Source organism: Trichosurus vulpecula, chromosome 3 (genome assembly GCF_011100635.1).
Source record: "Trichosurus vulpecula isolate mTriVul1 chromosome 3, mTriVul1.pri, whole genome shotgun sequence".
Taxonomy (NCBI): domain Eukaryota; kingdom Metazoa; phylum Chordata; class Mammalia; order Diprotodontia; family Phalangeridae; genus Trichosurus; species Trichosurus vulpecula.
In genome coordinates, this window is record NC_050575.1 from 107,649,766 (window position 1) to 107,721,854 (window position 72,089).

Genomic DNA, 72,089 nt, shown 5'->3' on the forward strand with positions numbered 1-72,089 from the left:
AAGATCCATTCTTTGAAAGTTGTTTGGTCATGTTTAGAGGTAGTTTTAGACATTCCTAATCAGTAAAGTCCAGTATTGAAGAGATATTTTTATTTATTTCTTTTATCTCTAGTAGAATGTAAACCTCCTCGAGGGTAGGGACTGCTGTATATTTGCCTTTGCAACCCCAGTACCTTACAAAGTGTTTGGCAAAGTCTTGGTATATAGACTCTAAATGAATCTTCAAAATAACCATCCAGCAGAACAGTAAAATGAAACTAAATGTTGTGTAATCACAAAGAACACACCTCTCCTCAGAGAAGAAATGAGAAACTGTACATCCTTAATTTCATAAGAGAAGTAGGGAATAGGGACTACTTCATTTATAGTCTACTATGGTCAGCATATTTGTTGGTTTTGCTCGGGTTCCCCCGGATACTCCTAAATCTTTTTTTTTTTGTCCTTCTGGGAAAGGGCAGGATTCAGGTATATATTTAGAAATAAATGAAATGCAAAAACCAAAATGTATCAATAAAACCAAGTAGCACAAATAAATGCTTATCCAGAATCTACCACATCTGGCCCTGGATATCCTATCACCTTCCTTCCTTCATTTCTCTGTCAGTCAGAGTTGAGCAGTCTCACAAATATCTGCTGCCTTTGGGAAGAGTTATCCTTGACTCTGGGGCATTTCTCCATTCTCTGCCTCTCTGGCGCTCTCAAAATGGAGTGATTCAGTCCAGTTCCATATAACAAATCTTGATCAATTGCCAATTAGACACATATTATTCTCTGTCCAGGAGGACACAAGGACAAAATGTAATGATCCACTCCCTTCAAGAGTTTCACAAACCTAAAATCAACATTTATTTCAATTCAACCAATACTTGTTCAGTGCCTACTATGTGTGGGGTAATCACATCTTTCTTCCTCTAGTCATTCTCTCTTACAAATTCAGCTCAAGTCCCATTAGTCAGAATAAACAATGACGGTTTGCAACCAGGAATACCTTATTAGGAGGCCCCTGACCATCACTATTACTAAGAGGTTAACTCCCTATATACCTGGCTTGTTCTACACAAGCAAAGAAAAAGTATGTATAGGTAGGACCATAAGGTCTAGAATTTTAAGGGTCCTTAGAGGTCACCTAGAGCAGCCTCCTTATTGAATAGGTGTGGACACTGAGGCCCAGGGAGACAGAACAACTTTCCAAGATTCCACAAGTAGTTAATGGTAGAATGTAGATTCAATCCCAGGTTTTCTGATTGTAAATCCGGTAGTCTCTGCCTTATACCATGTTACCTGGTTCTGTTATTCCCTAAGGTGGAATTGCTTCTCTCCTCCTTCCTCTTTTTTAAGATGAAGACTAAAATATAACTTAAATATTCCATGGAGGAATGCTAAAGTCATATACTGTTTCCCTTTGATGTTACTTTACCTTCAAAGTTAACCTCCAATTCCACATTCCTAATCACAGACTGACAATGCTTCTATAGAGCTCCTCATTTAACTGATTATGCTGCATATGGGAGGCTATTATTTGACCTTCTCTGTATATAGTAATTATGCTCTATAGTCTAGATTGCTCTAGGCATCCTCATTTAACGTCTGTGCAACATCAGGCACATGCAGAGCTAGATTCCTCCTTTCTTTCTTGGAGGTTGCTGTGTGTATGTTCGGGAGGGGAGGGAAGCAGGCTGGCTATAAGCCAAGCAAAAGGCCACAACCTTGCTGAGGAGAGGGGCTAGACAGAGAGGAAGGGCTAGGAGCCTGAGTCATGCTCTAGTGCACATGGGAACCAAAACCACACCATATGCAGTAAGTATCCCCATGGCTGTGTTGGAGTCTAGACCACCCAAAGTAGGCACAGCTTACAATGTATTCAATGAAGTCCCAGTTTAAATAAAGATAGAGCTCATGCTGACAAGGCCTTTGGACGCCCCCATTGGGAGAAGCCATAACCAGTCCACGATGAGCTTAACTGAGCTCAGGACAGCAAAATATGAAGGTGAAGAAAAGGGAAGCATGCCCGGTGTATGTGAAAGGATCCAGGATTTGAAATCTGATTCTAATTCTGACTCTGACACTTACAACCCATATGACTTTTGGCAAATGAGGTTGCCTCTCTGGGACTTAATTTCCTCATTTATAAAATGAGGGGAAGGGAGAAACTAGATAGATGATCCATCCTAAACTTAAATTTTATGTTCCTAAGGTCCCTCTTCCCTCTTTCTAGATTTGTGGAGCTCTGCTTCTGTATGTTACCAACTTCATAATTAGGCTAGCTTGGGATCAAAGCCTGTCTTTGGTCCTTTCTCCATCCCTGGTTCCATGGCAGTCTTACTCCCCCTTCCCTAGACACCTCTCTTACACTCACTTGGCTGTTAAATAATCCTACAGTACAAAGTAATAATGGATTAAAAGGTTTCTCTTTCTTGGGGCATTTGAATGCAGAGGGTGATGCAGAAGGAGGCCAGGAGAGAAAATGGAAAGAAATCAGGATGTGATTTGTTGCTAGTGGAAGCAAGGCAAAGGTCCTTTACCTTTTCAGCCTTTTTTTGGTTAGCCCAGCCTTATAATTTGCAAAAATAGAGGTCAGAGCATTAGGTGACTCAAAAGATAGATGGATAGCTGAAGACAGGTGGGTAGCAAAAGTTAGTCGGTCAGCAAGCAATCATTAAGTGTCTAACATCTGTCAGGAATTATGCTAAAGTCCTTACTTTCAAAGAGCTTACCTCCTAATAGGGGAGACAGTGAACATGTGACTCCCAGTAAAAAAAAAAAGGGCGGTACAACTTCATCACTAGAAGTCGTCAACAATTCTGTGTCACAAGACACTTGAGTTGGCCATTACCCATGTTCCCTGGATATGTGAGTTTCCTATTTGTTCACCCCCTACACCAGTTCCCTGGCCTTTCGTATTCCTTATATGTGACTCATAAATGATCCTTATGCATGTCTGTTCTTCCCATTGGGATAATTGTGGGAAAGTAAGCTCAAATTTTATAGGAAGTAAGGTACTGTTGTTATCATATGGGATCTCAGGATCAGACATCTAGAGCTTGAAAGAACCTTGGAGGTCATGGAGTCCAACAGCCTTATTTTACAGGTGAGGGAGATGCTTCTCAGAGAAATTAAATTAATTTTCTAGGGTCAGATAGCTGGTAAATATCTGAGACAGGATTTGAACTCAAGTCTATGTTAAACTACAAATCCAAAGCTCTATCCATTGCACCACCTACATTACTATGCTATTTCAATAACTTCTTTATAGCTATTTGTCCTCTGACTAGTAAGTATAAAACCTCTTGAAGGAGTTCAAAAATTAAAGGAGGAGGGATTCTGACCTACAAAATACATATAACCTGGGATAACCTGCAGGAGGACTTGACTGTTGCATGAAAATGACTCCAGAAAACTGAAAAGTCATTAAGATGGAAAAGAATGAATCTCTAATCATGAAGTTGCAAGCACTAAAATTAGACTGGTTGGAGGAGCTAGCTGGTTGGTTGGGAAGCCTTTCAGTCCCTTTAGTTACTACCATGTATGTAGCCACAGTGCCTTACCAATTCCTAATACTCGTTTGGAATGGTGGAAAAAATGGATTTAATGTTAGTGAACATGGAATTGAATTCCACCTGTATGACTATGAGAGAGATATTTGGCCTCTCTGGGTCTCAGTTTCTTTATTTGTAAAATATAGGGGTTAGAATCAAATGGCCTCATGGTCCCCTTCAGCTTTAGATCTATGATCTATGATGACAAGATCTTTAAAGTCCTTGGAGTTCTAAATCCCAGGAGCTTGGGATGAAAGAGTCCTTCCATGACAGGAGCTCACTTTGACAGAATAGTGCTTGAGTCCGTTAGGGAGGTGACACCCTTAGAGCTGAATGGTGTTATATAAAACAGGAGCCTATTCTCCAAATGTGGGTGGAGGGGAGCAGGGCTCCCCCAGAGGCTTCTTGGTCTTCATTTTTGCCTTCTCGATGACTTTCTGCAGAAGCCATAAAAACTTGAGATGAGACAACAGCATTTCATCTCTGCCTAAAGAGATGGCTTTTTTCTTCTTTTCTGTCAAGCCCCAGTGTGACCGTTTGAAGGATTCACGGAGCCCTGCTTCTGTATGCTTAGCACTGAGCTGCAGTTCATAATATTCAAATTATTAGCAAATAAAGATCATTATAAATTATTAACTGTTTGTAAGTGCAATGATTTGCATATTTTAAGACATTCTACTTAGATTAAAGCTTTTCTGGGAGAATAGTGAAGGACTGATCAAGATGATAACTTTTGCATAGTTTTTATTGCATTCTTTCTTTTTTAAATAAAAGCAGAAACTCAACAGCTCCATTCAACAAATATTTCTCCCTACTGAATGTGGACTCCTGGAGGGCAGGAACTGTTTTCACTATCTTTGTACTCTCAGCACCTAGCCACCTAGCACAGAATCTAGGAGAGAGTGGAACTTAATATGTGCTTGCTAAATTTAATTTAATATTATATACCAACTGCGTACAGGAGTTGGTACTGTACTGTAGTTGGGGGAAATGCATAGTTTAAATAAGACATGGCCCCTGCCTTCCCAGAGTTTAAAGTCATGTTAAGTGTGTGTGTGTGTGTGTGTGTGTGTGTGTGTGTGTGAGACAAGGGTTGGAGAGACGAATTGACTTACTTGGGGTCACAACCTTAAGACATTTTAGAGACAAGCTTGGCACCTAGATCTTCTGACCATTGCTCTGGTCAATGCCTAAAGTCACAACTTTTATTCTAGACATTTTTTTAAGTTTCAAGTTTTGATTTTATCGATGTAAGGAACTCTCCTAATGCAGATGTACAATGGCTTTGAAACTACAGTCTTAGAGAGGTTCCTAGACTCTGCACTGGTCAGGTGATTAATTTACCCAGTCACATAACCACTATATTTTGGAGAAAGGACTTAAACCCATGACTTCCTGACTCAGAGGCCAGGTCTTTATCCATGATACTATGCTGCTTCTCCATTTTATATTCTATCCTTTTTACAATCATTTCTTTAGAGACTTCCTGAATGACATATAAGGCCCCTAAGTGAGAAAGCAAGCTGGATACAAGAGTCATACTTTGTCTGGAGTCTAGACCTGAATGTCATGTAGCTTTGGGGCCAGCCTCCACTCCTACTTAACTTGGGCCCACACATTTCCTTTCCTCTGGGATCGATTGTGAGTGGAATCACTCTAGACCAGTATTAGATAAGGAGTAGTCTGCCTGGCTGCTGGAATCCTTCCCCCCACCCCCTACATACAGAAGCCCTTGAGTTCTGGGTGACCTCAAGCCAGAGACAATTGGCACAAAAGCAATGTGGCCTGGAATAGGAGGACTTCTACGTGAAGGGAAGAAGGAGCCAGGCAGACTGAGAAGAAATTGAAGCCCTGGCACCAAGGATAAAAGGCAGGAATTTGACCTTTATGTCATAGAATTACCAAATTCAAAGTCCTGGAGTCGGAACTGGGTCTCTCTTTCACTTTATCCTATGGTAAGATGCGTAGACTGGCATCCAGAGACAGTGGTCACCAGCATCAGCGAAGCCTAAATGTTTTTATTAAGCAAATATGGACAATCACTGGATCACCTTGTGTGTCCTTGACACAGCTGGCCTTGGCCTATATGGAGTCCGAAGGGTTGAATAGGCTGGCTACTTGCTTGCTTAGTAGCTTCTCTCTAAAAAGAAAACTTTGGGTTTGTCCCTGTCTGAACGTTTAAGGAACAAGGTCATAGCCAGCATTTTTGCCCCTAAAAAGGAATTGCTCCTTCAAAACCCCAGAGGAAAGCAGCGTCTGGGTTTTTGATTATACGTTTCATTGCAAGGCAATGATGTAATGTCATACATGATCAAACCAGGGAGCTGGGCTTGAACTGAAGTCAATTGAAGCTTACAGGCTTAATCCAGGTTTGGGGGATTTCAAATTTGTCCAGCCATGATGTTTGGGGTCAGCATTTGAGGTTAGAATATCTTATGGGTGACATAGGCTGTCGGCTGGTTTAGTCTTGAAGCACAGAAGCTGCTAAAAAGGAAACTGCTGTCATTCGGTTTTCTGTAAGTTCCATCTCTAAGGGAAAACTGAGCTAACCTCCTTCCACCATGGTGAGACAACATGTTTAGTAGAAATAATAATGTTTTAGATTTGGAAGGGACCTTTGACACCATCCAGGTCAGCCTTCCTCACTTGGTAGAGAGATATTGAAGATCTGGGTTCCAATCCTGACTCCACTAATTGTTAATAGGGGGCACTTTGGGCAAATTGTTTAACCTTTCTCAGCCTCAGACCCTCAATCCCAGGCTTTTCTCACTCTAACCCCCTGTACCTCTTTGGACTCATTTGGTCTCATCAGTAAGTGACAAACAGCTCAGAGACCATCCAGCCAATTTTAATGGGGTTGACAAGCTTGTTTGTAACTCTAGGCTATCGGTAATCCCTGGGTTTATTTAACGGTGTGATTCTGGGTCAGGGAGCAGAGGACAGAAGCGCACCCAGACGTGTACACAAAGGACAATTAGCTGGGCCCCAGGATTACTGTGAACAGATGGCCTTCTGTTTGATGGCCCCCTCCAACCCTCAATCTATGATCCGATGAAATGTTGTCAGTGGCAGAGTAGTGTTTTCCTTATGACAAATCTTTCCCCTACATTTTTCACTTAAAAAAAAAGGCAGGCTTACAATCAATCAACAGGCCGAGTCATTCAGTTCTTTGTGGATTGATCAAGTACTTACTATGTTCTAAACACTGTATGAGATGTCAATGATTAAAAAAAAAAGACAAAATGAAATAGTTCCGGTCCTTAAGGAGCTTATGTTCCGTTGTGTGGTGAGGGGCATATGGAAGGCATACAGTTTCTTTAAAAGGTTGATCTTTTGAGGAGTGGGTGTGGCAGAGTAAAAAGAGTCCTGATTTTAGATTCAAGGGACCTGGATTCTAATTTGGCTCTGCTGCTTACTTCCCATGTGAGCAGGGACAGATAATTCAGCTTCCTCATATGTAAAAGGAGGGCACGATCTCCTGAAGGTTCTTTCCAGCAGTGACTTCCGAGTCGTCTCCATGTGCTTGATTTCACTAGGGGGAAGGTGGGAAATGGAAACTGTATCTAAGCAAACCTCTGACTTAAACCAGAGCCCAGGTATTGTGCAAGAGGAGAAGGAACAGGAACCCTGAAGATGTGAGTTGAAATCATCATGCTACTACTCACTGTCTGTGTGACTCAGGGGAAGTCACTTAATCCTTCTGGGCCTCAGTTTTCTTCTCTATAAAATGGGGTGAAGGGTGAAATTGGACGAGATGATCTCTGAGGTCCCTTTGAGATTTGAATCTCTGAGTTTATGAATGGGGATATTTGAGCTAGGAAGTGGGGGACTGGATTAAATAACCAATAGGCTATGACTGCATTAAATCATGGTGTGCTCCAAAGGAGTAACCTTGAAGCAGAGAAAACAAGATTTTGTTTCAGTAGTTGTCAGGATGAAAAGACCTTGAGATCTGGCATGACTACTACTATTACTACTACTACTACTGCTACTACTACTACTACTACCACTACTACCACCACCACTACAACTACCACTACTATTACTACTACTACTACTACCACTACTACCACCACCACTACTACTACTACTACTGCTGCTGCTTCTACCACTACTACTGCTGCTACTACTACCACTACTACTACTACTACTACTTCTACTACTACTACCACTACTACTACTGCTTCTACCACTACTATCACTACTACCACCACTACTACCACCACTACTACCACTACTACCACCACTGCCATCACTACTACTACTACCACCACTACTACCAATACTACCACCACTATCACCACTACCACCACTACCACCACTACCACCACTACTACCACTACTACTACCACCACTACTACCACCACTACTACAACTACTATTACTACCACCACTACCACCACTACTACCACCACTACTAACACTACTACCACCACTACTACCACTACTACCACCACTGCCATCACTACTACTACTACCACCACTACTACCAATACTACCACCACTATCACCACTACCACCACTACCACCACTACTACCACCACTACTACCACTACTACCACTACTACCACCAACGCCACCACTACCACCACTGCTACCACTACTACTACTACTACTACTACTACTACTACTACTACTACTACTACTACTACTACTACTACTATTAGCCTCCTCCAACTTGAAGTATGACTAGAATTCTCCTGGGGCCTGAATACCGTTAGCATAAAATTCAGGTAGAATATTCTACCTTGGATAGCACCCAAGGGGACTTAGAACACAATTGCTATTTCTGAAATAAAACATTGTTCTTGTCCACCTGGAGCTTTCAATCTCTGTATTATAATGAGCAAAGAGTAGTAGTGGAGGTTGTGTCTGGAGCTACCCAGCTCTTGGGTCTACATCTCTTTCCTCTGATCAGGAGTCCTTCACTGTCCTAGAGCATGGGCTCTGACTACTTAAACAAGAACCTCAGATCTAGACCAGGGCAGGGAGCCTATACAGAAGCCCTCTTTCCCAAGGACTTGGCTCAATATTCAGCTTCACCTTGCCCCCCTCCAGATTTACTGTTCTCTACCTAGTTGATCCTCAGTCTTTCTGTATCTGGGTACCCATGTCATAAACCTGCCTCTCTTTTAGTTCCAGCTAGAAAATAGCTAGCATTTATGTAGTCCTTTAAGATTTTTACAATGCTTTACATGTATTATTTCATGTATTCTCAAAACTGTCCTATGAGATAGATGCTACAATTATTCCCCTTTTACAGATGAGGAAACTAAGGTCAGAAGAGCTTACGTGACTTTCCCAGGGTCACACAGCTAGTAGGTATCTGAAGTGAGATTTAAACTCAGATGTTTCTGACTCAAGTGCAGAGCTCTGTTCACTACACCTGAGGCTTGTATCTGCTTCTCAGTCCGTCTATCCAGGTTGCTCTGGAGGAGCAGTGATGACTTGAGAATGAGGCTAGAACAGGGCTTCTGAGCAGTCATCATATTGCACTGAGATACTATTCCCCACTTTTTTGTCTCCAGGTCTGACCTCTCAGGGTCCTTTCTTGGCACAGGGTCCTACACAAGGGGAAATCCCACACATATTGCATTCCTGTGTGCTCAGGTGGAAACAGGCAGGAGATGACCTCCATGAATTGTCTAGGGACTGTGAAGAGCCAGGGCACCTCTCAGGATATTTTCCATTCCAGCTCAGCTATTTGACTGCTTTACTCCACCCAGTCTCCCTTTGGCTCTCTGTTCCCTTCAATTATAACCTGGATTGAGTCATAAGTTACAGCTACTGGTGGTTAGAACTTAAAGTCGACTTTAATAGCTACTTAGTTTTCAGTGTAAGGAACAAAATAGTTGGTTATAGTGTTAGGAGCCAACTCTCCCCTGGGCTTAGGTCACTCCCAGGGCGGATATTAGGGAAACTCAAGCTCTTAGTTTTAAACTATTAGGGGACTACTCAAAGCCACCAATCAGTTATCCCAAGGGACAAATAATGTTTTCATATTCTTATTGAGGAATTAACCAGAGTAGGGTAGGAAGCTATTTGTTGATCCCTTTCACTCTTTTATTTATTATTCTCTCCCAAGTAGCCTCAGACCAGTAGTCTAGAACATTCTGTAGCACCACCTTCAACCCCCTCCCCTCTGCATACCCACACATAGGGAAGATGTGTCAAACTGAGTACAATCTAAATACAAGAACCTAGGCAAAAATTGGGACTTGACATCACCTGAGACGTGATGATGCCTGCTTACAGCATGGAGTGAGTTAGAGGAGGAATTTTGAAGAGAAGGAGGTTGAGGAAGTTGGATAACTTTTGTAGGAACATGGGAATTGCCACACTACTGCATTGCCATGGTCCAACCAGTTTAGGATTCAGTTGTCAATTGAAGCCCCAAAGGGGCCTTGTTGTCTTTCTTGATGTTCACCTTCAATGGCTAATCAGAGAATCTGGCATATAATTTACCTTTAACTGTATATAATTCATTCATTCATTCAAAGAATATTCATGAAATGTTTACCATGTGTAAGGTGATGGACTGAATGCTGTGGGACACAGTGGTTTGAACTGGGTTCTCATTATTAAAGATGTTTAAAATTCATTGTGAAAAATAAGACATGTATGAATCACTGTCATACCAAGTAGAATGTGTAAAGTGCAGTGAGAAAGATACCAGCCAAGTGTTCAAGGGCTTCCTAAAAAACATGGCACATCTAGGTGAGCTGACTGGAGAAGACTTAGAGAGGATGTAGCACTTGAATTAGGCCTTTAATCATTGGAGGATGGAAGGGAGAGTCATTTCAGGAGAAGGGAATGTTACAGACAAGACAGGCAAGAGAAAGCAGCACATAGTCAGTGACAGGGAGGGATCTAGTTTGGGTGGCTCATAAGGCACACCATGGGAGAAAGTGCGAGATCAGGCTGGAAAAATGGGTTGGAACCAGATTGTGGAAGAATTTGAATGCCAAGCTAAAGATCTTGGACTTTATTCTATAGGTAAGGCGGAAACACTAAAGCAATATGGCTTAGTGGAATTAGCTCTGGTCTCAAAGCAAGGAGAGACCAGGGTTTGAAAACAACCTCTCACTGGCTAGCTGCATGAGTCCCTTTACTTGTCTGAGCCTCCTTTCCTCCTCTGGAAAGCAATGATAATAATCCTAATAGTATCTACCTCATGGGGCTGTTTGGAGGATCAAATGGGATTAGGTAAATCACTTTACCAACCTTAAAGTATGCTGTAGATGCCAACTGTTATTATAACCAGAGCCGGACTTTAAGATCAGCCTGACAGTAGTGAGTAGGTTGGATTAGAAAGGTGGGGACTAGAGATGGGAAGAACAATTAGGAAGTTATTGCAATAGGCCAGGTGTGGTTACAGGATGACATTTTTTTCCCAAATCCATTTTTTAAAATCCAATTATATTCTTGTCCAGTAAGGAGTTCTATACGTTTATTGGCCTCTGCATTTATTTTGTGTGTATATAGGAATCCTTATCTCATATCCCTCATTTTGGTGAGTTACTCTTGTAACTCCTACCTATGGGAGTATACCTTTGCTCTTCCATCAAAGCTCAACTCAAGCAATATCATCCCCAGGAAGAGATTTTACCTGATTCCCCCCAACTGATAGTGCCCTTCCCCCTTCTACTAATTACCTTGTGTTTATTTGTATTTACTGTCTTTATATTTATATTGCATGCATATATTTTATCTGAGATATAGATATGGATATATCTCCATATCTGTCTGTCTATCTGTCTGTCTGTCTGCCTGCCTGCCTGCCTGTCTGTCTGCCTGATTTCTGTCTGTCTATCTATCTATCTATCTACTCCATCTGACTGTAAGACCCTTGTGAATAAAGATTGTTTCATTCTTTGCCTCTGTATCTCCAATACTTGGCACACAGTAGGTGCTTATTACTTTCAAAGGGGCACTTTATTCAAATACGCTAGGATCTGCTGACCAAGTTCCACATTCACCTTTTCCATACATTTTATCATTTTAGAGACTTCAATTATGCCCCCTCTTAGTCATCACCTTTCTAGGCACAAAGGTTTTGCTTTGTCCTCATAAGGTTACGTCTTCATACTTTTATTTTCTAATCCTTTTAGTTGCCTTTCTCTTGCAATGTTGGAATGGGGTGGGATGGGGGGAGGGTGTGGTGAGGGAAGTCAGAAGCACTTCACTTAGAGCTAAAAGACCTTGTTCCAAGCCTTGAACTCAACATTTTCTAGTGTGGGATCTCGGGCCAGTCCCTTTCCCTCTCTGGGCCAAAGTCTCCCAATATATAATGGTGCTGTTAGACAACCTTTTTGGTTCCTTCCTGCTTTGACAGTCTGTGGTTCTCTAGTTCCTTGAGAGTTTTCTTATCTGAAGCTGCTGGGGGAGCAGTGGATATAGTGCTGGATGAGATGGCTCAGAAAAACCAGTTCAAATCTCTCCTCAGCCTCTGCATGATCCTGGGCATATCACATAACATCTGTTGGTCTCAATTTATTTCATCTGTAAAATGGGGATACTAATAGCACCTACCTCCCAGGGTTGTTGCCAACATAAAATTAGATAATATTTGTAGAGAATTTTGCAACCATTAAAATGTTCTTGTTATTATGCTGATATTGGAAGGAAAACCTCACAAAGTGGCCCATCGGGGCCCATCATTCTGATGAGGGGAGGATACTGCTTTTTATTTGGCCATCATTAAGATGGGGATTGGAGACTAATTACACCCTTTCCAGTATTATGTTTTTTGCCACATTCTGAACCTCTCCCTATCTGTCCTGCTTCCAGGTCTCAGGTCTCCAACATATTCTATATCAGTTTTTATTAACTTGAAACATTTGGATTGCATTTGTGAGCTCCAATGGAAGTCCAAAGAGGAGACACTAATGTAATTGATCCAAATAATCCAAATCATTCATCAAGAATGTAGCTCCACAGGGACTGGAACTCAGGCAGCACCTTCACTGTGTGGGTTTAAGGTCATTCGAGATGTGCTAGCCTCCTTGGACAGGACTCCATGTATTACCCAGAAATGAGGATATCGTAGGACCATAGATCTGGAATTGGAAGCAACCTTAGGGGTCATCTAGTCCAGTCATTTTAGAGGCAGAGCCTTGAAGCCCAGAGAAGTCTACAGTCACATGGGAAGTAAATGGTCCACTGTGCCTCCCCACCTTCCTTTCTACTATATGTGACCTATGTACCCTAAGGACACTTGGTTTAGCCTATGCCTGTACCTTTAGAACCACTGAGCCTTTCCCATGCTCTACAGCTGATCCTTATATGTATTGTCTTCCCCATTTAAAATGTGAGCCTAATGAGAACAGGAAATGTCTTTCTTTTCTCTTTATATTCCTAGTACGTAGCTAAGTGCTTGGAACATAGTGTTTAATACGTGACCTCTCTCTCTCTCTCTCTCTCTCTCTCTCTCTCTCTCTCCTTTGTCTCTCTGTCCCTTGACCTCCCCCATCTTTCCTTCGTTCCTTCATTTCCTTCCTCCCACCCTCCCTCCCTCCCTCCCTTCCTTCCTTCCTTCCTCCTTCCCTTCCTCCCTCCTTCCCTCCCTTCCTTCCTTTCTTGTCAGGATTTGAATCTAGACCTACTGACTCCTAGCCCAGGATTGTTTCAACTGTACCACATTACCTCTCATATTAAGCAAATTAGAAAGGAAGTACCTTAAAGGGAGGTCATTGACAAAGTAGAGCCCATTCATAGGTGGGTAAGCAGGAAGGGGAAGGGACCAGACACCATGTCCTACTGTGACTGCTTGAAGGAACTGAGACTATTCATGTAGAGAAGACAACCCTCAACCTTAGAGGGTTTAAAGAATTTTATAAAGGTCGCATGGACAGAGTCACTTTGAATCCAATTTCTCCGGCCCAGGCTTCTTCAATTGGTAACTGTCCTCCTTAGTAGAATATAAGCTCCTTAAGGACAGGGGCTGTTTGTATGCCCAAGGCTGCACAGTATTGTCCAATAGTTCAATAAATGTTGAATTGAATCGAGGCTGTCATGTGGGTGAGGGCTTTGCTTATTCTGCCTTTCTCTGGAGGGTAAAACTAGGATCATGGGAGTAGAACTTGCAGTCAGTTTCGACTGCTGAGGGACAAATAGGCCTGGAGAGGTAGGGAATTCCCTGCCTCAGGCAGAGGCCCATTAATTGACTACTTTGTTCAGAACATTGACAAGTGAATTCCTGCTGATACACAGGTTGGACTAGGCAGATAGAAGGCTCTGGCTTTCTGTGATTCTCTATTTTTTTTTCTAGAGATTTCTTCATATATGGGGCTTAGTAGATAGAGCAGTAGGCTTGGAGTCAGGAAGACCTGAGTTGAAATCTGGCCTCACACTTACTGTGTGACCCTGAGCAAGGTAGTTAACTCCTGCCTCGTTTTCCCTGTCTGTAAAATGAGGACAATAATAGCACCTACCTCTCAGAGCTCTTGTGAGGATCAAATGGATAATTTGATTAAACTTTTTTATTAATAGCAAATAGACGTTTTTATTAAAACAAAACAAAACAGAGATCAGAGAAGTTATAAAAAATTGGAATGAACCAGGCAATACACATAGTAAATGAACTCTCCCGCTGTGAGAAAGATATCTCAATCCAATGATATGTGTCTCATCTAAGGGAGGAGATTGATTCTCCTGTGGAGGCAAACTATGCTATCTTTTGCCACAATTGCCTGTAAACTGTACAGAGGCATGGTAAAAGGAGATATGATGTCCTTTATAGGTTGTTTTCTTCTCAGAGGCTTCCTCCTCTTTTGGGGGTTTCTCCCTAAAGAAGAGATGGAATCTGTGTCCACTCTCTCCAAGCTGAAAGTCAGAAGACCAAGCTCTGATTGGTAATATTTATAAAATGCTTCTGAAACCTTAAATCTCTCTACAAATGCCAACTATCATTAGATGACTTCTGGTGTTCTTTCTAAATCTCTAAGAATCTATCCTATGAAATGTAGACCTCAATACCAGGAGTCCTGAAAGATAATAAGGGGATAGGAAATGTGGGTAAGATACAAGGCCATTTGGATTTTGACTAATATATTTATATCTTAGGTTGGCAATAAACCTTTGAGACCATTTTTTTTTTCCAGTTTAGAGTTTGAAAAGACTATAACAGGTGTGTCCATTAATCATTGAGTCTCCCACTACAGCTGCAGAAACCTGCTTGTGCATGCAGATTGGGTAATTGCAAACCTAAGTACCTGTTTGTACCTGCAAATTACCTGATCTGGATATGTAAATAACCGTTTTGCATGAGTAAATGGAAGCCTTCTGGGAAGTCAGATTGACACCTCACCCTCTTGAAAATGTGGTTCTCTTTCTGATGCTTTGGGGCTATGGAGTAGATGAAGTAATAGATGCAGCTGAAGGGACTGATGACCTCCTTAAAATCAGAGGGGTTGCAATAAGGGGTGAATAACAGAGTGGGTGGTGATATTCCAGACACTATTTGAGCTCCTTCTTGGGATGCCTTGCTGTCTGTTGTACAAGTATACTTGACAATATTTGCTGCAGGGCTAGATGGTGAGCACCCAATGCAAACCAAGTGTGTGGGCCCAAGGATTCAGCAAACAGACGGAGCTCACTCCAGAACAGCCATGATGCATGGCCTTCGAGTCTCATTTAGATACTCTAAATCACTGAAAACAAATTTGCTCAAATTTTCTGAGAGAAAACAGACACACATAGAACAACACAAAACCTCTGGCGTTTACATTTTTTTCTTTTTCAGCTCATGAAAACTCTATTAAAAAAAATATCATCTGGAAACATCAGACTCCTACACGAAGGCATATTGTGTGAGTGTGTGAAAGCCAGAGAGTGAAATTCTCCAGTTTCATTTTACTATCCAAGCTGTGAACTGCAAAAATAACAAGTCATTATAAAAGTGAAACAGACATTCCTCTCCACTTCCCCCATTTTAATCAGCTTAAAGGCTTCCATGCTTTTCAACAACTCAGGGCCCATCGATGACTGTTCTTTAACCCTGATGTTTGATGAATTTTAAATATTTTCTGGACACTGGAAGTGTGGGCATCACTACACTGGGCAGCCCTCTGGGGCTAGTGTTCTGTCCCTGATAAAAATGTCCTGGGCACTGATTGAGCAAGGCTTAGGGAGGCCACCTAGACTATGGAGGGTAGGAAGGGGGAGAGAGCCAGAAAAAAAAACCTAAACAAACACAAAGCTAGTTGTGAAGTTGAGAGGACAGGTTTTTAAGTCCTTTCTCTGACAGTCACTAACTGTGTGACTGGGGTAAAGTTGTTTATCATCTTGATCCTCATTTCCTCATCTGTAACATGGGGATAATAAACTTTAACTATGGATCTCCTGGGACAGAGGTGTCAAACACACTTCCTAGCAGAGGCAACACTCTTGAGTGTGGTCTGAACCAGATTACAATGTGATTGGGAAATATTTACCAATATAAAAAAAAATACAATATGCCACTGGCAGAGATCCTTATGTGTGAATTAGTGGTCTTAATTCTATTTGAGTTTGACATCACTGTCCTATTGTGACTAGCAGCACATGTTTACATAGTGCAGGGGTGGGGAACCTATGGCCTCCAGGGAAGGTTCCCCACCCCTGAAATAGTGCCTTATATTTTTAAAAAGCTTGCTGTTGTTACTATTACTGCTAGAATGAGCCTGTGATTCTATCACTGTAGGGAGGTCAGGTAAGAAACTTCCCTTTACCAATGCAGATCACATCTCTCCAACTCCTACTTTAAAATGTAAGTGGCTTAAGAAGTCAGTGTGTGTCTTTTGCCTTTCTTTGTACATCCTCCTTGGCACAGTGCTTCGCACACACTGACTAAATGATTCTGGGGCTCGTTCTCTCTCTACTTCTCCACACTATCTCTCACTATCATCACTGTCTTCATCATTATTAAAATTGTCAGCCAGAATGGTTAGGGATAACCCAAAACTTCCCTTTTATCTTAAGAGTACATTCTAATTCTGGCATCCATGAATTTCTCCTCATAACTCATGTCTCTAAAGTGCCTCAAGCTTTTACCAAGTCTTACAACAACCACCCTGTGCCATAGCTAGCATGAGTATTGTCTCCGTGTTACAGATGAGGAAGCTGGAGTTCAGAGAGTTTGGGAGGCTTCCCTAGAGACATGGGACTAATTAGAAGCTGAGTGAGGTGTCTAACCTAGATCTTTTCTGACTCCAAGCCAAATTTTCTCTCTACTATACCACCACTTAGCACTCTCTTAAATCTAGCTACATTTTTAGCCTGAGCAGCCTTTTGGGCCTATGATAGACACAGTTCTGTAACCCCAGAGCTATATTTCATATCAGTTAAGCAGAGTCATAAGTAGGAATTTTGTGCCTGGATGGAGGCAAATGGCATGTGGCCCAAGGAGGGAGGGCCAACATCTCCCTGAGGGCAGAAAGAGACCTTGGCTATCTTCTGTGGGTAGAGACCCTAGGACAAAATAAAACTGCTACTCTCGCCTAGGGTGAACTATCATACTTTTGACAAGGTCTCCCTAGTTACATTGGCTCTGGTTGGCAGGAAAGATTGAGAAATTCAGGAAAGCAAATCCTCACGGGGAAGAAAAGCCTCTCAGATTTGGGAGGCAGGGATGTGTTGGAGGACATCTCCAGGAAGTTATAGTGGGGGCTGAGTTGCTGTCTCCCTTCCAAAGTCTTGCTTCAACCCAGAATGTCATTTCTTACCTCCACCCACTGCTTCTACCGGGCAACCTGTACCCAGTAGATACCATGAGATCTAGCCCTAACAGGTACCAGTCGCTATGGGCAGATTGTAGGCAGGAGGATTCTCTCTCTTAGTCCTGGGCTTGCCAGATACTTGTTATCCCTTCATTTGTTCTTTCCCCACCAGGATGAACTCCTCTGGATTTCTCTGCCATGCTCCTGGCCAATGAAATCACCGATACAAAAGCAAAAATTGCCTCCCACTCTAAGTCTATGCTTAGTTACGGTTATGATGGGGTTTTTTTTTTAATACCCTCTTTCAGATTGATTCTCCTGTGGAGGCAAACTACGCTATCTTTTGCCACAATTGCCTAGCTTTTAATTACTGAATGGGTGTTGCCTCAGACAAACTGAGACCTGGGAAAAACTTTAGCTTAAAAAGGCCAAGGTCTCCTACTGCATGGGGGGCCATGGCCCATCCTCTTGATTTATGTCTTGCCACTAGACTCAGATAACCCTGGAGGACAGAGTGAGGCTGATAACTCTGCATGGCTCTGTCTCACTTAAATCCAATTCACTTGCAAGTCAAGACATCACTTTCCTAATGCCATCAGTCTTCTTTGAACAAACAACAAGGTTTCTTTGCTCTATTAGAATTTAAGCTCCTTGAGGGCAGGGACTATCTTCTTTTTGGCTTCTATTTTTATTTCCAGTGCTTACTAAGGTGCCTGTCGCATAAAAGTATGGAATAAATGCTCGTTAACTGACTGTTTGCCCCTGAAGAGTCCCCACAAAGACAAGTGCTTGTCTGCACTGAGGGACAAATTATTCATCTTTGAGTGATTCAAGTATTATCATGCTCTGAGAAGCATATGAATTGCCTGCCTCACCTCCTTTCTACATCAAAATATGCTTCTTAGTTTGATACTATAGAAAAATGGATCCCTATTAAAAACTAAATAACAAAAAATTTTTTAAAATCATTCAAAATTGCTATTCATTGCCTCCTTCCCAAGATAATACTGGAGGCCAGGCTACCAAACAAGAATGAGGAAGTGGGGGAGGGGAGATCTCTCTATTGAGAATCTGAAATGAGTTATTTAAGTGAGTGGCTAATAATCCTGAAAATGAAAAAGTTTTCTTGCTCACAATGAAAACCTCTTAGCTTAATTTGGGGTGGATGGGGATCAATCACTTGAGACTGGTCAGTCTCTCAAGTGACCAGGAATGCCAAGTCATGATTTGTTCTGGAGGCAGTTTTATGTGATTCTGCCTCTTCCAAATTTTGTGGAATATTCAAACCTCTTTCTCTGAGTAGCTCAATAAAATGTGGCTCAGCTTTGCAAGTTGGGGGAGTAGGGTCATTTGGATTTGGTTCTCTACTGGTTTACTCACCCCTAACTAACTCCATCCACATAAAAGTTCTGGAAAACTTGCTATACGGGGGTGGGGATGAAATTCCTGTTGATTTAGTGAGATATTCCTATAAAAAAATAGAAAGACAAGAAAAGAAAAAAAAAAACCTATGAAATCTCTGAAAGGTAATATAGTATTCACAGGTGAAAATATAGTTACACTGTGAAAATAACATTTCTTTGGTATCTGCCAAAAATATGTGAATGTTTTCATTTATTCCCCACCAAGGAGAAAACCTGCTTCATGAAGTGAGTTTCACCTTTGACTAAAAGCATCACAAATTTCAGGTTTTGGCTTTGAGAATTCACCAAGTGAAAGTTGATACTTTTCTCATAGCTCTTTCTGCAAACTAGGAGAGGTGACTAATCAACCACCAACTGGGCACCTGACCCCTTTCTCTAGCTGGGGATGAAGCTGGAGGTGGGGGGAGGGGTAGGGATGATGGGACCGATTTCGTGGGTAGAATTCTCTTCCTCCATCTCTACCTAGCATTTGCTACATTCTGGCACACTGAGGCAGCAAACTCACTTTGGAAGCTGTAGTGGGTAGACCTAAAATAATAGAAAGAATCCCTGATAATGGAATCAGAAGATTTGAGCTGGACTCCTGGCTTCACCACTTGCCACTTGTCTGACCCAATGACAATAATGCAGCATGGCACAATGAACCACCCTTGGAAGCAGAAAGACCTGAGTTTAAGTTTCTCCTCTGAAATATCTTGGCTATGTGACCCTGGACAAGTCACTTAAATAGCTAGAATCATGCATTTCAGAGATTTAAGGTTTACAAAGAATCATCCCCACAACAATGCTGGATTGTGCATAAGCCGTATTATCTGAATTTTTTAGAGGTAAATAAAACCAAAGAACCAAAGGGAGACAACAGTGAAATCCTAAATAATGAGCAGGTCAAAGAACAAATCATAGAGACAATGATTATGTAAAAGAAATAATAATGATGAAACAACCTACCAAAATTCTGGGGAGGCAGCTAAAACAGTCCTGAGAAGAAAAATCATATCTCTGTAAACATATACAAACATAAATAGAAAATTAAAAGATAAATGAATTGAATATGCATTTAAAAATTAAAAAGTCAACAAATAAATCTAAAATAAGCATGAAAGAGGGGATATTAAAAATTAGAGGAGAAATAGATAAACTAGAAACCAAAAATGAGTTGTCCAGAGCCTGAAATCAAGTTCAGCATGGTTTTGGCTGCCATGAGTCATGTGACCTTTGGGGAGGGGAGTTAGTTGCCTCATCTATAAATTGGTGTGTATTAGGGGGCAGGGGGATGAAGGTTAGACAAGGTGATCTTTAAGTTGTTTCCTAACTCTTAAACTTTTAAATTCCTAACTCTTAAATATTTCTATGATCTTACATAAAATAAAGATCTAGGTACCTGTTATCTTCTTAGGAGCCTTAATAGAAGCTGAGAAACCATATATGTCCTTTCTTGTCATAATCAATAAAAGCAGTATTGGCATGTAGTATTAAATTAAATATAGGGGCACAGGGATTGGGCCTGTGATTTCACTGATACAGGGAATTCTTAGGTGATGAAACTCACCACAAATGCAGGCTAGCTATTTCCTACAATTTAATAGCCTCAGAGAATTGCCTAGAACATAATTATTAATTGCTTCTATGATTTGTTCTTTGAGAAAGCTAAATGATTTTCCAAAAGTCACACTGCTAACATATATCAGGTGTAGTATTTGAACTCAGATCTTGGCCAGCTCTCTATTCACTATAACACACTGCTTTTCTAAATATAATACCTTCAAACGTGTATACCTACAAAGAGCAATCATGAGATGTATGCAGTAGAGATCCACAGGTCTATTTGTCTTTGCATATGGAAATGTTTATGTTTCCTGAAATTTCTCAAGTTCATAATAAAATTCAGAAAAAATATAAAAAAATAAAATATCAGCCACAAAAAATGTGGCCTTTCTTGTTCTGTTGGATATAGTGAAATAGATCTGACCCAACTTTGATATTTCTACAAGGAAGAGACTGGTTGGAGAGGCAGTTGAAATGCTTACATAATACTTTTCAGAAATTCTAGTGAGAAACTCCACTTAAAATAACTGCAGAAAATATAAAATACTTGGGAATATACCTGCCAAGACAAACCCAGGAACTATATGAACACAATTACAAAACACTTTTCACACAAATAAGACAGATCTAAACAACTGGAAAAATATTAAATGCTCATGGGTAGGCCAAACAAATAAATAAAAATGACAATTCCACCTAAATTAATTTGCTTAGTTAATGCCATACCAATCAAATTCCCAAAACTGTTTTATAGAGATAGAAAAACTAATAACAAAATTCATCTGGAAGAACAAAAGCTCAAGAACATCAAGGTAATCAATCAAAAAAATGTAGAGAAAGGCAGTGTATTAGCAAGGCAACAAATGCAACATTGATGATAATTGTAAATATGCCTACGTAGTTCTGTGTTGCAAAATATGAGAGATTCTCCATATAGAAGGTAGAAGAAGTAAAATGTTTATTCAGACACCAGAGGACCAAATCCCATAACCAGTAAGTCCAACCCATCCAAGCAGCAAGTAACTCCCAAAACCAGTAAGCTCAAATTTATCATAACAGCAAAGAATTTAAAACACAATATTACAGCAAGGAGCCTTGCCATCCCCAAACCATCTGCCCCACTGCTGGGGGCTTCCCACAAATACACTCACAGCACAGCCACTACCTCTGCTTTCTCCCACAGTTCTAACTGCTCTCTCTCTCAGCATTTCTTGTGATACACTTTCCTTTTCATCTCAGCAAGCTCCTCCCACCACATTTGTTGTAGGCTTTCTGTGATGTAAGCAGGTCACATGGCCAACTAATGGGTGGGAAAGATCTTCAAATCTAAATTGTTATTACAAGTGGCCTAACCACCAGATCTCAAACTGTGTAACAAAGTGGTAATCATGAAAACAATCTGGTACTGGTGAAGAAACTGAATAGTGGATCAGTGAAATATATTAGGTGCACAGTAGTAAAGCACCATAGTAATCTAGTGCTTGATAAATGCAAAGATCCAAATTTTTGGGACAAGACCTCACTATTTGACAAAAATTGTTGGGAAAACTAGAAAGCAATTTGGCAGAAAGTAGGTGTAAACCAATATCTCACACTGTTTACCAAGATAAGGTCAAAATGGTTATATGATTTAGACCTAAAGGGTGACATCATAAACAAATTAGGGAAATATGGAAAAATTTACATGTCAGATCTAGGTATAAGGGAAGAATTGATGATCAAACCAGAGGTAGAGAGCATTACAGGAAGGAAATTAGATTAAATTACATTAAATTAAAAAGGTTTAACACAAACAAAACCAAATGCAGCCAACATTAGAAAGAAAGCAGAAAACTAAGAAAAATATTTTACAGCAAGTTTCTCTGATAAAGGCCTCATTTCTCAACTGTATATAGAAATTTGTAAGAATACAAATCATTCCCCAAATGATAAATGGTCAAAGGACATGAACAGGCATTTTTCAGAAGAAATCAGAGCTATCAATAGTCATACAAAATGCTCTAAATCACTACTGATTAGAGAAATGTAAATTAAAAGTCATACAAATGCTCTAAATCACTACTGATTAGAGAAATGTAAATTAAAACATACCTGTCAGACTGGTGAGCATAACAGAAAAGGAAAATGACAAATGCTGGAGAGGCAGTGGAAAAATAGGAACACTAATCCACTGTTGATGGAGTTGTGAACTGGTCCAACTATTTTGGAGAGCAATTTGAAACTCTGCTCAAAGAGTTATAAAACTGTGCATGCCCTTTGACCCAGTAATACCACTACTAGGTCTGTATTCCAAAGAGATTCCAAAAAAAGGGCCTATATGTATAAAACTATTCATAGCAGCTCTGTTTGTGATGGCAAAGAATTGGAAATTGAGGGGATGCCCATCAATCTGAGAATGGCTGAAAAAATTGTGTAAATGCCTGTAATGGAATACTATTGTGTTATAAGAAATGGTGAGCAGCACAGTTTCAGAAAAAAAATAAAAACCTGGGAAGACTTATATGAACTATTGCAAAGTGAAATGAGCAGAACTGGGAGAACATTAACAACAAAATTGTAAGATGATCAACTGTGAATGACAGCTATTCTGATCAATACAATGATCCAAGACAATTATGAAGGACATATGGCGAAAAAATGCTATCCACCTCCAGAGAAAGAACTGATGGAGTCTGAGAGCAGATAGAAGCATAACGTTTTTTTTTCTTTTTAACAACATGACTAATACAGAAATATGTTTTGCACAATTTTATGTATATAATTGATATCACATTTATTGCCTTCTTAATGGGCAAGAGAGGGGGATGGGGGAAGGAAGAGAGTTTGGAACTCAAAAAAATTAAAATTTGTTAAAAAAATAAAAAGAAATTATAGTGTAAAAAAACTGGGAGTTGTTATGAGGCCTTATACCAGGTTCACATAGTTTCTTTCTGGGTATAAGACCTTGCAGATAGTGAAAATGTCAACCACCTAGGGCCGAGGGGTGGGGAACCTGTGACCTCAAGGCCACACATGGCCCTCTAGGTCCTCAAGTCTGGCCCTTTGACTGAATCCAAACTTCTCAGAACAAACCCCCTTAATAAAAGGATTTGTTTTGTAAACATGGGACTCAGTCAAAAGACCACACCCAAGGACCTAGAAGGCCACATGTGCCCTTGAAGCCACAGGTTCCCCACCCCTGATAAGCTAACATACTCTGTCAAAGATCTTTGAAGTTCTGTTCAGGACTTTACATAGCCCCACTTCAAATCATGATTGAGTTCAACATAAAGTTGTGAAACACCAGTCTTGGAAATTTACACCTCTCTGGAGAGGCTTCCAGTCCAAAACAAATCCACATGATATCCCATGGGTGTGAAGCTCAAGAAGAACAGGTCCTCTAGGCAGGGCAATTTCATGATTCTTCATGTTCATTTGGCACAGTGTGACCTCTTAGTTTTCCCATCATGGCTGATGGAAATTGTGCACCCAGGGCTGTTGAATGGGATTCCTGAAACAGATCAAGGATCCCCAAAAGTTCTGTTTAGACCAGAAGTCCCCAAACTTATTTGGCCTACTGCTCTCTTTTCAAAAAAAAAAATTACTCAGTACCCCCCTTGAAATTTACTTTCTTTAACCCTTTAATGGTTTTTTTTTGAAATTTGCATCATTTCAAAAAATATATAAAATATACACATTTTTAAAATGACACATCTTAAGTTTAAAAATTTATTGTAAATTTGTGGGGTTTTGTGCATTGAAATTTTGATGATGCAATATTGATTGTGATTATGCAATATCGCATCATGTAACCATATATCATATTGTAAACAAGTCATTACACGCATATATTCCTGTCAATGTATGCTGGACTTCCCTGCAATGAGCAACATGCTTGTCTGCCAACACTTGCTTGTTAAGACCTGTTGGCAGACTTGATCACTGATTGGTTATAACTTCCATTTTGTGTGTTTATTTGGAAAATAATGTAATCACTATGACTTTAACTGTTATGCAATAGATGAAACATGTACAAATGGTTTTTAAAAATTTTCTTCTCTTCTCTTCTTTCCTTATGCTTCCACTGCCCCCTTATTTTTATTCAATGGCCCCTAATTGCACCTGAGGCTACTACTAACCCCTGGATCAGTCCAGTGCCCCCAAGGGGACAGTATCATCCACTTGGGAACCTCTGACAGAGGCACCCCTTTGTCCTTTTGTAGCATTTCCATGCAATGATGTAGAAATCTTTAGAAAATCTAATTTGTGAAGAAAGAGTAGGTGTAGGCAATTGCCATTTGGGCCCCAAATCTTATCTAGATACTCACCCAAGTGAATTTTATCTTAATAATAGTAGGAGAGCTAATAGTTCAAGCATTATGGGGAGAGAGCCTCTTCTCCTAAAGATGTGGTCAAGAGTTCTCACTGTATTTTTACGGAATCTCTTCAATGAGATCCATGGCACTTCCCAAGAGATAAGCTTAGCAATCCAAGCAGGAAAAAACAAGTGAATAAAGAATGTTTATTTTCCAGATTCTACCATGCAGATAAAGTCCATTCAAATTTGAGAGGAAGCATAGTATAAGACACAGGGCATTAGACTGGAATCAGGAAGACTCAGGTTTAAATTGTGCGTAAGTATTTATTTAATCTCTCTGCATCAGTTTCTTCATCTGCAAAACTGGGGAGAGTAGAGTCAATAGCTTCTGGGTTCTCTTCTAGATTTAAATCTGTGACTGTATAAGATGATTTATCAGAATATGCAGCTTAGATGGCCACTCCAGGTGGATAACGATCTGGTCCTAGAAATAAATAGCATGAAGTTGAATTGCATTTGGGAAATTATGCTGTGCTTTCAACTATCTCAAGTTGCTTCCTACTGTCAGCTCCCCCTGCCCTCCAGCCACCCCCTCCCACCCCAAACCAAACTTTGGTTTTTTTGTTGTTGTCAAACACCAATATCTTGCCAATGATACTAAATGGCTAAAAATCATGAAACATCAGGAGCTCAGAAGAATCAAAATTATAGGTCATGTAAAGGTCAATAAAAATAATGCATGGTTGCCAGAACTGGAGGGGCTGTGGGAAAACTGGCTAACTAAATAAGCTCTTGGTGGAGCTATGAATTAGTTCAATCATTCTGAAAAATAATTGAGAATGCAAGAAAAGTCACTCTATGCTTTAAACTCTTTGCCACAGTGATTCCCACTACTAGATATATTTACACAAGTAGGTCAATGACAGAAAGAAAGTTCTTCTACCTGCTGAAATATTCATAGAAATATTCTTCAGAGCAGCAAAAGACTAGAAACTTAGTACTGTCCATTGATTGGGAAATGATTGAGCAAACTATGATATAAGAATGCAGTGAAATAATATTATGTCATAAGATAGGTTGGAAAGAAGGAATTCTGGGAAATGTGAGAAGACCTGTAGGAAATGATGAGGAGCAGAACCAGGAGATATATGTGTATATGCACATATGATTACAATAATGTAAATGCAAATGATGCTAAACACATTAAAATTCAGATTGCTCACAATATCTAATCTTAGTCCCAAAGAATTATTGATGAAACGTATTTCCCTCCTATCTGTTGAGAGGTGTTTTACAGGTGTGGGTCATTGGACATGTAGCTGTTATCTGTTTTTCTTAATTGTTCTTCATTTTTATAAGAGAGGAGTCTATGGTATGTGCGTGGAGACAGTGAACGAGAAGTAACAGTGCTATAAAAACCAAAAGTAATCAACAAAATGTTAAAAAAAAATCAAGATTCTGATTGTCTGTTTTCAGTCTGGAATTGAGATGTCTTACCCACAATTATTTGTAGTCAAAGTGGACATAAAACCATTAATAACACGTGTGACTAGAAAAAAAATATATGTAAGAAGTAGGCCTGTCATATGAAAGAGAAGAGGAAGGCCTGCAACACATTGGGTTGATCTTCTATGGAGGATTTTCAAGAGGACATAGAAAACAACAGTATTGTATGAGGGAGTATGGAGGAGTTGTACTAGGTACCAGTGGAGGGGCCACCCACATCAAGGAAATCACAAACCCATCAAGTTATCATTGTATGTTGGTTTCAAACAAATTTGGGTCTGAAAGAGGAGTGAAGGTGTCCTTGAAAGAGAGCTCCCTTAAGGTGCTGAGGTCACATAGAGGATGTACTCATAAGCAATCTCAGAATGTATAGAGAGGAAAAATGCTGCTTACACAACTACAAAAAGGAAAATGAAAGCAAATGAGTGGCAAACTGACTTTTGGCTAGAGGGTCCTAAAAGGCTGGGAAAGATAATAAAACAATTATTTTACACAAGATATTTATTTGACATCAAGGAAATTTCATTCCAATAGATAATAGCAACACAATTCTCATTTTGCAAATGGGATTTGCAGTCTGTCTGTTGGAACAATTGGACTGATTAGCAGAAGCTTGGCTTCCTACACATAGTTCAGATTAGTTTAAGTGTCCTTGATCCTTCTTGTGAAATTTAACCTCAAGATTCAGGAAATTATAAAAAAAAAAACAAAAAAAAACATATGTTAAGGTTGCTTCTAAAGGTTCAGCGATATAGGATTTCGAGGAAGAGATAGAAAATACTAGAAATCTTAGCTCCAATACAAGCACCGCTCAGATTTCATTCCTTTCTGAAAACAGAAAGGGCTTGAACTCTGGAACCTTACTAATTTGCCAACCTGAGACCACATGGTACACTCAATAAGGAGTCAGAGGGCCTGGGTTCACATCCTGGCTCTGGGTCTCAGTTCTTCAGCTGTGAAACAAAGAAGTAGATTGGATGGCCCCTGAGGCACCTTCCAGAACAAAACTGATGATTTTCCATTCCTGGATTGGTGCAGCCAGTGACTTTTACAGCCTCAGAAAAACAAACACCCCTATCACTGGGCAGTGAGTGGGTTGAAACCTTCCTTTACAATTAAGTTAAGGGTTAAGTAGTCTTTTATGGGTTAGCCTGAGAACTCATCTCTATTCAGAATTCTCCATTTCTATGGAGAAGTGTTCAAAGTTCAAAGTCCACGTTCAAAGCCACCATCACTACTGCCCCGCTGCCGCTGTTGCCACTCCAAGCCATCTAGGGAGGAGCTATTTGGGAAAGTGGGTTGATCATAGGACTTTAAGTCTGGAAGAAATAAGTTTGAATCTAGTCTCAGCAATTTACTAGCTGCGTGACTCTGAGCAAGTCATTCAACCTATTTCAGTCTCAGTTTCCTCACTTGTAAAATGAGGGGGATTTGGACTCAATGCAGGCTAAGTCTCTTTCCACCTCTAAATAGCTGATGCTATGATCTCAATGTCAGGGAAGGTGTACTCTGACCATTATCCTTACCAAGCTCAAAATGGAACCTTGGATTCTGCCCCTGGAAGGAGGGGCTCAGACGGGTGTATTTTGACCTTAGTTTGCCCAGAACCAGATCTTCAGGCCGCCACCTGGCTCTCTCCACCCCATGTGCTTCCCACTCCCCCATTATATGTTAGCTTCTTCCATTAGACTGGAAGTTCCTTGAGGGCAGGGTCTCTTGCTTACTTGTATCCCTACCACTTAGAAGGATACTTGGTATATAGCATCCTTAATATATGCTCTTTCTACCATCTATCTAGTATTATCAGAAAACATTTGCATCATGTGTTTAAGTTTGCAAGGGGCTATATGTGTGTATGTCTGTGTAATATGTATATGTGCATATGCCTACAGATATGGATATAGATGTAGATATATCAGAGGAATTCTGGAGCCGGTTCATATAGGCTTATAAGAGCCAATTATTAAAATTTCAGTGTGGGCATTTATACCTTGGTAATCAGCAAATGCTACAAATCAGGGCTTGATTTATTGTTTTGTTGATTATCTAGACTTAAAAAAGTGATGGAGAAAATGTTAATAATGCAGATTATTAACCAAAAGAACGTTGCACACAGTAATAGCTATAGTGTTTCAAGAACAACTTGGAGCAAATAAGTCATTTTGATTATCATAAATACCTAAATTAACTACAAAGGACATATGAAGGAAGATACTATCTGCATCAAGAGAAAGAACTGATAAATACAAGTATGTGTAGGATGATTTTACACATATATATTTATATCTAATGGCAGCAATCTTTAGGGTGGGGAAGGGAGAAAAAAAGGAGAAAAAAGAAATGTACATGATAACCTTATTATATAGTTAAAAAGAATAGCAAGTTGTACATAATAGATTTGTCCCATATGCCCTGTAACTAGCTGTGAAGCTATGGTCAGATCACTTCTTGCAAAGACTTAATTTCCTCATGTGTAAAATGGGCAGAGTAACCTTTGTCCCTCCTGCCTCAGAGAGTCATTATGAAGAAAGGGCTTTGCAAAAATTAAATAAAGCCCTATATAAATGGGAGTTGTAAGTTATTATTATTGTGACGATCTTGTTATCGTTTTTTCCAATGAGGTGCTGGTAGAAATGGTCTTGGAACGAGTCACAAACCTGCTGCTAATCTCTTATTTTAGTCTCCTGATTTCACACGTTCATCAAATGACTGCTTTTTGAAATCAAAATATTCAGATGTGAGTAAACTCATCTTCTGCAATGTCTCTGAGTGGACAATTGTGTTTACTGATAGGACAAAGAGAATAAGATGTACCTTATGCTCCTCCCACAGGATTTTTGGTTTCTTTTGCTAGGTCTCTATGTTATGAAAGCTTTTCATTCCGCATAGGCTGGAGGTTATGAGCATTTAGTATGGTGGAGGTGTAAGACCAATAACACCAGCACACACAAGGGCTGCCAGCAAAGGTTCTTTGATCTGCTTTTCTAAAGGAAAGACAGCTTCAAAGGGGTCAAAAATCTTACTTTAATACAGATAGGTAGAAAGAAGTGAATATCCAAGAAAGAATCCAATAGACAGGGCTCCAACTGTCTAAACAAAGTAGTAAATACATAATCACCAGACCAGGGAGTTCACAGAACGGGGGCAGGGTGGGTGGGCCTCCTTAACAACAGCTACCTAGAGTCTCATTTGGTCAAATCACAAAGACCTCAGGTGAACGTTCTTCCCATGACTGGACCCCAAAGCAAAATCTCACCTCAGAATATGTGTGTATATAGGTATGTATGTATACATATATAATATACATACACACATATATGTTTATGTATGTATATATACATATACATATATATCTATACACATGCTTTTGGCTAATAGGCTCAGAGCTAAAAGTCTTCACAACCCTGTGACTCAGTGCCTAATTAGCTCAGTACCAAAAGGCGAGACAGCCTTCCTGCAAGCAAACCTCACCATAAGCAAGCTCCCCCTTAAGTAAGTTCCTCCCCCAATGGGTTATACGTGACTCAGGATGTAACACAGCTATGAACTGGGCCAGAGTTCAAAGCAATAAAACCTGTGTACCTTTAGACTTGGGAACACAGCCCCTGTTCAAAGGAAAAAAGGGAACACAAGTGATCACATAGGCCTATTAATGGATGGAGAAGATCTTATATTCTATTAACCCTACAGGTAACAACTACTAAAACTCAAGATTTTATGGGTCAATGCTATGTTGAGATAGATTGAAGATAGTGGTGTGCTGGGGAATGTTTAACAGCCATCCCTCTAGGGAAAAAATACACATGGTACAATTTTAAGTTAAAATCTGCATTATTAATATTCTCTTCATCACTTTCTTACTCTAGTCTAGACTATCAATAAAACAATAAATAAACCCCTGATTTGTAGCATGCGTCAATTTCTGGGGAACAAATGCTCACACTGAAATTTAACAACTGGCTTTTGTAAGCCAGTTTGAGCTGGTTCCAGCACATCACAGATTGTTGGCAACTATACAGTCTGTAATGATGCTCCAGTAATGGTACAGTTTGTTTTAATTATCCAGGAATGTTTGCTATTTCTATTTGTAGTTTAGAGATATGTTTTCTCTTGAACAATTTGGAACTATGCCCAAAGGGCTATAAATCTGTGCATACCCTTTGACCCGGCAATAACCACTACCAGGTTTGTATGCCAAAGAGATTTTTAAAAAGGAAAAGGACCTATATGTACAAAAATATTTATAGAAACTCTTTTTGTATTGTCAAAGAATTGGAAATTGGGGGTATGCCCATCAATTGGGGAATGGCTGAACCAGTTGTGGCATATGATTGTGATGGAATACTACTATACTGTTATACTATAAGAAATGATGAGCAGGATGCTTTCAGAAAAACCTGGAAAGTCTTACATGAACTGATTCAGAATGAAGTGAGCAGAACCAGAACATGGTACATAGTAACAGCAGTATTGTATGATGATTAATTGTAAATGAGTTAGCTATTCTCACCAATACAATGATCCAAGACAATTCCAAAAGACTCATGATAAAAAAATTGTATCTACTTCCACGGAAAGAACTGATGGAGTCTGAATGCAGATTGAAGCATGCTGTTTTTTCCTTTTTGTGTGTCCATGTTTGTATAATTCATATCAAATTGTTTGCTGTCCCAGGGAGAGGGGAATGGAGGGAGGAAGGAAGGAAGGGAAAGAATTTAGAACATAAAATTAAAAAAAAAAGAAGTTAAAACTTGTTTTTCCACATAATTGGAAAATATTATTTTAAAAAAACTAGAATAGTGAGCTTCTGGTGAATAATTCAGGCCATCTGATTATGTTTGCAGTGATGTGTTGTACAGTTTCTATTGCATCCTTGCAAATCCTTCATCAATCAATAAATCCAGGTCTCTTAGTGATGTTCTCTGTAACTTCTGGTGGCAATAACCTGGCTTTCTATCACTATCATGAACTGCTCCACTTCTGCAAATAGATCCATCCATGTGCCATTTGTTCAATTCTTCTTTGCCAACCTGAGTCTAGCCTTCTTTGACTGAGTTTATGGAAATGTCACCTAAGGACGTCCTTTTGTTTCTAATCTTAGTGTCAATTTACAGAACTGATAACAAAGATTGTCCTTAAATATAAGACATGTAACTTGAAATAATTTTCAGGCAGAAAAACACGTTCTTGATGATTTCTATACTTGCAGTTATAACATTCTATGCTCTTAAAATACATTATTTGCAAATATGTGTTGAATGGTGACACCTATAGATCAAATGTGATATGGCACCTCAGCTCTATCAAACACTTCTAGGTCCCTATACAATAGGAGGAGGAGGGCAAAATGTACATTAAGGACTACTAAGTTTGAAGAAAGAGAATCATTGGGAAGTAAGAGGAGAACAGAGATAAGATCTTGAAATCAGGAAAGTACTGACAAATGTGGAAATAGTAGAGAGATAATAGGATAAAATACTTTTAGTCTAATATCTAATATTATCAAAATTTATTAATACCTTCCTCAGTCAGAAATTTCAACTTTGCTTGTTTGCAGATTTTTTTTCCCTTCAGAGAAGCATATATCCAAGTTTAGGATAAAAGTTGAGAGAATTCTAGGATTTTCTTTATAGCTATTTGCCTTACGATCAACTTTTCTGGAATATAAGATGAGGGCTATATTTTCTGTTCTTATAATACTGTTGATCTTTTAAAATGAGAGTGATTGAGAACTGAGATAAAAGGTGTGGAAGTGCTTTGAAAATTGTACAATTTGCAGTCACAAGATCGTTCTCTTTGATAAAGATGATAGAAGCAAAACATAATTCTTGTATTTCTGCTTTCTCTTTGTAGTTGGTTAATATTACACCATCTACCTCCAATTTGCAGGCCTGTCTCTTTCTTGTTCTTCTTACTTTGAAAAAGCTCAAAATAGGTTATTTTTTATTTTCTTTAGACTAAGGAAAGTAGAGAATGAGCTGAGAGTTTGGTGGAGAAAAAATGCTGACAAAGAACTGCAGAATCTCAGAACAAGAAAAGACCTGCGAAACCATCTAATCCAAGGCATACTTGATTAGGAATTTTCTCTACCATGTTAGCAAATGGTCATTAAACTTTTGCTTGATAACCTCTAATGATGGGAAAATCACTACCTTACAAGGCAGCCATTTCTTTTTTGTAGCTCTAATTATTAGAAAAGTTTTCCTTAAATTAAATTGAAATCTGCCTGTCTATGACTCCTCTAATTCCTGCTCCCTATGGCCAAGAAGAACAAGTATAATTCCCTTTTCCACAGGGCAATCCTTTAAATATTTGAATACTATAATCACTCCCCACCTTCAAAAAAGACCATTGTGTTTTTATAGGTTCATTCCATTCTTTTTTTCTTTTTACTTTTTTTTTAAATTTGCACTGTTTATGTTTCCTTTCTTCTTTTTATGAGAGGTCCTTGTGCAGCCTCATGCATTTCTTTGGATGCCTCCCATTTTTCTACATCATTATACTTATTAATGATAGTGTCATTAGAATTACATTTTTAGAGTTCTGCATTCCCCTTTAGTATGATCCCTTTTAGTCACTGTGCAGGATTTAATACTATTCTTTTCTCTGAATATTTTGAAATTTGTTTACCTTGAATCTTGGGAACAGCTCATACCAAGCCCTTTGTTCCCTTACTTTGCTTTTGGGAATCTTGTGAGAAAATGGCACACTTTCTTAGAGTTTAAAGGAATGGAATCCCCTCATTGGGAAAGACAAAATCACCCATAAATCGAGACTTAGCAGAGTGAGAACTCCAGCAGATGTCAGGGCAGTTGAAGTCTCTCGTTTCTACTGTATCTTGCTTCTAGGCAGATTTTATAATCTGCATTTAGAGCAGAACAGGTCAATAGAGATCATCTAGTCCTACCCCCTCATTTTATGGACTAGAAACATGAGGCTCAGAGAGATTAAGTGATTTACTCAAAGTTACCTTGGTAACTAGTATGTCAGACAGTAGCAGTCTTTGATGAAAAGCCATGTCTTCTTCTGGGACCAGAGTTTTGTCCAGTACAAGAAGCTGTGTTTCAATTCAGATCATCTTTTCTTTGCAATAGAGGAGTGAAATGACTTTTTTTCAACAGAGTTTTATTTGCTTATTGTAATTGTTTACCATTATTAAGATAAAAGTAAAATTGATATTGTAATGATAATAACTTTTGGCAAGCAGATGGCACTCAAAAAGAGTCCAGTGATTCTCACACCAAAATATTAACAGTGATACTGAGGTTCAGCTTCCAAACAAGGAAAACAAAACAAACACACAAAGGTACTCCCAGTCTGAACACTATGTATTAGGAAAAGGCCAACCAGGGCTAATATAGCTTTTGAGTCAGAGGAACTGGTTTCAAATTCCACTTTGGATATCTTTTTTTTTTTTTCTAATGTGACTTTGGACAAGTCACTTAACCTGTCTATACTTCAATTTCCTTAACTGTAAAATAGTTGGGGTTGACATCTTAGTTCCCTCTCCCCTCTGGATCTTAGTTCCTATTTTCCTATGAAGGCAAGTGCAGTTTGCTGCTTGCTATTCTTAGCCTGTCTCTGTTTCTCCAGCTCTAAAGTTGATGAAAGAAAAAAAGACAAGCTTCAAAAGGGAGGAGTCATTATTCCCTAGAGCAGAGTCCTCCAGTAAAGCATCGGGTCCATATTCCCTGCTACACCTACCTAGAAACTGCAGTATCATTGCCCTTGAGTGTCAATCTAGTCTTCTTGAGAACTACCTACACTTCTCTTATGCACAAAGGACCTGTCTTGGGGCTAATTCTTGAGATTCCCCAGAGCAAACTAACTAATGAGAGAAAATCAACTGAATCATCCTTTGGGAGGTGGGTGGTATGTTTACATGGCAAGGAAAAGGAAATCATTTCTGGCAAAAAAAAAAAAAAAAAAAAAAAAGAGAAAGCAAACTGATTTTTACCAGTGGCCCCAAAGCCCTGAGTGCTATTACTAGCATCATGGCTATTTAGAAAGATGTTATATCTTGGCAGAGGGTGGAGAAATGAGAAACTTCCACTTAAGCAATGGCCCTGTCCTAGGCAGCCAGCCTCCATCAGCTAATTAATCAACAGCTTGAGTAGTATGGAAAAAAAAACGACTCAGAATAAATCAAAAGTGAAATACCACAGTGAGTATACAGCAAAGCCAATACACTATAGTACAAACAAATGGACTTGGCATTTTGCTAGGAGATGGCCCCAGTGACAACAACCATCTCTAAAGACCCAGACTTATCAACAAAGGTACATAAAGCCCCATCCCTATCCCTGCACCCCAGATTTCTTACTACACTCCCTACATGGAGTAGACAAGATTGAATGGGCAGCTATTTATATGCTATGATATGAGAGATTCTATGAAATACATCTCTCTCCTTCACTCTGACTGGCCTGCCACCATGTGTGAAATCTACCATTAAAGAATTATGACAGTAAGGTAAAGCACCCAAGTCTCCTAGAGGCACAGTGATCAGTTATTAACTATTAATACCTTAGATTAGATGACCAGATTAGCCCTAGAATCATAGGTTTTAGAGCTAGAAAGGACTTCAGATATCATCTAATCTAGTCCAACTAATTTATTTTACAGCTGAAGAGATTAAGTAATTTGGAGACTTTTACTAATAAGGAGACTAAGTGATTTGCCCAACACTACATAAGGTCCTCAGGAACAAGAGCTTTTTCTTTGTACTGTCTTTATATCCTAAGCATCAAGCACACTGCTAGGGAAGGGAAGGGAAGGGAAGGGAAGAGAAGGGGAGGGGAGGGGAGGGAAGGGGAGGGGAGGGGAAGGGAGGGAAGGGAAAGAAACTAGTGTCAGAAATCATATAGTAAATAAGTGTCTTAACTGAACTCGGCTCATTTTGACTCCAGGCACAGAGCTCTATCCATTGTACCAACTTAAGTATACCAGTGCTAGAGTTTAATCCCAGATCTGAATCTAGTATTTTTCCAATATAGTAGATCTCCTTCTGCTCCTTACAGTGTACAAAACCCTGGGAGGAGGAAACAGAAAGCTGGAAAAGTTTGATGAGGGTCCTTCCTGCTAAGAAGGTGGAGTCCACATATCTGAACTGAGAACATGGGATATTTCTATCTAGCAAGAGCTAGGTAAATCCAGGCCCACTAGAATCATCCTATTCTATGTATTTCTTTCTCCATAAGAAGCAGGCCAACAGACTCTATAGACATTCCAGAAAACATAGGCAGGGAACTTTAATAGAAGGTGAGGAAGCAAAAAGCTGAATCATTCTTTAAACTTTGACAAGTTTGAATTTACTTTTGTGTGCTTCAGGTTCTTCATTTGAAAATGGGAACAAAGTGACAGTGTTGAAAACATTGGGCAAATTCATTAATGCTTATAAAGCAGGTATGGAACCATAACAAGAACCTTAGATTTGACAATAGAATTCATGGATTTGAACCCTGGGTGAACCACTTATTTGCTTTGTGAACTTGTTCTGTGCCTCAGTTTCCATCTCAGTAAAATGAAGTGGTTGGGCTAGCCTGTGACCTTGAGGCCATAGGTTCCCCATCCCTGGCTAGATGAATTTTAAGTTCCCTGTTAGCTCTAAAACCCTATTGTCTTCAAGTTTTGAAAAATGTGTATACGTTAAAAAAATTGAATATCAAAATTAATTACTATGTGCCAAAGTGAAATAGCCCCTGCCCTCAAGGAGATGACATTCATATGGAGCAGATGTCATGTACTTTTGTCAGCATATGTAGTGTATTCATGAAATATAAGCTCATCTGGGAAAGAAGGCAACTTGGGGATCAGGAAACGCTTCCTGTAGATGGGTATTACTAAGAAGTCCCACAAATGGATCTTTATCCAGAGACATAGCATTGCCTTACAAAAAACAAACCAACAACAATACAAAAATTTAAAAAGTCAAATCAATAATGTGTGGAATTTGATTCCATTTGTATTTCTCATTCCTTAATAGAGTACTTCCATTTCTCCTGTCTGTTTGGAATGAGGCGCCAAGTGGAGGGCTTTTTGTGCCTAGGTAAGAGAAGCTCAGGGTTCACTTCTCCTGGGCTCAACAGAAGGAGGGAAGTGGCCTTGGTTGTTTTTATTTCTGCATGAAGAGCAAGTCATCCTTCATCTTTTATCAAGAAAGGAAGGCACAAGGACAAGCAAACAGAATGGCTGCCTGCATTTACCTCTGATTAAAAAATTATGACTATTTATATGTAAATTAGGTGCAGGCCCTGAGAGTTGCAAAGTTTGGGTGTGTCTTTCTTGCCAGTGGCTATTGCTGAATTGGCACTGGTGGTTACCACTGCATTGGCATGGTGGGGGGAGAGGTGGGTAGAAATGGTGGTTTCACTGCACTCCATTTGGGAAAACTGCAATTAAGAGTCTCAAAACTCTGGCTTATGTTTATGCAAATGCCATTTGATAAGTTGGTAAACATGCTGTTTAAAAGTTAGATTTTGTTTGTTTGTTTTAAATCTAATAGATACCTTCTGTCCAGTCGAAGTCTCTCTCTTCCTTTGAGAGCAAATTTAGATGTTTGCTTTTGCATGAAGCTTTCCTTGGACCCCTCATTCCCACCCAGGGCAAAGCGATTTCTGCCATTCCTTTTATGTTGTTGGTCAGTCCTGTCCAAAGCTTCATGACCCTATTTGAGGTTTTCTCTACAGAGATACTGGAGTACTTTGCTAATTTCCTTCTCCAGCTCATTTTACAGATAAGGAAACTGAGGCAAACAGGGTTAAGTGACTTGCCCAGGGTCACACAGCTAGGAAATGTCTGAGGCCAGATTTGAACTCAAGAAGATGAATCCTCCTGATCTAGGCTCAGCACTCTGTCCACTGAACCACCTAGCTGCCTCATATAGTAATACTTCAAGCCTCGTTGATCCAGAACTGGAAAGGACCTGAAAGGCCATCTAATTGTAGTGATAGGGGAGCTGAAACCTAGGGAGATTAAGTGATCTTGCTCAAGGTCACTTGGTAGTAAGAATCAGCAGTAGGATTCAAACTCAAGGCTTCTGACTCTAGAACTACCACTCTTTCCACTGCACCACTCTCCAGCTGTCCCCTACACATGTGAGTTTGTATATGCAGCTTTCTGCATAAGCACAGGCACTTGCACACACAGAGATACCTACGCAGCACAAATTTCCTCTGCCATTGGATTCAAACATGGCTTGATCACAAGTCTCAACCTGTGGGCTTGTAGCAGACAATGCTGGGACACCCTTCCTCCCTCCCTGCCCCCGTTTTGCAGAAACTCTATTTGCAACACCAGCAGTGAGTGGGTTTGCCTCTTCCCAGTACTTGCCTCTTCCCCCAAACTCCAGCAGATTGCAAAAGCTCTATTAATTCAGTGGTTCTTTGTTGAGAAGTCACAGAGAGCTTGGATGGTTATTGGAATGCTTTTGCTGGGAAATATTGGATAGTGATTATTATATTTCCTATAGGGTTTCAATATATAGTATAGGTACCTTTTTTAAAAATTCAAGACAAAACTACACCAGGCAAGTCACTACTGCCAGTCAAGAGTCAGAAGACTTAGCTTTTAATCCTAGCTCAGTCACTTATCTTGGGCAACTCAGTTCAATTCAAAGTTTATTAACTGCCTACTATGTGCAAGGCACTGGGCATATAAAAACAAGAACTAAACAATCTCTGCCTTCAAAGAATTTACTTTCTATTGGAGGTGGGATGTATCATATAAACAATTGAGACTATACAAAGTAATTCTAAGAGGGAGATCCTTGGGAAGATTAGGGAAGGCTTCCTGTAGGAGGTGGCACCTGGACTGAATACACGGTCATTCAACCTCCCTGGGCTTCAACTTCTCTTTTTGTAAAATGAGGGGGTTGGCCTAGGTGACTGCTAAGATCCTGTCTATGCCTGAATCCTTTGGTTCTGAGTTGCTCTCATTAGATGGTAAGCTCCTTGAGGGCATGGACTATATTTTGCCTCTTTTTGTATCCCCGGTGCTGTTATCTAGTAGGTGCTTAATAAATGTTAACGATTGAATGATTGATTGTCCCTTTGTATGCCTGCTTTTCTGCTCCACATTGAGACCTTGGTTCTGTGTGAACTGTCTATACACCTGAATTGTTCTCTGGGGAGACCATGGAGGAGGATCAGAGCCACCAAGGTGAGAACACCAGAAAAAAAAAAGCCAAATTCCTGGATATGCCCCCATCTCCAAACTCTCCATCCACCTATCACTCAGGAGCAGTTCTGTCTCTGGGCCAATCTCAGAGCTCTCCCTTCTCTCAGCATCCACAGCTGGAGCTAGGCCTTCTCTTGGCAGGCTCCTCTCTCTGGGTGTGACATTGCTGGAGGCCAGAGCTGAGTTTCTGTTGTACTCTGGCCAGTGTACACAACTCCAGCAGGCTGCGTCCCGAGGAAGGAGGCTGTCATTCGCCCAGGCCCTGTTTAGAAATGATAACTGTTTGACAGAGGATCAGAGAAGGGGCAAAAGGAATTCAAAGCAGCCCAGAGAAACAAGCAATGCCGAGGACTGTGGGACAGAGAGCTGGAGGGGGCCCTAGAGGCCGTTTGGGCCAATGCCCTAACTTCACAGATGAGAAAACTGAGGCCTAGAGATTTGCCCAAGATCATATTTCTAGTCAATAGCAAAATGAGGATTTGACCCATGTCTTCTGACTCCATATATAGGATTCTTTCTGTTCCATATCACTGACATAGGGACAAATAGGTAACAAATCATGTCTCTTTTCAGTTTTGTTCTGCTTTAGAGAAGGGCTGAGCCTGGTCCTGCTGTTCTCCTTTGGTTGGTTTGAGAGAATGTTCCATTTCAGGAAAGGAAAGCAAACATACAAACAAAAGAACTCAACTTCTTCTGAGATGTATGAAGATAGGGGAAGGTGGCAAGAGGGTCCCAGAAGCCCAAAGCATTTGACTCACTTCATGCTCTAGAAGAACAACAGTCAAGAAAGATGCGACTCTTTGGACCTGGTTGGGAGCTCACTCTTGAGTAGCAGGTGGCAGAGGCCCAAGCCCCAGAAAGGGAGCAAGGAACACGGAGAAGAAAAGACCCTGAAGGGAAGCTGGTTCTGGGATTGAACTAGAAGATGATGATGCTCTCTCCTTCCCCTGCTCCCTGGGCTACCCTGCCTTCCCCTCACCAGCTTCCTTTGTTGGCATTCCTACGATGAGGCCAAGCTTTCTTCCAGAGCAGGCGATTGGCAATTAGTCAGCCAGGCAAAAGCAGCCACAGACTTAGGCACCAGGCATTTGGGAATGTGTGTGTATGCATGCATGCATGCATGTATGTATGTATGTATGTATATATGTATGTGTATATGCATATATATGTATATATATGCATGCATACGTATGTATGTGTGTACACACAGGGAGAAAAAGAGAGAGAGAGAAGTATAGGGAGAGGAAAGAAGGAAGAAAGGTGTACAGAGCAACCTTCTGAACATCATAATACAGGGTTAGGGCTGTTGCAACGGAACTAGAGCACAGATTTCAAATCAGGTGACCTGGGTTCAAATCCTGATTCTGCTTGTGATCCTGAGTTTCTTAAGCTGTAAAATCTGTGTATATTCAGATGTATGTGTGAATTTGTATGCTGGAATGACTAGTTGACTTTTACTACCATTCCCCTGGTTTTCCTTCTAACTCTATGACCACTCCTTCTCTCTTTCTTTTTCCAATTATTTATTTTTAATTTTGAGTTCTAAATTCTTTCTCTCCCTCCAGCTCTTCCTCTATTCATTAAGATGGCAAGCCATCTGAATAATATATAATAAATATAATAATACTTTCACATTAGCCATGTTGTTTAAAAAAGGCATGAAAAATACAGAGAATTTAAAAAATCAGGCTTCAATTTGCACCCAGAGTTCATCAATTCTCTCTCTGGAAGTAGATAGCATTTTTCATCAAGGGTCCTTTGGAATTGTCTTTGATCATTGTCATTTGATCAGAGTAGCTAAGTCTTTCACAGTTGATCATTGTTATAACAATGTACTGTGAATGTACTGTGTACAATGATCTCCTGGTTCTGCTTACTTCACTCTATATCAGTTCATATAGGTCTTCTCAGGTTTTTCTGAAACCATTCCCCTCATCATTTCTTATAGCACATATACCATAACTTATTTAGCCATTCCCCAATTGATAGACATAGCTTCAATTTCTAATTCACGACCACCACAAAAAGAACTGCTACATATATTTTGTCCCTTTCCCTTTTCTTTGAACTCTTTGGAGTTTAGAATCAGTAGTGGTATTATGGGATCAAAGGGCATATACAGTTTTACAGCACTTTGAGGATAGTTCTGCCTTTTTCTTCAGAATGGTGGGACCAGTTCACAACTCCACCATGAGTGCATTAGTGTCCTCTCTTTCTTTTGATGGCTCCTTTTCATCTTCCTGATTACTTAAGGTAGGGGTTCCAAGCCAGGATTTGAACCCAGGTTCTCAGACTCAGAGTCTAGTGTGCTTTCTTCTCCCTGGGTTGCCTCCATCATCTTAGGCCCAAAGTATTGCCATTATTTGCTCTAAATTTCCAAGATGTGGTTCTATAAACATAGCATTGTAATACTACATTGAAATAGATCATAATATCTAAGAAGAATATCTAGAGGGAAGGAACCTCAAAGGTCTTTGGTTTCTACCTTCTTCCTCCTCATCAGGACTCCACCCTTGATTTCCTTGTCCATCCCCTCTCTACATGTGATGTCTGTCAGTGTTAGGAAAAGCAGGAAACCAGATGTTTTCATTATTTTGTTCCAGAGAAGGACCTAGATGTTTACCTTGCAGCCAGTCTCTCTTTGTGGGGTGTGGGCAACGGAAGGTCTGGTCTGCAGCTGTGGCCTTAAGGCAGCCAGAGTGAAGACACCTCTCAGAGCACATCTACCCTGACTCAGATCACTATTTCTCCAGGGAGATGTAAGCACAAAAACCAGCTCTGCAAGTTGTCAAGTGACAATTTCCATAGATCCATCAGGCAGTGTACAAACTCATTTCCATAGACCTTTTCATCTAAGGGGAAGGGACAAGCAAGCTGTAGTTTCAAAAATGCAATGGTATGGTGGGTCCAGGCACCCTTAGGGCCAGGGGATGAAGGGTGGGATATGAGGAGCTTGTCAAGAAGGTATGGATAATATTTGGCAAATACCACTATACTAGTAATAATAATTGATATCTTTCATTGTATTTGTTATGTATGTGGTAGACTCTAGAAGCTATTTCTTATTCTATTGAGTTAGTGCTATGGGAAGGTTTATTGAAAGCCAAGGGGTCTGAAGACCTGAAAATACTGGGAACTCTGCCCAAAGGTTCAAGCCAATGTGAGAGAAGAGCAGAGGATATTCAGAAAGAGTCAGATTTTCTCCTTTGGGCTCCGGTTGGAGTCAGCAATCAACACTCCTGGGCAAGGACTGAGGTGAGATTTCTATTCTCTTCTACTCCCCATCAGCAATCCTGCCCTCAGAATTCTCTACCTTCTCACCTGTCGACCCCTACTTATGCTTTGACCTAATTATTCAATAATGGCTGATAATAATTAGTGCTTTAAGCTTTATACTGATTTAGGGTTTGCAAGAGTTTTGTTTACAACCACTCCGTAGAAGTATTTTCAGACTTATTTAACAGATGAGGGAAACTGAGGCAAGTCAGCATGATTTGAATTCAAGTCTCCTAACTCTTAAGTCCAAGGTTCTTTAGCTACTTCAACCACAGAGTACGGTGGGTGGGAGAATTCCCAGGAGAGAAAGCTGGAGACTGGGGGAAGGGCAGAGCATTCACGAAAGCAGAGACAGAACCTCCCTGGGGGCAGCTGGTGTTCCCACAGATATATGTCAACTACATCATTTCTGAGGTACAAAGGGGAGTTCCCATCACTCTCTAATACCTTCCCAGAGCATGTGCCTCCAGGCATTTCCCATTTCTCCTTCTCAAACTGTCTTGACTTTAACACTGCCTGGGTGGTGGGACCAAGACGCATAGTTCATGAGGGACGATTGGAACCTCCACCTGGCACTGGTGGTCAGAGCAGCACTGACATATGGAGCAATACTTGGGTGGGTCCCTGGGGGTGGGGGTGGGAGGGAAGCTCACTTTGTTCTGAGACAGAGGCAGAGATAAGGGTGGGGGAAGCTTTGAAGTCGATGAGAAGGGACTTGGAACAATGGAGAGGAGCAGTAAGCACAGGAAACTTAGAGTGAAAACATGTCAAATGGATACAATTCATCTTCATTAGGTTCCTCCTCACCAACTTGCTTTCCTTACCGTTATGGTAACCAGTGTAGTCTATTTAACTGATAACTATCCCAGCCACAGAATCTCTAGTGCAAATTCCCCTGTGACAGATGACCCCCTCTGCTCCCATTGACCCTCCCAAAGATGCTATATTCTTTCTGCATCAATTAATTAGCAAGGAAGTTTTTATTGAGGACCCATTGTGTACACAGAATTGTTTTAGGGATATGAAAAAAAGAGATGCCATTTTTGCCCTCTATGAACTTACTATCTAGGCCATACAAATGAAACCATAAGAGAACAAGACAAGACAAGACAAGAGAAAGTTGTTTCCCACATCATGGGCACTTGATTCCAATGTTGCAGCATTTTAAAGGAAAAAGTGATCAGGAAAGGCTTCTTGAAGGACATGGGACTTGAGCTGGACTATGAATGATGAGAAGGGATTAGATTTTTTGAATGGAAAGGGTAGGAGAGGCTGGGTGGGGAGAGGAACAGTTTGAGCAAATGTGAGGAGGCAGGAATGAAATGGTGTGCTTGAGAAACTGTGGGTAGATTATTGGGTAAAGCTCTGATAGTGCTTTTGAGTTGGAAAGAAGTCACCATCAAAGGTCATTATTCTGGGATCTTGTCAGAAGTGAAGGCCATGATCTTTTCTTCATCAGTGCAGTGGAAAAAACACTCAAGAGAGACTCAGAAGGCCTGTGTGCCATCTTTGCTCTGCCACTTTCCAGATATATCTTTGGGAAAATCCCTTTCTTACTCAGGACCTCAGTCATCTCATCAATAAAGGGAAGGGATTCATCTGCACTCTCAGATTCTTTCCAGCCCCCAAATTTTGTGCTTCTGTCCTATTCTTTTAAAAAATATCCCCTGCTTCACTATACTCTGCATTATGAAAGTTCATTCCCGAACATCAACTTTCATCAGTATGTATGGACCTGCCCATCCATTTCCCCTCCCCCAGGCCATGGAATATTTGAAGCTCAGAGTGAACCGATCTGGGCAGATCTGCAGGGAGAGAGGCTATGTAGTACATACAGTATATACAGTAGATGGGGCACTCACTTTACATGAAGTCTAAGGACCAGGGTTTGAATCTCAAACCTGCAACTTATGAATTATAGAGGGGTTTGATCAATGAGTTCCCTGATAAACCCAATGATCAGTGTAAACACAATTTCAAAGTCCATTAGCATGGGACTCTCTCCTCATTTGTGGAGATCAATGTCCTGGGCTTTCCTGAGGGGGTGGGCAGAGGCTACGAGAGTGAGGGAGCTCCAGGCTCTTCAGTCTCTTCAATTTTCTTCAAGTTTTGAGTGTCTTTGGAGGTTTCTTCAAGTCTCTTCAGATTCTGCTGTTGCTTTGAGCCCGTCTGACTTCCATCTTTGAGAGAGAAGATGGTTGATACCAACCCCACTTTAGCTTGCTGGAGGCAAAGATTTGGAGAAGAAGCTGACATAAGAGAAACTGGCAGTCTCCATCATGCTCCTGTCTCAAGTTCACTACACTAGAGATTTTGGGAAAATTCCTTCCTAAATTGAGTTGAGTTACCTCACTCCCAGTGGATGAGCTCCTTCACTCTGTACTGTCTCATAATATTCTCCTATATATACTTCCTCTGATTTCTGTTTTGCTACCAATTTGGAAAAATGTGGTTTTTTTGGCTAATTGCTGTGTGTATTCATTGTGGAACTGATATCAAAGGGAAGGGTATCAAGCTGTGGATATAAAGCTTGGGTTCTTGCTTTCTCCAATTAATGAAATAGTGATCAAAAGTTAGCTTGAACCTGAAAACTATATCTGCTAATAATATTTAAGATAAAAGATAGATATAATTCTAGCCTGATATCCCCTCTCTCTGAAGAGAACAGAGTGGTCTCTGGCTCCAACTTTCTGCTTCCCTTCCTAGCAGGAATTCTGTCTCCCTTGGAGAATGGTGGAGAGAAGAGGCTAGGGATATCTATTCTGTCTTCCTGTAAGCCACCCAATGATACCTCTATGCCACATGTGGGGGACACTCATGTTTCAGTAGGAAGATGCTTCAAAAGATCATTTGGTCCAAACCCCTCCCTCATTTCCAGCCAATAAACAAGCATTTCTTCAATGCCTGCTATGTGTCAGGCACTGTGGTAAGCACCGAGGAGGTAGACAGAGGTGAAACAATTCCTGCCCCCAAGAAGCTTATACTCTAAAAGAGGTGTACGTGGATACAACATAAACGAAATATATACATACACACATATACATACATATACACATATGTATATACATACATATATACACACATACATATATATATATATATACATGCATATATATACACACATAAATACACACAAAATGAATTCAAGGTAGTTTGGGGAGGGAAGACAATAGTGGTTGGTGGTTGGGGCGGGGGGGATCAGGAAAAGACTTCATTTGAAGATGGCACTTTGAGCTGAGATTGAAGGAAATGAGAGATTCCAAAAGACAGAGTTGAGGAAGCAAATGTATTACAGGAATGGGGGCTGAGGGATGGACATGAGGAGAGAGAATTGTGCAAATGCATGTAGGTGGGAGTTTTAGGGTAGGTGAATAAAGCAAAGCTCAGGGAAGTTTAGTGACTCGCCCAAGGTTACCTAGTTAACAAGTGCCAAAGACCAGAGTCAAACTAAGATCTGCTCAGTTTTCCAGAGTTCCTTTTGGGGAAATACAATCAAAATCTCAACAAATCAACAAATGGATCAGAAATGCTCTCAATCAATTTGTGCCCTATAGACCTCTCTCGGTCTTAGTTTCCTCCTCTGTAAAATGAGGGGGTTGAATGAGACGAGCTCTAAAGTCTCTTCTAGTTCTAAATCCTATGATTGCCTCACTTAGAGTCTAAAGTCTGGAATGGGGACTGATCAAAGCTCCATCTTCCTTCTGCAGGCTCGGGACCACACCCTTGCACAGGACTGACCCACTGCTATTTTCCATCATCTCTGAGGTGACAGAGGGCCACTCAAAGGCAGCCTGAAGTCTGGGGAGTGACCTCATAGCCCTGGCTGGAAGTCATAGATTGATTAACTGATGGAGTGTGTGATGGAATTCCAAGAAACAGAGCTTAACGCACTTCTGGGAATGAGGAAAAGTCCTGGCCAGACCTAACCTTGTAGTGCTCAGCCTGTTGAGGGATGTGGCTTCTGCCCTTTGGACCATTACACCACTCCAGTCTTTAAGGAGTTTCCATTTAAACTATTCAGTTATTTTTTCAGCTTCCAGAGTGGACAACAGGACCACAGATTTAGAGTCAAAAGATGCTTTAGAGATCATCTGGTCCAACCCCTTTATTGATCACATCTAAGGCCCATAGAGGCAAAGCAATAGAGATATAGTATCAGGAAGACTTGGGGCCAAATCCTATCCTTGACACTTTCTAGTTGTATGACCTTAGGCAAATCGCTTAATCTCTCTGTGCCTCAGTTTCTTTATCTGTAAAATGAGAGAGCTAGGCACAATGGCCTCTAAAGTCTGCTCTAGATCTAAATCAAGGATTCCATAACCCTATGCTCTATGACTTACCCACATTCAAATAGTGAATAAATAGCAGAGTCAGGATAAAAATCTAGATCTTTGAGCCCAAATCTGGTGCTAATTCCACTATATTGTACTGAAAGAATCCTTCATAACTTGGCCTGTATTCATATAGTCCCTGTTAAAATATTGACTGTGCCTCACAGTGTCAGCTCTCTCTCAGCCTATAGCCCTTAGTAAAGAAATCAAGGTTGAGATGGTATTTTAAGATGCAGGGGTATCTGTTTGAAATGTTCCATAACACTGGAGCTCTCTGGGCAATGGCTAACTGGTTTGCTAAAGTGCCTGCTATTCCTTAGTCAGCACTTTTACCGGTCCTCCTAATGTACCACATTTCTGTGGGAATTCTGCCCAAGTGCCATCTTGATTCTCAGCAATGTTTACACAGATGCATGGCTTAGGACTCAGCCTCAAATCCCTGTTCTGCGACTAGCTAGCAGTATAACCATAAGGAGGGCAGCTAGGTAGCACAGTGGAAAGAATGCTGGGACCAGAGTCAGGAAGAATCAAGTTCAAATCTGTCCTTAGACACTTAATAGCTCTGTGTCCCTGGGCAAATCACTTAACTCTGTTTGTCTCAATTTCTTCATCTGTAAAATGAGCTGGCAAAGGAAATGGCAAACCACTACAGTATCTCTCCTAAGAAAACCCCAAAAGGGGACATGAAGAGTTGGATATGACAAAAAAACAGACAAATGATCATAAGAGAGCCATTTCTTTGGCCTCCCCATGGGTCTTAATCTTCTCATCTGTAAAATGGGAGTGTTGGATTAAATAGTGTGTAAATTCCAGTAGAGCCATATGGTCCTGAGATCCTATGATTAAGATAACACTTGGGCTAATATGTTGACCCCATATGTATGGAATGCCCCCAGGGATGATGGTTTGGGCTAGCCATGGTAGTTTTTAAGGTACAGGACCATTTGGAGACTCTTGTCTATGACTATTAATTTACTAATTACTAATAATTACTATTAATCCAAATCACCATTTTGTAGCACCATCCCCCAGAGAGACCCTACCTTCTACTCTCTTTTGTTTTTCTTCTTATTTCTCTGTCTGTCTCTGTCCCTCTGTCTCTGTCTGTCTGTCTCTCCACACAACATACCCTCATCTATCTGCTATCTATCTCTATTTCTCTCTTCTCTCTGTCTCTTTCTCTCTCTTTTCTCTCCTTTCTCTTTCTCTCTCTGTGTCTCTCTGTCTCTTTGTCTCTCTCTTTCTCTGTCTCTGTCTCTGTCTCTCTCTCTCTGCCTCTTACCCGATATTGAAATTTATGGAAGAGAAATATTGCCCTATACAGCTTAGCAAAAGTTGACCGAACAAAGGCAAGGGGTGGTGAAAATGAGGACCCCAAAATTAATGCATCAAAAAAATTATTTTATGTATAAAAAATGTTCTATCACATGTTGGGAAACAATACTGTAAATATTGCTGACCTTTCTGCCGAGTTAATAAAGTAAATCATGGAGACAGACAGGAAAAGAAAGGCAGAATGTTGAAATTCCAGAAGGTTTCATCTGCAACCTTCAGCCCCTCAGGCTCAAAACATCTGAGTCATCTCTGACTCCTCCCTCTCCTCCCCCCTATGCATCCAGTCAGTCACCAAGTCTTAGTGAATCTTCCTACAAGAGATTTCCCACATCTCTCCCCTCTCTTCCATTTCCACTGCCCCAACCCTAGTTTGGACCTTTATCGCCTCATTGTTGGCCTATCTGAATAAGCTCCTAACCATTCTACTCACCTTCTGTCTCTTCTCCTCCTAAACTCTGCATCATGGGTTGTTCATCTTTGTGTGGGTGTGGGTCATGGACCTCTTTGGCATCTGGGGAGACCTATGTACCTCTTCTCAGAATGTTTTTTATAAACATATAAACATAAAATAAAACATATAAGAAATCAAAGGAAACTAAAGTTTGATGAAAATAAAAATACATTTTTTCCATCCAAGTTCATAGGCCCTCCTGATATCTCTTCACGGTGGCAAGGACAGAGGCACAGGGAGGTGAGGAGGGGGGAATTCTGTGGTCCTTAGGTTCAGAATCTCTGCTCTAAATGGGACCAGAGCAATCTTCCAACTACTCTTTTCACCATGGCACCGTTTTACTCTGAAACTTCCAGTGTCTCCTTGTAACCTAATCATATAGAGGCCAAGCCCCTAGCCTAGAACTCAAATTCTGACACCAAACTACTTCTTTATATTCCATTTTCCTACTATTGCCCTGTACAAATGCTGAGAAGTTGTGAATTATACTGGTCTATGTACTTTTTCCCAAACCCGACATGCCCATTCCTACCTTGGTTTGTTTTCGAATTATCATTTTCTAGGTTGGATTTCATGGTACTTATTATTGGCTCTGCCTCTAAGCTTACATTTAACAATACAAGGCAGTGTTTGCAATTTTTTGATATGTGCATACATCCTATGTTATCTCCACAAATAGAACTTAAGTTCTTCCTAAACAAGGGCCTCCTTTTTTATTTCTATCTTTCCAGTACCAGCATGGGGTTATGCAAACAGCAGGTGCTCAGAAACATTTGGCAGTGGTATGGATGATGGAGTAAATATCTCCTGGCGGAAGAAGATCAAAGGAGATAATATTGGTAAAGGGCAGAGCACATAGTTGGCACTTAATAAACGCTTGGTTTTTTTTTTCCTTCTTTGCCTCCCCTACCCCAAGTACTACACTGAGGCATTAATGATAGAAGGTTCAGTATAATCTTACTAAGGCACTGTGAGTTCTATTTATTTCACTCCCCTTGCTTAAAAGCCTTTAGTGACTCAGTTGCCCACAGGATTAAGAGACAATCTCCTTAGTTTGTCATTCAAAGCCTTCTATAATCTGACTCAATTCTACCTTCTTAGATCACTTCAGCTTCAGGTGAATCCTAACCTTTGAATTTCTGGAGTTACTTCATCTGTTCTGTCCTACACAATCAATCATATTCTAATTAGTATTACAGCTATTGACGTTTATATCTGGATTTGGATTCAAAAGACCTAGGTTTGAATTCTGCCTTGGCTTGCCCGTGTAACCTTGATTAAATCTCTTCCGAAATTAGAGCCTCAGTTTCTTCATCTTTAAAGGGAAACCATGGGACTAGATGATCTCTAAGGTCCTTTCCAGATGTAAGTTGTACATTACCCTTACTAAATTGTAAATTTTTTGAGAGAAGAGATTATGTCATACTTTGCCTTTGTATCCTGAGTATACAGGATGCCCCTCCCTAGCGCATAGTAGGCACTTTCTAAATGTTTGTTAATCTGATTCCAATGTGTTCTCCCCACCCCAGATCCATTTGCATTTTAAGAGAAAATACTTAGTATCAAAAGAATGGATTTTTCAGGCTTCAGTACAAGAGGTTTGAAGAGATAGTTGGTGGTAGCCAGAGATAGTAGGATCAACAGTCAATTAATCAATCGGCAAGCATAAATTAAGCACCTACTATGTGTCATGGTATGATGCTATGAATGGGGGCATTCGAAGGCAAAAACAAAATGAGACCCTGTCCCCAAGGATATTACAGTGTATCAGGTGAGAGAACCTATAGACTTTTAGCTGTATACAAAATTGATACAAGGCTATGTTGTGGGGTGTGCTGACATGGGCGGAGGGGAAGTATTAGCCCCCAAAGAGGTAGGAAAGGCTTCATCTATAAGTAGCACTTGAGCGGAGTCTTGAATGAAAGTAGGGATTCTAAGGAGTAGAGGTGGGCTAAAAACCCTCAGAGGTTAATCATCAGATTTCACTAGTGATAGCAGCAGACATCTTCACCTGTGCCTCAAGCCGGTGGGACTCCGGGAGCTGATAGCGTGGAAGAGTTGTCCATGGATATCCCACCACTATGCCTCAATTAACCCTCCATAGAGGTGGATGGGGTGGGGGGTATTTTCCTAGAGGAGCTGGGGCTAAACCAGCAGTGAGAATTCATAGACTTTAAACCTGAAAGGGAATGGAAGGATGATCTTAACCAATGGCCTCATTTTCCCTGAGGGGAAACTGAGGAAAAGAGCAAAGAAGTGATATGTCTAGTTAGCAAGTAGCAAAGGTGGGGTCTGCAACCCTTGCCTCTCCACTATCATGTTTGGGGTTGACTCTGTGAGGGAAGAATGATACAGGGGTTCTCTAAGTCCTGGAAGAACTATGGACTTGGAGCTAGGACGGGCCATGGAGGTCATCTAGTATAAACCCTTTGTTTTACAGAAGAGGAAACTGAGGCCCAAGTCCACAGAAGTAACTAAGATCACACAAGTATCAAAGCTAGGATTCAAACCCTGGTTGCCCTGGTTCCAAATCCAGTGCAGTAAGCTGACCTCCAGCATAGCATGAAGCCCCTATTCCAACCTCCTATGTGTTATAGTTTCCACAGAAAATCATTCCAACTTCATGGCCCCCCCCCCCCCAATTTTGTGTATTAAACTGCCTTCTGCCGGCTTGGCAGGGGAGGGGGAGCTGAGCAGAAGGGAGAGAAGGCACTTAGATCCTTTTCCTCCGCAAGAGAAATCAGCCAGGAATTATTTTTCTTCTTAGCCTTTTTGTAGGAAGACAGACAGCCCTTTCAGCCCAAATACAATATTGTAATTGCTTATAGTCAGCTGACAGAGGTTCCCAGATGAGCTTCACTGAGGCGTCTTTTAGGAATCTGTCATGTCCTACAGCACCCGGCCCAGAGCGCTGTAAAAGTGTCTTCTTCTCTCTAAGTTATTTATATAGTTGGCTGAAAGCGCTTTGCTTGTACAAACTAGAAACTATTAGATTAGACCAGCGGAGACAGCCAGAGGCAATCTTTTTAACAAAGTGAGTGGGACTCAAAGTAGCCATGGAAAGCAAATATTATTTCACTGGAAGTCTATTAGAGGGAGCTCCCTGGATAACAAATAAGTACTTTGTTAGTTTAGCTGGGGAGAAATGCACTGGCCAGGTTGGCACCAGCTGGGTTTAAAGGTAAACGGCTTGAGAGCAAATGATAATTCAATGAGAGGTGGGATGCATCAGCCAATTTGGCCTTTCCCCCTCCCCTGTTTACTTATTTAAAGTACATGTCAGAGCTTAGCAGCTGGGCTTTTCTCCGTTTGTTTTTAAATTTCTCATTTTAATTCATGCAAACATTTTATAAACCCAATGGATCAGAAAGCAAATACTGAGTGTGGGTAAGGATGCCCATTAAATGTAGAGGGGCAGTCAGTGAGAAAAAGAGTGGACAATTGGGATGGGGGATGGGGGAAGGGATTAGACCTTTTTATAGGATCATAAACTCATATAGATTTCGAGCCAGAGTGGCCTTACCGGTCATCTAGACCATCTCTCACATTTTACAGATGAGGAAACTGAGTCCCAGAAAGGACAAGTGATTTGATCAAGGTCACAAAATTCACAGGTGGCTGAGCCAGGATGCTGATAATTCAGGCTCTTTGACTCCAAATCCCATGTGTTTCTAGAGATTTATAGAACAAGAAGAGACCTAAGTGTCTGTTTAGTTCAATGCCACCCTGAGGTCCAGGGAGGTCATAGAATCGCAGATTTAGAGTTGGAAGCCACCTTAGAGGTTATCAAATCCAATCCTCCCATTTTATATATGAGGGAATGGAAGTTAAGGGAGTTTAAGTGACTTGTCCATGATCACACACATCTGGTGTCAGCATTGGAATTTGAACTCGGGTCTTCTCGTTGCAGAGTCAGCAGTCTTTGTGCTGCATCACACTGCCTCTCATTGGATTTGGAGGTGGAAGAGGGCTACAAAGCCATCAATCTCAGGCCTGCCATCTTGCAACATCATTAATAGCTCTGCCACTTCTCTGACTAAGAGTTCAGGGAGGCCTGAATGTTTTCCCAAGCCTTCCTTACTTGAAAATGAGAAGAGCCTCCTTGTCCTTGGGTACATATTTCTGACTCCAGTTTTGTCAGAGAAAACATGTCCTTTCATAATGTGCATGGGAGTCTGAGATGTTGTAGACAGCAGAAAGGCCTGACGGTCAATTGGCCCTGACTCTTTTCTCAGCTTTTCATGATCTTAGGGAAGCAGCTTCCCTCCCCTAGGCCTTGATCTCCCCCCTGTATACTCACAGGGGTTGGGGAGGAGTATGGACAAAATTCTTTATATCTAGGTTTCTTAACTTAGATCCCATGAACTTAAAAAAATATTTTGATAACTATATTTAATAGAATTGTTTTCTTTTGTAATTCTACGTGTTTTTTAATGCACTAAAAATTTATTCTGAGAAGGAATCTATACACTACACAAGACTGCCAGAGGGGTCCAAAATACACCAAAAAAGGTTAAAACCCTCAACCCCTGCTCTATAGGGTTGATGTATGTGAGCCGGGAACTCTGAGTCAGAATCTGGCAACTTTGGCCCAGCTACAGCAGTGTCTGACCTGTTCCCAGTAGCCCTTGGTGGTGTTGGCACTAGGAAGTACCCAGGCGGAATTTTTTTTTCAACTTCAAGCACAGCTCATAATCCCTTCAAAGTACATTTGGGTCTTGTTCCTGTCTGTGAGTAAGAAGAACCTGCCTAAATACACAGGCTTATTATGTTAAGGAAAAATGCTTGGCTAGATTTTGCCTGCTTTATCCTTCAGCTAAAGCTCACTGGGTGGAGGTGATTAGAAATCACCATTTGGAAACACACCTCTCTCCTCTCAGCCTAGAGGCAGGGGATGGTGGTAGAAGGAGTTTATATATGTTAGCTCTGGCTGTTTTGGTCCAAATGTTTTGTTTTGTTTTGACGTGATGGAGGATTTAATTCCAAGAGGCAGTAGGGAGGAAGGAATGCAAGAATGATATATCTAGAAATGACTATGATGCAAAAAATCATCATTTAGGTTCCCAACAGTAAGCAAGCATCTGCTTAATCCAATCAACCAACTGAGGATGGTGATGATGATAATGATAATAGCCAGTATTTATATAATGTTAGAAGATTTTCAAAGAGCTATCCATGTTACCTCATTTGAGTTTCATAACAATCCTGAGAGGGAGAGGCTATTATTATCCTCGTTTTTTCAGATGAAGAAATTGAAGCAGAAGTTAAGTGACTTGTCCAGGGTCACACAGCTGGTGAATTCCTAAGACAGGATTTGAACTCAGCTCTTTCTGACTACAAATGCCTCCTTCTTTCCCAATCAAACAACAACTAATAACAATAATAGCTAACATTTACATGGTTTTTTAAGGTTTGCAAAGTCCTTTACAGATATCTCACCACAACCCTAGGAGCTAGGTGCTATTATGCTCTCTATTTCATTAGTGAGGAAACTGAGGCAGTCAGATATGCTTGATTCCAGCTCTAGCACTCTATCCTTTGGGCCACCTAACTGTCTCGATGAACCAGGCTTTGCACTAGGTACCTGAGATAGAAAGACAAAAATTCAACAGTCCCTGCTCTCAAGGAGTTTCCATTTGTCAAACCAGAACTGTGTCTACTTTTCTTCTTTTGTTGGCGAGGACTACTGTGCATAGTAGGATCTCAATAAATGATGAAAATATTTATAAGGATGACTGGTGATGAGGCTAATGACAGTGATTCTTTCAGCCGGTGTCTTTGCACATTAATGACCTTTGTAAGTTGGTCAGTCACATACATACATACATACATACATACATACATACATACACACTCATACACACACATAAACATATAGATGAATCTGGTGGAAAGAGGCATTAATGGCTTCTTTCCCACCCCCCTTTGCTCCCCAGAACCTCCAGGACTCTTTGAACCTACATCTTCTAAGAATTCTTAGCTTTCTAAATCTCCTTAATAAGATCACCAAAGAATAAGAAGCTTGATGGTGATAGAAGGAGGTAGTCTAGGTTTGATTGGAATCCTACAAGCCAAAATCTAGAAAGGGTCCCAAAGGACATCCAATCCAACACTCTAATTGTGTAGATGGGGAAAATGAGGCTCAGAAAAGTAAAGTAGCTTCCCTAAGTCTATGCAGATTGGGAATGTGATTTCTGTTTCATGATCGGTCATGTCTGATTCTTCATGACCTCATTTTGGGGTTTTCTTGGCAAAGATAACTAGAGTGGTTTACTTCTCCAGCTCATTTTATAGAGGAAGAAATGGAGGCAAACAGGGTTAAGTGATCTGCAGGGTAAAGGACACATACTAAGTATCTAAGGCTGTATTTGAACTCCAGTCTTCCTGACTCTAGGCCCAACTCTCTATCCATTATGTTTCCTACCTGCCCCTTGTTTTATAAATGTCAGTTACTCTTATTGTTTATGTTACCTCATTCTTATCTTTTTGATGGAGTTCAGACAGAAATATATGAGCCATGGTTGAGGAAATTGAGGATGCTTAACCAGGAGAAAAGAAGACTCAGGGAGACGTGACAAGTGCTTTTAAGTATTTGAGGTGTCATATGAAAGAGGGACCAGATTTGTTCCATTTTGCCCCAGAGGCCTGAAATAAGAGCATTCATTGGCTGAAAATGACAAAGAGGCAAATTTAAGGTTGATGTAAGGAAAAAGATCATAACAATTAGAGCTTTCTGAATGTGGAATAGACTACCTGGGGAAGTGATGGTGTCTCCCTCCTTGGAGACCTTCAAGCAGAGGCTATACATGTCAGGTATATTGAGGTAGCTAGGTGATGCCGCAGACATAGCGCTGGGCTAGGAGTCTGGAAGATGAGTTCAAATCTGGCCTCAGACACCTATTAAATGTGTGACCCTGGGTAACTCATTTAACTCTGTCTGCCTCAGTTTCCTCATCTACAAAGTAAGGATAATAATAGGACCTGACTCCCAGGGTAGTTGTGAGGATTAAATGAAATAACATTTGTAAAGTGTTTTGCAGAGTTTTATGGATTCTAGATATCATTATTATTGTTAGCTATTATGTTATAACGGGGATCCCTTTCGTATATGAGATGGACCAGATGGCCATTGAACTCCCTTCCAACTTTCTGATTTGGAGATTATGTGAAACAGTTTTGTGCTGTCACTGCTCTGCTTTTATCCATTTAAATTAAACATTTTGAACACTATAGTGTGGATGGGTAGAGTAATTTCTTTTTGTAATTGGATAGATGATAGAACAGCTAGGTGGCACAGTGGAGAGTGTTGAACCTGGAGTCAGGAAGACCTGGGTTCAAATCTCCCCTTCAGATACTCACTAGCTGTGTGACCCTAGGCAAGTCACTTCACCCTATTTGCCTTAATCCAATAGAGAAGGAAATGGCAAATCTTTCCAGTATCTTTGCCAAGAAAACCCCATAGACAGTGTTGGCATGATATGGTACATGGGTTCACAAAGAGTGAGACATGACTGATTCAACATTGTTGAATGTGCCAGGCACCGTGCTAAATGCTTTACAAATATTATGTCATTTGATCCTCATAACAACCCTGGGGAGAGGGTGCTACTATGATCCCTATTTTAGATTTTAGGAAGCTGAGGCAAATAGATGTTAAGGGATTTGTCCAGAGTCACAGAGTTATTAAGCGTCTGAGACTGGATTTGATCTCAGATCTTCCTGACTCCAGGACCCAAGGCTCTATCCACTATGCCAACTCATAGTGATAGTGATGGTGGTGATGGCAAAGAAAGTGAAGATGAACATTATGTACTCAACCAGTTACTGCTTTCTAGAATTCAGGGGCAGAGAATGAAACACAATCTCTGGAAACCTTCAATACTGGGTCTTCCATTCATTGTGTGTGTGTGTACGCGTGTGTGTGTGTGTGCGCGTGTGTGTATCTGTGTGTCTATGTGTTTCTATCTCCATCCCAGTCTTAGAGCTGTATCCCAGAGCTGCAGCAAAAGTCAAAAAAGAACTAATGATAATCCAGTCTCTACCTCAGATCTGCCCCACCTCCAGTATCAGGACAGAGAGCACAGAGCAGGGTCTACCAGTCATGGGGCTCCCAGAAGAGAATGTCAGCGGTTAGAAGGAGTTGGGCTGCTGAGGGGAGGGCTGGGATGTTTATTTTTTCCTTTAAATTTCCCCCAGAAAATGTAGCCTTTCTAAGTATTACTAATGTACTTTACTTTGGACTATTAATCAATGATGTTAGTAGTTTCCAGCTTTAATTTAATTAGTATGAGACCCAGCTGGTGGATAATATTGAATAATTAGTGTTTTACGTAATGGCTTATGAAGTATCATGTTAAAAAAACCTGATAATCACAAATTGTCGGGAGAACATTCCTTCACAGCGAACTAAACGGGTAATCCTCACTGATCCATGGAGAGGGTAGATCTCCTTTCAGTATTGTGGGTAGAATGGAAAGAGGAATGAATCTGGACTCAGGATGACATTTGAACCCCAGCTTCATTACCCACGTGACCCTGGGCAAGTGATTTTTTAAACCTCTTTGAGTCTCAGTTTCCATACCTATAAGCAGAGGGTGACCGGATGATGTCCAAGGTTCTTCCAACTCTAGATCCTATGAGTTTTGACAATCCCTTGAAGAAAAAGACAAAGTTATAATATTCTGGTCTTCACTGGGAAGTGTCCTGTGATCACATTCTATGGCTTCTTTGGAACTTAACGTGTAATGTGTATGTGTGTGTGTGTGTGTGTGTGTGTGTGTGTGTGTTTGTGTATAGGTCAGAGTCCTAGTCAGGTCCCCCAGTGGTTGGCTTTGGCCTTAAGCTGTCAAATTGCATTGATGAATCCTCTTGAAGAAGAAGAAGCTGTAATGTGCTTTATGGTAATAGTTTACCTGAAATCTTCCAGTCACAGAGAAAGACTCCCTCTAAAAAAAAAGACAATTATGTGACAAAACTAATTTCATGTTCCACAGACACCATGTTCTGTACATCTTGGCATGGTTACTTGTGTATAAAAAAATTATTTTGCCAAATATGCTCTTCCCAGATCAAGGTTCATAGAAGGTAGACCGGGGTGGGGGGGCGGGGAGATGACAACATTAGAGCATAGAAAACAGAGCATCAAAACTTGGAGGAGCCTTAGAACACAGGATGTCAGAATGGTAAGGGAGCAGAGAACAGAAAATAGAGAATGTCAGAGCCCAAAGGGAACTTAGAATACAAAATGTCAGAGCTGGAAGGAACCTTAGAATATAGGACTAGAGTATCAGAGGTGGAAGGAATTAAGTACCTAGAATATAGACTATCAGGATAGGAAAAGACCTCAGAGACCATCTAGTTCAGGTCCTTTGTTTTAAAGATGAGGAAACTGAGACCAGAAAGGTGAAGGGATTTGGCTAAGATTTCATAGTTAATAGAGAGCAGTATACATGCTGTTCTCCTCAAAGAGAATGCAAGGTCCTTCATGGCAGGGACTTTTTTTTTCTTTGTATCCCCAGGGCCCACCACCTTATATAGCTTCTTGTTCCTTGGGGATCTTTTTGAGGGGTTTAGAAAGCAAAATGATTCTCAGAAGCTATAGGCTCATAGGGCCTTGCACATAGCATCAAAGGATCATAGATTTAGAACGAGAAGGGCACTGGAAAATCATCAAGTCCAAACCTCTTAATTTTACAGATGAAGAAACTGAGGCCAGAAAAGTGAAGCAATTGCCCTAGGACCGCACAACTAGGAAATGTCTGAAGGGGGGATTCAAACACGATATCACTTAGTAAGTTCTCGTTGACTTGAATTGAACTTGACATCATATCCAGTTGCCTGTCTGCTAGAGAGGGGACAGGTCTCACTTCTTTGAGGCCAAATACTTGATGCAATAAGTTTCATTAGACATTGATCCATCATCTAGCCACTGAGGAAGAAGGAAACAAAAATATGACATGGTGAGTGGTCCAGTTTGAGCTAAGGGTTTTGCTATCAAGAAGTCAAACTTGAGCCATATGTCCACTATCTTCCACCTCAGTCCTTCTTCAATGTTTAATGTTGTGTGGAGATAATCCTTCTTGCTTGTCCAAGATTATGACAGTAGAGCACATATTCTCATAGGTCCAACTAAGCTGAAAAGGCTTTGAGTTTGGGCCTGGCCATGTACTGTCTGTCTGTTGTCCAACAACCAGCCTGGCTAAGGGTCTCACAGACTTATCATCAGATAGCTGATCAGTAGGTGATGGGTTATTTCCGCCATGACATTTGAGAGAGGCTGCCTGCTAAGGCATGGAAGAATGGGGGGGTGGAGGGAATGTTCTTATAAATGAAATCATTAATGTTTCGATGTAATGAAGACATATTCTCTATAACAGTTACCTGTTTCTATACAAAGTTTCTATACAACCAGAAGTTTCAAATGCCCACTGGAGTTACTGATAATGATAATGTTTCTCATGTCAAGATAGATAGACCAGAATTAAGATGATCATTAGTCAGACTCAAAAGGCACTATCAAATTAATATCATTGAAGTAAGTTCAGAGGCACCTGGAAGGACAATTTCTTTTTTCCTTTTTTAATGTTTTGATGCTATCTTTTTTATATTACTGCCATTTTCCACAATCCCCTGTCCTGGATAGAACTCCTATCTCGTAATAAATATATTAAGCAACACAAACGAATGCATTGACCATGGTCTGACAGTGTGTGCCCAATTCTGCACCTACAGCTTACTACTTTTCTTCTGAGAAGCAAGATAATGTCAATTTCCACCCTTTTGTCATTCTCTTCTAGTCTGGTAGGTGGCCCAATGGATTGAATGTTTGACTTGGGGTTAGGAAGACAAGGTCAGATCTTAGCTCAGATACTTACCATGCCACATAACCTTTCAAAAGTTCAGTTTTCTCATTTGTGAAATGGGTGTGATAGCATCCACCTCATGGAGTGGTTGTGAGGATTGAATGATGTAGCACATGAGAAGTGTTTGGTCAGCCTTAAAATGCCATATAATTCTTAGCTGTTGTTGTCATTATTATTATTATTACAGACACCTCACTGAGGGTTACTCCCCATATAGGTGATGCCCTCTGTCAGCTCCTTCCAACTGGAAGTGTCCTTTGATCGTCCAAAAGGGGTACCAGAGCTGCGGACAGTGCCTGTTATTTCCCTCATTGCTGTTCAGTCCTGTCTGACCACCCATAGGTTTCTTGGCAAAGATAATGGAGTGGTTTGCCATTTTCTTGTCTAGTATATTGAGACAAACAGAGGTTAAATGACTTACCTAGGGTCACACAGCTAGTATGTGAAGGTGGATTTGAACTCAGGTCCTCATTACTTCAGGCCCAGGGCTTTATCCACTTGTCATTTCCCTAGTCCATCAGTAATCACAAGGCTACTTTTCCAGAGCCCATCTTTTTTCTAGGAGGATAAGGCAGACGTATATTTAGCAGATTTATGATTGGGCATTAGTGAAAAAAGCTGCAAGATTTATAGTAACTAACAAAACAACGGTTGGTCCTTCACACCAGACACTTTATAGAGTTATCAGAAATGTCCTTTCTCCCAATTTGCAGATTGCAAACTTGTTAAGTCAATTGTTCCCTTGAATAATATGTTCTGCCTGGATTTCAGCCTTCAGTAAGTTAAAATGTGTTTGCATTTTCAAAAATGTGTTTGAATTTCTCACATCCTTACAATTCAGCCAGTGTTTTATGGAGCCAGCCTTACTCATGGGAGCACAAGATTGGCTTCAGAGTAGAAATATGGCCACCCCTGTGGCCTGGAGCCAGAGAAAAGTCATGCTCAACTGGACACTGATCAAGCTTTTTGGCCCCCAGTTATCTACCAGAATCAGAGAGTATTAGTGATTTTCATCCACATGCATTATCATGGAAATTACTTCAGGTGTAAGGGCAGACAAAAATGTAACATAGCAGCCCTGTTGCTGCTGAGGAAAGGAAGAAGGAAAAGACCTGTTGAAGATGGAAGGAAAGGAGGAAGCCAATAGCCATGGTCTTGTTGAAAGGGTAAAAAAAAGATTCAAAGATCATACATCTTTGGAAGGACCCTTAGAGATCATTGAGGTCTAACGCCTCTTTTTATACAGGACGAAACAGCCCCAGTAGTGAAATGACCTGTCCAGAGTCCAACTGGGAGTATGTAAATGGCGGAGCTTTGATCACCTTCTACCAAAGCAGGTCAGCACCTGCTCTCCAAATGATTACTTAAGACAGTTACCCAGGGGACTGAGAGTTTATGTGAATTGCCCAGAATGACACATCCTTTATGCATCCAGAGCTGGCTAGACACTACTGAATTCTGCCTACACATACAAATACACAAACGTGTGTGTGTATGTATGTATGTATATACATATATGCACACATACACACACACATATATTTGTCTGATATATAATCATATATAGGCTATATATTTATGTAAATATATATATATATATATATATATATATATACACATGTGTATTTCATAAACATTTATTAAGTAACTACTATGTGCCTGGTACTGTCTTAAGCACTGGGTATGAAAATATAAAAAAGAAAGATAGCCCTACTCTCTATGAATTTACAATCTAATGGAGGAAGACAACACACAAAAAGAACCTGAAAAGCAGGAGTAAAGAAGAAGGAATAAACCTGTGGGTGTCTATATTGTTGTTGTTAAATTATTTCAGTTGTGTCCAACTCCTGGTGATCCCATTTGGGATTTTCTTGGCAAAAATCCTGGGGTGGTTTGCCACTTCCCTCTCTCCAGCTCATTTTACAGATGAGGAACTGAGGCAAACAGGGTTAAATGACTTGCCCAGGGTCCCATAACTAGTAAGTGTCTGAGACTGGATCTGAATTCGGAAAGAGGAATCTTCCTGACACAAAGCTCATTGGTCTATCCACTGTGCTACCTAGCTGCCCCCCCATCTGATGTATGTATGCATGTGTATATATGTACATGTGTATGTGTATGCCTGTATATATGTATGTATATACACATGCATATGTATATCACATGTACATGCATATATGTGTGCATGTATATATATACACTCACACAATGCATGTATGTTTATATGTACACACATACATGTATGTATAGGCATCATGCGATAGTAAGTAACTTAGTCATATCACATATATACCTATGTATGCATACATATAAATGAGAGTTTATTTATGTGAATTAGAATCTGGAGGATAATAATAATGGCTAACCGTTATAGAGCTCTCACCATAACCTTCACATAGCGTTTACAGACACGGTGGTAAGCACTTTACAATTATTACCTCATTTGACTCTCACAACCACTCTGGGAGGTAGGTGGTAATATTATCCTCATTTTACAGTTGAGGAAACTGAGGCAAGCAGAGATTAAAAGACTTGCCCAGGGTCACGCAGCTAGTAAGTGCCTGAGACCATATTTGAACTCATGTCTTCCTGACTTCGGACCCAGCGCTCCAGCCAATGTGCTGCCTAAGACTCCTAGTCCTAATTTCTCATTTCATAGGGGCAGAACCTGAGATGGGAGAGGGGGAGTGATTCGCCCAAGGACACAGAAATGTTAAGTGGTGAAGCCAGGTTTAATCCTCTGACTCCTGTGCTCTTTCCATTCCTATTCTAGATGCGATACTTTAGGAACAGAATATTGCAACCATCTTTGTGGGTGAAAACTTGAGGCCACTAGAACGCCTGCCGCTAATTAATGCCTCTAAGGTGCTTTTCAATCCTGGGATGAAAGGGAAGGCATCCAGCAGCAAATGCCAAAGGTTAGTGATTTAAAGTCTTTCTAATCCTTTCAGACAGTGCTGGAATGAGGACAGCACAGGCTCTTACTTTTAGCCTTCTGAAACTGTCTGTCAGTCTGTCTAATGGATAGGGAGCAAGTTGCTCTCCTGTTCCCCACTTCTTCCCTCTTCACCACCCCATGCCCTTCCCTTTCCCTCATGATCTAGCCCTCTGATGGAAACCGTTCCTCCCCACTGCAGGAGGTAGGGACCCTTCCCTTGGTGCAAGGGATTGAGGGTGGGGAGTGGGGGATGTTCACTGACAGCGGCTCACAGCCGGTTAGAAATTCAAATCCATTTGTCTTGGCTTGTAGAAGGGATTTAAAAAAAAATCAGCTGCTCCTCCCCTTCATCCAGCTGGATGAGTCTGTTCATATCAGCCTCTGGCAGGCTCTAATGATCTTAATGCAGCTCTGATCTATCCAGGCCAGCAGCAGAGCCTGATGGAGCCCGATGATATATTGTAATCTTTACTGCCCTATTACTCCCATTCTCTCAAGTGCTTCTCCAGATCGATGGCAGAATTCCTCCAGTTTAGTAGCTGCATGGCGGGCACTGGGGCCTACCCAGATGCTGCTGAGAAGCCCTTCCCAGCTCTGCCTCCATTCCCCTAGCTAGCTGGGGTCAGCCAAAAAAGGAAAAAAAAAGAAGAAAAAGCTGCAGCAAAACTGACTTAGATCTCCTTTCCCACTGAGGTACTGGGCGTCTGCAGCCACTGCCCACCAAGATGTCCCTCCTGTAGTGTGAAGGTTTCTGTGAAGCTTCTTTGGGATGGTGTAGAAATGAGGTTATGCCTTTGCCTGCTTTCTCTTGGACTGGTGAGCTGGGGTGGCAGATCAGTTACACTCCCTTGGCATCTGGGGTAGGAGGGGTGAGGGAGTCTTGGAAGATATTAGCCATTCTCAGAAAGGGAAGGCAGATGCCAGGGAGGGAAACATAGACCAAGACACCAGAGAAAGGTTAGAAGGTTAGACCCCAGCTTCCAAGGCTCTGACTACAAATTTATAAGAAGTACTCAATTAGGGATGGGGCAGGACCGACCGAGGAGCCTTACCAAGCAGCCACAGAGCCTTGTAAACATCCAGGAGTCTTGCCAAAATTGGGGGAGCCTTATAAACACCCAAGGAAACTTGAAGACTTAAAGAGTTTGGGGGACCTAAGGAAAAGAACTGAGAGATCATTTAGTACAACCTCTTCACTTTGTAGGCCTGTATACAAAAGGGAAATAACTTGCCCGAAGTTACAGGGAGATGGGATCAAAGTCAGAACTTGAACCCAGCTCCAAGGACTCCTTTCATCACACACAACTCCTTATACTCTAAGACAACTGGAGAATCTTGTTAATTAACCCCGGAGGAAGCTCAACAAAGCCCAGGGGACTGTTGAATCATGATTGGTAATAGGCATGGGACACATAGACCTTCAAAGGATAGTCCTTTATTGCTGGAAAACTAGTCTGGGCAAGACCCTGTCCTAGCCATCAGAGTAACCTACAACTCCTGGTAACAAGTAAAGAGCCCACTGGAACCCGGGGAAAGGAAAGCACTAACATTGCACCACAGCTCCCCCTGGTGCATCTAATAGATACCACGTCCACAGCTGGAGGAGAAACCAATCACCCATGGCTGAGCCTTGCTAACAGCTAGAGATGATCACTAACAACCCCTTTGGTTAGGAAGAACAGTGATTGTTGGTGCATTAATAGAAGAGGACCCTGAGTTCACCCATTGTCTCTGGAAAATGTGTCTATGACTGCTAAGGATTAGGTTGCAAGATGATGGGACATAGTGTCTACAGTGGGTGATGGGCTTCTCCCTTCAAGGGCTTCTCAATCCACTGGGCAACTAAACGCTGATCCTGAAAAAGGAGAGAAATCATTGTGGTTCCCTGGATTCTGAATGCCATGCTCGAGATGATATCTGTCCTACTGGATCTTGGGGTCTATCTACAATTTCTTCTCCTCTGGCCCTTTGTACTGTTGCCACACTCATGTTCTTTAATGGTCATGTCATTTTCCTCCTTAAAAGACAAAGTATGTATGTGTGTGTATATATGTGTATACAGACATGTATATATGCGTATGTAGGTACACATATATCTATATTATACACACACATAATATATATATATGTATGTGTGTGTGTGTATATATATATATATATATATATATATATATATATATCCCAAGTGACTAATGTATATGTTCATTCACTCAAAGTTTAAAGTTCAAGCTATTTTACTCAGCATTCAATGCCCTCTACAATCTGGTTCCCTCCTACTTTTCTAGCCTTATTTCAAATTATTTCACTCTACCCAGTTATGCTCCTGATAAACTGGGCTTTTGGTCTCTGAACATAATGCCTACCTTCGTCCTTTGCCGGCATTATTCCTTATGTAGGCACTGTCTTTCTTGCTCTTTGTTGATTAAATCTCTATTCATCCTTTAAAGCTCAATTCAAATGTTCTCTCCTTCATGAGGTCTTCCTTTACCCTCTTAAATTATAAAGATCTTCCCTCTCAGACCTTAGTGATACAAAGGATTTAAAGTCAGAGGACCTGGGTTTGAATTCTGCCTCTGACTTTTTCCACTGGTGTGATTATGGGAGAAATGTTCAGTGCCCCTGGGCATCAAGATCCTTGTCTAAAGAATGAGGGGATCAGATGAGCTGACCTGTGGAGTGCCTTTCAACTCCATTTTCTCCTTCCTCATCTTTGCCTGTAGAACTTAGGGATTTTGTTTGTTTATTTTCAATATCTAACACAAGGGACACTTCCGTCAGGCAGAAAGGCTTCCCTCATCATCCTGGTTGGTAAACCTCCCCTCTCCCGTCCATGACCTGACCTCCAATGTTTTCTATTTCTCTACTATACTTAACAAGTCAGTTTTTACTTTATGGTCTATCATATGCCCCTATCAGAGTGTGAGCTTTGAAAAGGCAGGGCCTTTGTTTCATCTAAATGGGTGCACCAACCTCAACTCATCTCACAATGGTCTGCATATAGTAGGCATTTGATACATTTTTAAAATGAATTAATGTCATTTAATCCTATGCACACTGAGGTGTTACTCAACACCTCCTCAGCCTTCATCTTACTTCCCCGGGGGGTCTAGTTTATGATTGAATAATAACCAAAGTCACAAAAGCACTTTTTATTCTATTCCAGAAGCAATAACTGACTGCTCTACTGGTATTCTTCCTGCCCTCCGGGAGATTTCAGTCTAAAGGAGAATGAATTGAGGGCAGCTTCTCTTCAGCTGCTTCCGTTACCTAGGAGCTGGGGCTCAGGTGGGAGCTACTGGTGTGTGGCTGCAGACAGGGAGGGTCTGGAAGGGGAAGCAGGAAGAATGATGCTGCACAGAAGCCCTGGAAGACAGAGAGGGCAAGAAGCAATGTGGCCCAGCACATCCATGGCCATGGAGGTCACATCCCAGGAGCAATGAAGCTGTGTGTCAGCAGGCCTTTCCTTATTTCATTAAGGGAATGATGAGAATCTAAAGTACAATGGCTCTCTCGCCTTCTCTTTTAGATTCTTCTTCTTTTTTCCATTTTGAAGAAAGATTGAAATGAAAATAGAAACAGACAAGGGATTTAATAATGTGACTGCCCAATGAAAAAAACAACTAACCTGGAAATGAATTTATGCCACTCGTAAGAATGCAAAGAAAAACAATTAAAATAAAGAAAAGGAAAATGGACATAGATGGAGCTTCAAGATACAAGAGTAATCCAGTTACTGAGGCTGGGGGGGACCAAAGAGCACATGTCTTTGCCAGGCATTAATTCATTAAATGCCTTTGACTTTGCATGCCTTCAGTCAGTGCACCTCTCTGGGCCTTCTGATCTTTAATGCACAATGGCTATTTCCTACTGGCCCCTGCCCTGGGGTTTTTGAAAATAGGGAAGTCCTATGGATGAGCTCTGAGGTCCTGGGGAGATCAGTCACATCTTATTTTTTTTTTGTACTGACCATTGAATTCATTTGTATAAGGAACTCTCATTAGGAAACTCCTCTTTCAATGTAGATGAGCAACTGCTGTGTGAATATAGTCTTAGAGAGGAGCCTATAGCTGTGAGAGGTTAAGTGACTCACTTGCCTTGAAGTATTTTGTCAGAGGTAGAGCATGAACCCAGGTCTTACTGACTGATGTCATCTGGCAATCCAGTAAGCCACACTGCCTTTCAGAATGAACTGAAATAGGAAAGAGACTAGACAGGCACGTTAGAAACAGCACGTTCTGTATACCAGACTGCCCTCTACCCTACAACCTTGCCTCAGTCCTGGATTCCCTAAAAGGAGAAGGGCATGAAAGGGGCTCAGAGGAGACTTACAAATGATCAATCAACAGCAAACTAGAATGGAGATCAACCATGTGTGTAGCAATGGCTCCTGCACTTTCTTCCCCACAACTGATTTTCATGTAGTGCTATCTCACTGATGCTTAAAGAATTTGGGTGATTCAGTTTGGAAAAAAAAAAGACTGAAAGGGAATGTAACTAGCTGTTCCCCTCTCTCCTGCTTCTGTCTCCAGCTTCGTGCCAAAGTTATCCAAGACTAGGGTAAGGACAGTCCCACTCTTCTCTTGCCTGCTAAGACTGTATCTAGAATATTGTTCTTAGGTCTGGGCATCGTATTTTAGGAAAGACATTTCTTTGTTTAGTGAATAAGACCCAGTCCAGAAGAGGTAATTAGAATGGTCAAGGACCTAGACATCAAGCCAGACAAGGAACAGTGGAAGAAAGAGGCAGAGTTTAGCCCAGAGAACTGAAGACTTGGGGGTGGGGCATGATAGCTGTCTCTGAGTATTTGGAAGAAGGATTAGAGTTTTTCTATTTGGTTCCCAAGGGTAGAATTAAAAAATAGGTAGAAGTTGCAGGTGATAGATTTCAGTTTGATATAAGGAAAAAGTTCCTAACATTTGGAGCTTTCCAAGAGTGGAATGGGAGGGCACTGGTTTCCCTCTTAAAGGAGACCTTCAAGCAAAAGCTGGATAACTACTGTTCTGGTTGTGTGTGTGTGTGTGTGTGTATGCGGTGGGGCAAGAATCTGTTCAAGTATGACCTGGATGAGATGATATCTTAAGGCTTCTTCCAATTCTGAAAGTCTATGATTCTTTGAAAGATTGATGGTTGCTGTAACTAGATTGGCTCTTCCCTACCTCCTCCTTTCCTGTTCATTTCTATGTTCATTCAGGCCATCACCCATGGAGAGAAGATACATGATAACTTCTCTGCCTGTTAAAATCCCCCTTTGCAAAAAGGCCCGTTTCTGATCTTACCATGGCTATGAAGCTTTTCCTTTCTCCTCAGATGGAAGTGATATCTCTCTTTTCATTAAGAGAAAGAACTGATAAATAGAAGTATGTATAGAATGATTTTACACACACACACACTATATATGTATATATACATACATATACATACACACATATATACATATTTGTGTCTAATGGTAGTCATCTCTAGGGCAAGGGTGATAAAAAAGAAAAAAGAAATTTACATAACAAACTTGTTATACATTTAAAAGAAATAAGCAAGATACACACAATAGATTTGCAGTTTTTTGTGCAATCATCTTTTTTATTATCCTACTATGTTATAGAAATGCTATTTTATTTCATAAATTAAAAATAAAATAAATATTTTTTTCAAAACATATTTTCTTAGGCTTTTTTTTTGGTGGGATCGGGTTCCCCTATTGTATTTTGGTATATACTTATCTATGTACATGTCATCTATACTACTTGTATCATAACCTCTTTGAAGCATGGGGAAACTTACAGGTTCACAAATTTAAAATTGGAAGAGAAATTAGACATCATTGAGTAGAATCCATTCATTTTACAGATAAGAAAAATGAGGTCTAGAAGTGAAGCAACTTTCCAAAGCTCACTCAGCTAGCAGGTGGAAGAGCTGGGATCACAACTCAGGTCCTCTAACTCCAAATTCCAAACCCTTTCCAAGTACAATTCCGCCTCTTAAATAAATTGTCTATAAGATAAACTGTTGCAGAGTAGTTAGAAGAATCAAGAAAGGAGTATACACAATGATTATAATGATAATAATGGAAAGGGAAAAAACCAAAAGCAATAAAAACTAAAACTGAATGTTGCTAATAATGACCAAAGTTGTCCCTGAGCAAGAGGACCTTCCTCCATTCTTTGCAGAGGTGTGTGTGTGCGCGTGTGTATGGGAGGGTGCTATGAGTGTGGAATAGTTATATAGTAGTTGTACTTTGTTCACATATTGGTTAATTTTTTCTGAATTACATTTTTCCCCTTATTTTTATTCTTTGTCATTAGGAACAACTCTCTGGGAGGGATGAGGAGGAGGGGATATTAGGAAACAGAACTGATATGAAAATAAGCTATCAATAAAAATTATTTTTAAAAATTACAAACCTTTCAAGGGCAGGAATTGTGTTCCATTTCATCAGTGTGTCCTCACTACCTGGCAATAAGCCTTACTCATGGTAGGCACTTAAGAGTTTACAGAATTGAATAGAGCAAATCATTAAGCCTTTGACCCTTCCTGGTTTCTTCAAGATTACATGAGGGGGTTATCTTTGAGCTCCAAGGTTTATACTAGTCCTAAATCCTACCTTTCTATGACTCCATGGCTATTATCTGCCTTATGCTCAAATCCTGGTAATTAGTGTTAATGTATGAACTGAAAAAAGACCTACAATATGACAAGTTAAGATTATCTATGAGGAAGAGTTTCTTGGAAGCTGTTAGAAAATGAAACAGGTGACTGAGGGATCTTAGAGACTGTCCTTTATCTCTATGAGAGATGGATGATGGGGAGAAGACAAGATGGTCATACTTGGAGTGGAGAGGGGAGAGGACGAGAATGTTATAAGTCAGAAGAAGAAGGGAAGGAATGCCTCAGACAGTCTCTTAATTTCAATCAGGCATTTGGCAAAGTCCCTTACATTATCCTTGCGGTGAAATGGGACCTAGGTGATAGCATAGGTAGGCAAATTTGTTCCTGGATGAACAGTGGTATATAGAACATGTACGGTATCTATAGCAACCTAGAGAGAGGTCTCTAGAGGTATATCATAGGACTCTCTCTATAGTTCTGTCCAGCTCAACATTTTTCTCAATTACTGAGATCTCAGAGTTGAAATGGACCTCTGAGGCTATCTAGCCCAACTCATACCTGAATAATAATCCCCTGCATAAGATCATCCGAAATGGCTGCTCTCTTTCCCCCTTACTATTCTCCCTGCTTTGACATCTACAAATTGGGGAAATATGTCCCTCTATGTTCTTTTTCTAAATAGAGTTTTGTGAATGATTTAATTTTTTTTCAATTTACAAGCATTTATTTTCTCTTTTTCCTACCCTTCCCATTGGAGGGGGGAGTCAGCTGTACAGAGAAAAACAAACCCTTATAATAAACATGCATAGTCAAACCAAACAAATTCCCACGTTGGTCATGTCCTCATTCCGCATCGTGTCCATCATCTTTCTGTTATGAGGATGGTAGCATTCTTCATCATCAGTCCTCTGGAAACACAGCTGGTCATTGTATTGCTCAGAGTTCTTGTCTTTCAAAATTGTTCACTTTTTATAACGTTGTATAAATTGTTCTGGTCCTACTCACTTTATTCTTTATCAGTTCATTCAAGTCTTCCCAGTTTTCTCCAAAACAGTCCCCATCTTTATATCAGTCATTTCCCTCCAGCTTATACCCCTTTAGACTGAATGCTCATGTATAATAAAGGAAAATGATTACCATAAAACACAGAAACCGTATTTGTAGAGAGACCAATATTGTGCCAATAGTCCTGTGATGAAGGACATATGCTTATTTGGAACCTCTACTGGTTTTTCCCTTACTCAGAGTTTAATTTCCTTTTAGTGATCTGTGTGTTTGCATTTTGTTATAATTGTGGTGTATGTTCTTTACTTGGTTATGCCTATAGAGCTCTCCACCAGCTCATGCAGTTCTTCCCAGGTTTCTACCTTCTTCATAATCCCAATTTCTTATAGAATAGAAATATTCCATAACATTCATATAACCTAGCCCTTTCAGCCTGCATCACCCCCATCAATAGGAACCCACTTTGTTTCCAATTGTTTGCTGTCATTCAGCTAATTCCTAAACTACCTGTGATAAGCATCTTTCAGTCCACATATTTCCATTACATCCTTAAAAATAGCAGGAGAATCAGAAAGATGCTTATCAAGTGTGGGTAGAGATTTAAAATACAAAGAAGGGCAGGATTGGGAAATAGCTAAAAGTAGGATGACAAAACTACAATAATAATAATAATTTTAAAAAAGCTTGGCAGAGAGAAATGATGGGATAAAGGAAAGAATTCTGGATTTGGAGTCAGAGAATCTGGGCTGAAATCCACACCTTGACATTTATTAACTGTGCAGTATTGGACAAGTCACTTAGCTCCTCTGGCCTCAGTTTCCTTATCTGTAAAATGAGAGGCTGAATTATGACCTATCTGGCCTCTTCCAGCTGACAATCCTAGGAGGCTGAAGACTAACAAGACTACATTTATGTCTGTTAAATGTTAACTACCACACTTCGGATAAAAACTATCAACTGCATAACTCCAGGTTCAGATTTCACAGCCGTTCATATAAAGAAAAGGCCCATACATTACAGTCGAGTGAGTACTCTGATGGAGCAGCTAATGGGATCCCAAGCTCCAACCAGAAAAGTCTAGTGCTCAGAATGAGAGTAGTGTTGCCCCCACTGTGCTCTACCCTGGTCACACCACGATGGAAGCACTGTGTCCTGTGGCAGATTTGAAGAGGGATGTTGACGAATAAGAGGGTCACTGGGATGGTGAAAGGGCTGGAAATTGTGCCATTTGAGAAATAACTGAAGGAGTTGGAGATATTTAGGCTGAAGAAGAAAAGACTTTGGGGGGATATGATTAGTTTTCTCAATTGTACTCCACCAAGTATCTGAAGGGTTATCATGAAGGAAGTAAAAGAGATTTCCATGAGGCCCCCAATGACAGAAAGAGGAGAAATGGAGATAAATTACTTTGAAGTAAGTTTGGGCTCTGCATAAGGAAGAACTTCCTAGGAACTGGAGTTAGTGCAACATGGTAAAGGTGAACACTTCGGTGACATGTGTGTGGAGATGGGGAGGCCTGAGTTCAAATCCTGCCTTAAACACTTACTAGCTATGTGACCCCAAATAAGTGACTTTCTCAAGCTCACTATCTTAATCTATAAAATGGGAATAAAAAACAGCAATTACCTCACAGGACTCCTGTAAGGACCAAATGAGATAATATTCTGACCACATTTCTGAACAATAAGGCTTAGGTATAAACTGGAATAAATGTTTAGTCCACTTTAAAAAAAATAGCTCCTATGCCTCTGTTGCATGGTCTAGCAGATAGAGTGCAGAAGTTGTAGATAGGAAGACCTGAGTTCAAATCCCCCCTGAGACTTATTAGCTCTGTGGTTATGGGCGAGTCATCTAACCTCTGACAACTCATTTTCTTCCTCCATAAAATGAGAACAGTAACACAGGACACACCTACCTCAAAGGGTTGCTTTGTTGTCAGGCTTAAATGACACAGGAACATAGATGTAGATCTGGAAGAGATGTCAGAGACCATCTAATCTATCTGTCTCATTTTACAAATGAGAAAGTGGAGGCCCGAGGAAGCTAAATGACCTGCTCACATTCACACAGGAACTAAGTTTCTGATGTAAAAATTGAATACAGGCCCCCAGTCTCCAGAGTCAAGGCACTTTTCACGTAATGGATGCAAAGCCATTTGTGAACCTTAAAGTGCTATATAAATGTCAGTTAATATTACTATTATCTGCTAGGTCAGAAAGTTTAGAGCCAGAGGGATATCCTCATTACAAAAATGTTGGAATTCAGGTATTGTGTCTCTCTAACAAATTACAACTCAGGTTAGGAAAGAAGTAATTTTTAGTGAAGAGAGGGGGAAAAGGTTTGCTTCTTCCACCCTTCATTAAATGGGAAATTTTCTAATAACCTGAAAAGTGAGATTCTCCCCATGCCTCCATCCCCCACCCTAGGCTTCCTAGCAATTCTACTCAACTGAGATCCACATTTTCGAAATTTTCCCAAACTGCTTTGGCTGGTGAACTGCAAAAGCCAGGATCAGATGTTTCACTTATGGCCTCCACTGATATTATCATTAATCATTTTATGTTTTAATATATTCCCTGATGAAATAAATGATCACTTGGCTTACTGTTTCCCTTGGCTTATAGAGTCCTTTCTTTACTCTATCTTATTCTGTGGAGCAGGTAATTGAGTTTGTGTGTGTGTCTGTATGATAATCTCTGGCAGAGATGGATAAGGGGAAGGCACAGGCCTCGGTCCTAGGTATGTCTGAATGCAAAGACGTTGTGGGCCATGCATCTTCTTCCACAGTGTGGAAATTCTGGGAGCATGAGGGGCATCTCACTTAGTACCATTCTTTTTTTCCAGAGCTTTAAAGCCATAAGTACAGTGCATTAAACAGCATTGGGACTCTGACTTATTAGGTACTTAATAAATGATGCTTGGATTGAATTGAACTAGACTAGAATTTTGAAGTGATAGAGATGGACATCAGGTGCTCAATGAGTAGGACATAGACTCGGAAATTCAGAGCCAGCAAGGACCTTAAAGGCCGTCTAATAATCCAACCTCCTCATTATATATATGAGGGACCTGAAGGCCAGAGTGATAAAATGATGAGACAGACAGA